The 72,089-nt window shown below is 40.0% G+C and overlaps 3 protein-coding genes across 5 annotated transcripts in view; 1 reads left to right on the forward strand and 2 right to left on the reverse strand.

Annotated features, from left to right (window-relative positions):
* Positions 1-10,910: 10,910 nt before the first annotated feature.
* On the reverse strand, positions 10,911-54,280 carry LOC133078660 (zinc finger protein 577-like). 3 transcript variants are annotated; one of them, XM_061173798.1, is made up of 6 exons: positions 29,410-29,589; positions 28,033-28,122; positions 22,004-22,348; positions 18,986-19,112; positions 18,151-18,246; positions 10,911-12,815 (listed from the first exon to the last, which is right to left on the reverse strand). In XM_061173798.1, the coding sequence occupies exons 3-6, from the start codon at positions 22,016-22,018 to the stop codon at positions 11,458-11,460; spliced, it is 1,596 nt and encodes a 531-aa protein (XP_061029781.1). In that variant the 5' UTR covers positions 22,019-22,348; positions 28,033-28,122; positions 29,410-29,589; the 3' UTR covers positions 10,911-11,457. The 3 variants fall into 3 exon arrangements, with proteins under 3 accessions (XP_061029781.1, XP_061029782.1, XP_061029780.1); XM_061173799.1 differs by lacking the exons at positions 10,911-12,815; positions 18,151-18,246; positions 18,986-19,112; ... (1 more) ...; positions 28,033-28,122; positions 29,410-29,589 and adding exons at positions 32,709-32,819; positions 42,828-42,923; positions 43,196-43,322; positions 45,562-45,760; positions 53,952-54,031; XM_061173797.1 differs by lacking the exons at positions 10,911-12,815; positions 18,151-18,246; positions 18,986-19,112; ... (1 more) ...; positions 28,033-28,122; positions 29,410-29,589 and adding exons at positions 36,094-38,060; positions 42,828-42,923; positions 43,196-43,322; positions 45,562-45,760; positions 54,261-54,280.
* Positions 54,281-55,681: 1,401 nt separating this feature from the next.
* On the reverse strand, positions 55,682-60,470 carry LOC133077744 (zinc finger protein 630-like). The gene is given in 3 exon segments (XM_061172506.1): positions 55,682-55,690; positions 59,297-59,407; positions 59,409-60,470. Coding segments are annotated over 3 exon segments (1,182 nt in total).
* Positions 60,471-71,895: 11,425 nt separating this feature from the next.
* Positions 71,896-72,089, forward strand: part of ZNF613 (zinc finger protein 613) — a 13,692-nt gene continuing 13,498 nt past the window's right edge. The window contains 1 exon segment of the mRNA XM_061173816.1: positions 71,896-71,987. The gene's annotated coding sequence lies outside the window, so the exon portion shown is untranslated.

The following is a 72,089-nucleotide window of genomic DNA, read 5'->3' on the forward strand; positions in this document are numbered from 1 at the left end:
CCCCCTGAGAACAGGGTCTTTCTGCTATATGAGTTAGTGGGCAATTAAGGAGCTCTGAATTGTAAATAAAGCATTTTGACAATCACTGCAATTCGTACCCTTTTGTGGCCAAAGGCAGACTTTAACTATATCCACTGGATTCTCTCCTGAATTAAGTAACTGGTGTTTAATATGTCACTTTCAAAAGCTTTCCACATTCCTTGTTTCAAAAAGATTTATCTATTATATGAATCTGTGGATGATGAGTGCGCTTTGACATCTATATGAAGGATGTACTACATTTACTACATTAACAAGGCTCTCCTCCTATCTGGGTTTGTTGATGTAAGGAAGATATGCATTAAGACTACCACATTCACTGCACCTACAGGATCTCTCTCCTGTACAAGATGTTCATCTCCTGTACAAGATGTTCAAAGAGTTTTGACTTTCCAGGGAATACTGTCATTATCACAACATTCCTGGAATTTCTATTTTTATGTACAATGAGATGTAATTTTTCTTAGCTTGGCTGCATTCACTGCAACTGTAGGGTCCCTCTCCTGAATGAATACCATAATGTCTAACAAATATGACTTGAAAAAGAATAATTTCCCACTTTCCCTGCATCCACAGGTTTTTGCCTCCTAAATGCATAGGCTGTGACTTTCAAATAAAGTCTTTCGACAATTGCTGCCTTTATAATGTTTCTTTTTTGGTGAGATTCCCTAAGGTATAATGAGGAGATGTCTTCAGATGGAAGAGGTACAACTTTCATTCCATATATAAGGTTTCTTTCCTACAGGAGTTCCAAAAGAATCTATATAATCAGAGCCTTCATAGGCATTTCTATTCTGTATGAGTTCTCTGAGTAGATAAGATTAATCAAAAGAGCTTTCTCACATTCTCACAGTCATTGCATAGAGGATTTTCCTCTATGCTGAGTTTGCTGATGATTAGCAAGAGCTGATTTCCGAAAGAAGGCTTTCTGACACTCATTGCACCCATAGGGTCTCTCTCCTGTGTGAGTTCTCCGGTGACCAATGAGAGTTGACAAAGTAGCAAACGCTTTCTTACAATTGCAGCATTCATATGGTCTCTCTCCCGTATGAATTCTCTGATGTACAGTAAGATAGGATTTAGCTGCGAAAGCTTTGTCACATACACTACATTTGAACGGTTTCTCACCTGTATGGGTTCTCTGATGTATAATGAGAGTTGACTTACAGGACAGAACCTTCCCACATTCACTGCATCCATACGATTTTACTCCAGCATGACAATTTTGTAGATGGTTAGTGAGACCTGACTTCTGGATGAAAGCTTGTTGACATTCATTACATCCATAAGGCCTCTCTCCTGTGTGAATTCGCTGATGAATCATGAGATGTGCCTTAGTGGAGAAGGCTTTCTCACAATTTAAGCATTCATACGGTCTCTCTCCTGTATGAATTCTCTCATGTACAATGAGATGTGCCTTTGATGTGAAGGCTTTATCACATGCACTGCATTTGAAGGGTTTCTCACCTGTATGGCTTCTCCGATGTATAATGAGAGTTGACTTAGAGGACAAAACCTTCCCACATTCACTGCATTCATGGGATTTCCCTACTGCATGATGAGTTTTCTTATGATTACTGAGATCTGACTTCTGGATGAAGGCTTGTGGACATTCACTGCATCCATATGGTCTCTCTCCTGTGTGAATTCGCTGATGAATCAGGAGCTGAGCCTTTTTTGAGAAGGTTTTCTCACAATCTGAGCATTCGTATGGTTTCTCTCCTGTGTGAGTTCTCTGATGTACAGTGAGATGTGTCCTAACCATGAAGGCTTTATCACATACTCTGCATCTGAAAGGTCTCTCTCCTGAATGAGTCCTCTGATGTAAAATGAGTTTTGACCTCCAAGGAAAAGTTTTCCCACATTTGTTGCATCCATAGGATTTTCCTTCTCTGTGACGGGTTTTCTGATGATAGATTAGTGCTGACTTTGTAATGAAGGATTTCTGACATTGACTACATCCAAATGGTCTTTCTCCTGTGTGAATTCGCTGATGAATCAGGAGCTGAGACTTTTTTGAGAAGGCTTTCTTACAATCTGAGCATTCGTATGGTTTCTCTCCTGTGTGAGTTCTCTGATGTACAGTGAGATGTGTCCTAACCATGAAGGCTTTATCACATACTCTGCATCTGAAAGGTCTCTCTCCTGAATAAGTTCTCTGATGTAAAGTGAGTTGTTTTGACTTCCAAGGGAAAGCTTTCCCACATTTGCTGCATCCATAGGACTTCCCTTCTCTGTGATGGGTCTTCTGATGATAGGTGAGCACTGACTTTGTAATGAAGACTTTCTGACGTTGATTGCATCCATATGGTTTCTCTCCTGTGTGAGTTTCCTGATGAGTAATTAGCTTTAACTTACTGGGAAAGGCTCTCTTACAATCACAGCATTCATGGGATTTCTTTCCTGCATGAGTTCTCCAAGGCATGGTCATGAGTGGTTTACAAGTATTCACTGCACTTTTGTTGCATCCATATAGTTTCTTGCCTAAAGAAGTTGAGTTATAATTAGCAAGCTCTGACGTCTAGATTAAAGCCAGAGTACCCACGGCAGAATGAGCAAGACAGCAAAAGAAGGGTTTTTTTCATTTACTATAAAAAATATTAGTGAGACAATCAGTAGAATCTGAATAAACTCTGTAGATTGGATAACAGTTCTGTATCAATATTAATATTCTGATTTTGATAACTGTATTCTGTTTATATTTTTTAAATGACCTTGTTTCTAGGAAACACACACTTAAGTATTTAGGGGTAAAGAGTTCAGGAAAACAATATGTACCTCTGTGTGTGTGTGTGTGTGTGTGTGGTGTGTGTGTGTGTAATGACAGATAGATAGACTATGATAAAGCAAATGTGGTAAAATTACCACTTAAGGAAATCTGCAAAAACAATGTGCATAAAATTTGTGTATAATCTTGGGATTTCACATTAAGTCTAAACCATTTAGAAATAAATATGTTCAAAAAAAAAAAGAAAATAAAATAAAGGAAGACATTTACATAAAACTATATAGGAGGATTACTCATAAAGGCCTGAATGCAGAATGAATAAATTGTTTTATATTCACACAATGGCAACCGGCACAGTACACTGGTATTCTTGATCTAAATGCTCGTTATACAGTGTGCTGATTGTAAAAATTAACTATGTTATACTTCAAACATTTTTATACAAAGAAGTAAGCAAAAATGTAGGCAGTAGTCAGGAAATGCTCACGTGTAGGAGGACCCTGGAAGGAATTTGGATATTATACTAATAGTAACAGGATGCCATTCAAGGTAATAGTAGGAGAGAGATGTCCTAGTTTTCACTTTTAAAATGTCATCCTGGACTTCCTTGGTGGTTCAGTGGTTAAGAATCCGCCTGCCAATGCAGGGGACACGGGTTTGATCCCTGCTCCGGGAAGATCCCACACGTGGCGAGCAACTAAGCCCGTAAGCCACAACTACTGAAGCTTGCACAACTAGAGCCTGTGCTCCACAACAAGAGAAGCCACCACAATGAGAAGCCCGCACACTGCAACAAAGATTAGCCCCCGCTCACCGCAACTAGAGAAAGCCCGCGCGCAGCAACAAAGACCCAATGCAGCCAAAATAAATAAATAAATAAATAAATAAAATTAAAATTCACCTTTAAAAAAAAGTCATCCTTTGCGTATCTGTATCACAAGGTCTTAAATCTTGTGACATAAATACTTTTTTAGGTTTGTGGACTGTGGTTGTGAAAATTGGTAATGATCTGCTATGTCATATAGCATTTTTCTTAGATTATACTTTAGATCTTTCTCTCTACCCTTCCACTTGAAGACTGCTATTTCTGCATGATGGTTTATCTTCCCATACCCCTTTTTTTCTTTCCAAGTAACTGTCAAAACCTTATGTCTTTAAAAATCCAGATGTTTCTGAAGTTTATGTTCATGACCTTTGGGGGACAGTAGCTCGAAACACTGACTTTCCTTACTTACTATTTATAAATAAATAAAAATAGTAAAATTTAAAAAATCATCTGGTTATTATGTGGAGAATAGAGACAAATAAGATTAAAGAAGTGAGAGTATTTTCAAGTAAACTATAAAAATTTTGGCAAAAAATACTGGACATTGAGGCTTGAGTGAAAACAATAATTACAGAAAAGAGTGGAGGCCCTCGGGATATAATGAGACAGGAAGACCAGACTTGGTAATGGATTAAATTTGTGGTGTGAGTGAAAAGAGGAACGAAAAGTGACATGAATTTGAGGTAGGTATTAGATCTCCAAGTGCAGAAAGGAAGTATCCAGGTGACTATATGAGGATAAGGGAAGGCTTGGCCTGTAGACAGAAATTTGGGGGTCATCAGCATATAAATAGTATTGTTAAGGCCATGAAATTTAATGAAATTACACTGCTAACAAATGATAGAAATAGACAAAGATGAAGCTTTATGCTTTCCAACTCTGAAGACTTTAGAAGATGCCCAGAGCATGGAGAAAGTCCATCCATCAGACACAACCAATGACTACAAAGGAAAGATGCCAACTAAAGTCTTGAAAAAATATCTGGGGGAAGCAGGTTAAAATAAAGGACCCTCAGCTTCTCACCTGAAGTGTAGTTATCCTATCCTACTGATTCTTTCTTCTCTAATTAATTCTGAAAGCAATAGCCAATGAACTTTCCCAAAGCTCCAATATCATACCTAGAGACCACCACTGTGGTCAACATTCCCACCTTCTAGCTTGCTGTGATACATTCTCACATGGCCCACAGAAAGCCACCTGCACAGTGGACCAAATCTCCTTACCCCGGGATAAAAGGTGCTGCTGTATTAACTGGAAGAACTGTTACATTATTTGACCAGGTAAAAGAAGTGAAAACAAGAGATGTGGAGAAAACAGGAAGTGACATTGCCAAAGAGGAAGCAGAAGAAAAGGAGGAAGTCTGGATGCTGCAAAGAAAATAATGTTCTACTGAACACTAAATCAAACCAAAAGAGAGAAAAAGAGGCACATCTTCCTTGAAACAGCAAGCAAGAGAGCCTTGCCAATGATTTAGGTATTTGTGATGACCTTCAGAGTTTTAGCCTTGTTAAACACATATGGAAGGGTCAACACTTCATGGCTAACAACTTTACTTTCAAGGTCTCCCATCTTGCTGCTTCTCAGTTGCTCACTCACTTGAAAAGTACTGACACTGCATTTCATCTTCTACTCTCCATGGCTCTTTTCCGGGTTTGAAATTAAGGATTATATCTGCTTTGGTAGCCTGATAGCCTGTTCATGGGCAATGACAAAGACTTGGACACTTACAATTGGACTTGGTGGGGACGTCTAGGAAGAGTACAGAATGTTTCAGGAATGGACACACTTTCACCTTGGCATATTAAAGATCTAATGGAGGTGAAAGCACGTTAATTTCCACCTGGGAACAGAAGAGGGTCTGAGAATCTATTGTCTATAAACTCAAGTTCAGTATCTTGAGGCCCTTTGGAAGCTAGGGCAACTGAAAAAGGAAAGGCTATTATTGGCTGTGTGCTCCGAATGATAGGGCAATCATCTTTAACTAGTGTCACAGGTTACTAGAATTCTCCAACAACACATCCTGGTACAGGTTCTTCTGAGCAGAACCTAGTGGCTATCACTCCTCCCAGGTAAAGTCCACAGAAATATCCTCAAATGATACTAATTCCTGTAATTATCATACATTCTTCTTCCAATGTGTGGTGACGATTACTGATGAGAAAAAGACCTACAGGTATATGTTCTGGCTGTTTTCATCATAAGTTACAAAGGCTATATCTCTGTGTCATAGTTCTCACTAGTCATTATGGAAAGAAGTAAAATGCTATTTTATCTATCTTGCAATTGAACACTTAATTATTAACTAATCCAGTAAATCAGAAGTTTTTGAAAGGCATATTCACTATATCCTGCAGGTAAAATATCCCTAAAACAGTAATCTCTGTAAAATATTTTTAACATATATTTAAAAGGTGGAGAAGAACTAAGTGCTCATATAAACACAGCAAAACTCTGTCCTCAAGGAGCTTTTATCCTGAACACTTTTCAACAGATAGAACAAACAATAGAATCAGATATGAAATGACTACACATGCAGGAATTATCAGCTCAGAATATTATGAATGTTTAATATAAAACTTTAATATATTGAGAAATAAGATATCTAAAATATGGGGAAGGAATAAGATATTATTAAAATGACCATTTAGATGTGTATAAACCAGCAGAAAAATTTAAAAATAAAGTACAGTCGATCCTCATTATTCGTGGATTTATTGTGAATTCACCTACCTGCTAAAATTTCTTTCTAACTCAAAATCAATAATCACAGCACTTTCATGAACATTTGCAGACATGCACAGAATAGTTTGAGCAATGAATAATTTGAGTTGCCCAATGTGTATGTTCCCAGCTAAGTCTGAACAAAATGATGTTCTGCCTTCTTATTTCAGCTCTGCTATTGTAAACAAGTGTCCTTTTCGTGGTCTACTTAGTGTCACGTTTTTCACATTTTTATACTTTTTTTTTTGGTAATTTTGTTGTTTAAAATGGCCCCCAAGCACAGTGCTCAAGTACTGTCTAGTGTTTTTAAGTGCAAGAAGGCAGTGATGTACCTTATGGAGCAAATATATGTTAGATAAGCTTTGTTCAGGCAAGAGTTATAGTGAGTTTAATGTTAATAAATGAATGATACATATTAAATAAGGTGTCTTTAAGCAGAAACACACATAAAACAAGGTTATCCACTGATTGACTGACGCAAATGTAACCAGCGGCTCGCAGAAACCTAGTCCATAATCCCCCTAGGAGAAATGGTTCAATATTTGCTAATTCAGTGTTCACAGTGATTTTACACAATGTAAGTACAGTGAATAACAAGAATCAACCGGATACTAAAACTAAAATTAGAGACCAATTAACAAACTAATAGCCATATAGATACGGCTGAAGAATCAGTATACTCGAATAAAGAATGCAAAGAGATAAAGTATATGAAAGAGAGGGTGAGAAATAATGGAGGTGAGTTCTAAAATTTAAATGGATGTACAAAAGACTTGAATAGCCAGGGCGACCTTGAAGAAGAAAAAAACTGGAGGGCATAACCCTATCAGATTTCAGGGACTTATTTTAGTAAAAACCTACTGTAATTAGACAGTGTTGTATTATTAGTACAAGGATAGTAAATACAACAATGGAACAAAATACAAAGATCCTGGAAAAAAGATTCAGTATACACTACCATCCAGTTTATGACACAATGCCAACATAATTCAGTGGGGAAAAAGAACGGTCTTTTCAATAAACTGTACTAGTTCAACTGGATAACAATATGGAGAGAAAAAGAAGGAACTTTCATCCCATGCCTCACACACAGGGAAAAATAAATTCAAAATGGATCACAGGTCTAAATATAAATAGTAAAATATTTAAATTTCTAGGGGAAAATTTACATGACTATCACGAGATATGCAAAGATTTCATAAACAAGATGCAAAAAGCACTAACTAGGAAGGGAAATATTGACAATATTGGGTTATTAGCGGGCATGACAGATCTTTACCAATTCTCACAACCATGGTCCACTTTAAAAACATCATTCTGTGTGTGCTTGTCAGTTATACTGGTAAGATCTTATGTAACATAAAGGTAGCCTACCAGTGGTTGTAGGCAAAGTTTATCACTTTAATTGCTTGTATTAGAAAAAAGAGAAAGGTGTAAAATCAATAATCTAATTCTCACTTTACAAGGCTAGGGGGAAAAAAACCAAATTGAACCTTAAGTAGAAGAAAAAAACTTAAAATGCTATACAAGGTTACTAAATTTGGTACATCCATAGCAAGACTGATTAAGAAAAAAGAGAGAAGACAAATTAAAACAAAGTGATGAAAAACTAATCAACACTACAATTCCTAAAGGCATTACAAGGACAACTTGGTTTCTATTTTTTAATGACAAAGCACATTTACACACATCACAGTGAAAGTGCTGAAAACCAAAGACAAAAAGTAAATCTTGAAAACAGCCAGAGAAAAAAAAGACACATTAGATACAAGGAAAGAGTAATATGAATGATTGTTGACTTCTAACCAGAAACAATTCTGGGAGGCGAGAAGATACTAGATTCACACTTTTTAAATGATAGAGGAGAAGCATTGTCAATTTAGAATTCTATCTCCAGGGAAAATATTATTTAAAAATGAGTGTGAAATAAAGACATTTTAAAATAAACAAAATCTGAGAGAATTCACTACCAAAAGACGTGCAGAATCCCACAGTAAATTATAATTTCTATAATCCACTCAACACAACCTTCTTGAGCATATGTAGTATTTATAATAGCTGTTTTAACATCATTTTCTGCTAATTCTATCACCCGTGTCATTTCTGGGTCTCATTTATTTGTTTCTTATTTATACTTTTTTCCTCTTTTTAAATTTCTATTTTTTCATTTTTTATTGGTTTAAAAATTTTTGTTGTTTCGTTTCAAATTTTTTTCCTTTTTTTTTTGGTTTTTCTGGGTCTCTTTCTATCGACTTTCCTTCATGTTTATGGGTGCTATTTTCCTGCTTCTTGGCATACTGGGGTAGGTTCTAATTAGATTTCAGACTTTGTGAATTTTACATTACTGGTTGATGGACTGCTTCCTATTCCTTTTGAATACTATTGGGCTTTGTCCTGAGAAGCAGTAAATTACTTAGAAACAGTTTATTTTTTTAGTGGTTTGCATTATGCTTTGGTAGGAGAGTTCAGAGGAGCCTTTACTCTAGATCCAATTTGAGCCACCCACTGAGACAATGCTCTTCTGAAGTTCCACTCTGAGTCTCCAAATGTTAAGGAGGTGTTTCCATTTCAGTTGGTGGAAACACAAATTATTTCCAACTTTGTGCAAGCTCCAAGGATGGTTCTGCTTGTTCATTTCCAGTGGTTCTTTCTCCAGCCTAGGGAGTTTCCTCATATATATGTGCTGATTACAACTTAAAAACTTGTGGAGGAACTCTAGAACTCTGACCTAGAAATTGCCCTCCTACTGCCCCTCCCCTGAGCTACTCAAATAATCTAAAAACAATACTCACCATAGCCCTGCTCCTAATCTCATTATTGGCAATTAGCCTGGCCTATGAATGAACTCAAAAAGGACTAGAATGAACTGAATATGGTATTTAGTTTAAAACAAATGATTTCGACTCATTAGATTATGACTAAATTCATAATTACCAAGTGCCTTTAGTATATATAAATATTATAGCTTTCACAGTATCTCTTGTAGGACTGCTAGAACTCTGGAACTCTCCCACTCTCTGGGCACAGCTCTCTCCTCTCCTGTCATCTGCCCCATGGATTGATTTCAGCCACACTGAATTCTACTAACTCTAAACTCTGTCTCAATTCAAGGAGACTGAGATCTTTTGGGGCTCCTCCTCCTTATGCTGCAGAATGGAAACTCTCTCCAGGCAGTAGGCTGGGGGCAATCATAAGGCTTACTTCATTTGTTTTCTTTCTCTCAGAGATAGCTGTTCTGAGCTCCCTATTATCCAACATCTGAAAAAGTCCGTTCACATATTTTGTCTTTTCTTGTTATTTAAGGTGGGACGATATATACATCATACTGTTGAAGAAAAAGGAGTTGTTGGAGTTGGCTGTGAAAAATACTGGTCAGGATTTAGGTTCATTATGATATATGTGGATGTATTAATTTGTGCAATTTCAGAATAGATACAAACGTATGTTTGGTACTATTTCTAGCAGCATAAATCTCATATTCCTTTAGGACATTTAAGAGTTCTTTCCCAGTGCTGAGAATTTGATTTATACATTTCAAGAGCATTCCACGGTGTTCACATCTAACAATCAGTGTAAGATTCTCTGATTAAAGAAAAAATGTTAATGTACTTATATCATAATTACTTTAGATAATTATTTCTCTGGAAACATGCTTTTCCAAATTTACTTAAGGGCTAGGTAGGAATTTATCAAAGTGTAAATTCTCTGAAATCTAATGTTTTTGTGGTAGGCAAAATAATGGCAAATCCCAAAGATGTTCATGTCCTAATTCCTAGAATCTGTAAATATGTTACATTGCATGGTAAAGGGGAATTAAGGTAGAATATGGAATTAAGTTATTTTAGGACCATATAAATTGTTTCTAGAATTTTAAAGGTTCACAGAGAGAAACCTCAGAATGGATTGTACCCAGAGCCTATCAACACTAGATTTAGAAGATGAGATTTGGCACTCCTGAGCTGATCAGTTTTAGGTTAGGTTTTGGACTCTGAGTTGGTCCTGTAACGGGCTGAGATATCTGGAGATGCTGGGATAGGATGAATCCATTTGCATGAGGGATAGACATGAATCACTGGGTGCCAAAGGGTGGCCTCTGGTAGGCAGAATGATGGCCTCCCAAAGATGTCTACATCCTTATGTCTAGGACCTGTGAACATGTTATATTATAAGGCAAAGGGGACACAAAGTAGCAGATGGACTTAAAGCTGCTAATTAGCTGACTTTAAGATAGGAGATTATCCTGGATTATCTGGGTGGGCCCAATGTAATCACAAGGGTCCTTAAACGTGGAAGGAGGAGACAGAAAAATGAGTGTTGGAGGGATGAAAGAGTTGACCAGTCATTGCTGGCTCTGAGGAAGGAAAGGGGCCACAAGCCATGGAATTTGGGCAGCTTCTAGAAGCTGGAAAAGCAAAGAAACAGATTCTCCTCTAGAGCCTCCAAGAAGAAATGCAACCCTGCGAACAACCTTGCTTTTGGCCCAGAGATGCATTCTGGACTTCAGAGCTCCAGGATAATAAATTGTGCTGTTATGAGACGCTGAGTTTGTGAAAACTGGTTACAGCAGCCATAAGAAACTAATATAGCTGTCCTTCTACATTCATTATATTCTTAGGTTTTCACTGCACAATGCAATTCCTGGTGTCCAAGAAGATTTCCTTTATTTACAAAAGTCTTTCCCACTTTCCAAGGTAAAACTGTGATACATGACTTAGTTTGGTGATAGAATTTCCATTTTTTATTGCCTTTGGGGGATTTTTCTTCTCTATGAGTGCTTCCACGTTTTACTAAACACGTCTTCCACCTTCAGTGCCTCTAGAGTTGTCTTTCTATGCTCCTCTGACAAGTGATAAGGTACAATTTATCATTAAAAACCATCATACTCTAAGGTTTTGGTCCTGTGGGAATTCTTTGATATCAACTGCAATATCACCTCTAGGAAAAGGCTTCCCCACAAGAGCTGCATTTCTGCCCAATGTGATCTCGCTGATATTTACTAAGTCTAACTTCTCACAGAAGTGTTCTCCAACCACCCCATCCACAGCATTTCTGTCCTAAGCAAGCTCTGACACATAATGAATGTGGGGAGGATTCTTGCTCAAGGCTTCTTTCCCATCTCAGGTATCCGAGGATTTTTTTTTTCCTACACAATATCTGTAACATATAAGACATAATTTATTACTGAAGGGGTTGTCGCATTCACTGCATTTGCAAGGCTTAGTCCCTGTGTAAATTCCCGATTTTCTACTGAGGCTTGACTTCTTGGAAAAGGCTGGTCCACAATCACTACATTTCTGCCCCCTAGGAACTCGCTGATGTTTAATAAGGGCTGGGTTCCCGAAAAAGACATTTCCACAGGCACTGCGTTCATAGGGTTTTGCTCCTGTACGAGTTCACTCATGAATAAAGAGATATGACTCACTGAGGAAGGTTTCTCCAGCTTTGGGGAATCCAGAGCTTTCTCTCTTGTATGAGTTTTCTTATGTTTGATGAGGACTGACATGTGGGCAAAGGCTTTGCCACATTCACTGCAGGCATATGGTCTCTCTCCGGTGTGAGTCCGCTGGTGCTGAATGAGCTTTGACTTGCTTCTGAAGGCTTTTTCACAATCACTGCATTCATATGGTTTCTCTCCCGTATGAATTCTCTGATGCTTGGTGAGGTCTGAGTTAAAAAAGAACGTTCTTCCACATTCGCTGCATTCGTAAGGCTTCTCTCCTGTGTGAAGTCTCTGATGTGCAATGAGGTATGCCTTCTGGGAAAAGGCTTTCCCACACACACTGCAACCATATAATTTCTCTCCAGTATGAGAGCGCTGATGTCTGTTGAGCCGGCACTTCCGGCTGAAGGCTTTTCCACATTCACTGCATCCGTAGGGTTTCTCTCCTGTATGAGTCCGCTGATGGACCATGAGCTGTGACTTCCTGGAAAAGGCTTTCCCACATTCATTACATTCATGGGGTTTCTCTCCTGTATGAGTTCTCTGATGTTCAGTGAGCTGAATCTTCCTCATGAATGTTTTCCCACATTCATTGCATCCATGGGGTTTCTCTCCTCTTTCAGTTCTCTGATGTCTAATGAGCTGTGCTTTCCTGGAGAAGGCTTTCCCGCACTCACTGCATGTGTGTGGTTTCTTTCCTGGATAAATTTTTTGATGGTCATTGAGCTGTGATTTAGTGCTACTGGGTTTCACACAGCCATGGTATTTAATTCTGGTAAGAGTTCTATTATGCTGGAGGTAGAGAGATGATTTCCCATATCCACTGAACTCATCAGAATCCTTTCCTGCATATCTTCTATTCTCAATAACAAAACCTAAATGTGATTTCAAACTTTTACAATGTGGGCCAAAATTATTGTATCTTTGTGTTAAAGGAACAAGACTTTTGCATAAATCGAAATTATTTCCAAGTGCATAACTTTGCTGACATCTTTCCAAAGTTTTAATCCCGTTTTGGTTTTCTGGGTGCCATTGCATAGGGTCAATCTCCCATATTTCTTCTAGGAAAAAGAACAATGAAAACATCCATGATAATTTTAGGGGGTAAAAAAAGGTACAAAAATGCCATGGTTTGGGCTAGCTCTTATAAGATCCCAGTCTAAGAGAAATGTCCGCTATGGAAATGTATCCTATGCTCTGTGAAAAATGACAATATTGCATGCTGCAACTAAGGAGCTGGTGAGCTGCAACTAAGGAGCCCGCCTGTTGCATCTAAGACCTGGCGCAACCAAATAAATACAGAAATAAATATTTTTTAAAAAGAGACAATATTATAAAACAGTAAAAGGAAAAACAGCTATTTTAGAAACAATGATGGGCAGTCTACAATGAATAAATATAATGTGGGCTGCTTTCCAAATAGAACCTCGCAAAATGGGGACAGAAGTAGAAATAGAACCACACTGTGATTGGAATACAAAAAAAGAAGATGGAAGGGATGGATCCATCCATCCAACAAACATTGAATGGGTTGGTGTTTGGGAATATACTAGAATATTAGAATAATATATTAGAATATTAGAATTAGTATGTTACTGCAGTTTGACTAATATAGTCTGTCTCCATGGAGCTGTCATTCTAGTAACAAGAGAGAAAGAGAGCAAGAATCAAGAGGTAATCAAAGTAGTAAGAAAATTACAGAACATGAAAAATGGTACGAAGGAGGTGATAGAGTAGTGGAAGGTCAATCTTAGACAAAGTAGTCATCCTCGAGAGAAAAAAAAGTTAAGCTGACATCACAGGACTAGAATGAGCAATGTTATGCAAATAACTACATGAAGACTATTCCAAGAGGAAACAGGCAATGCAAAAACCCAAAGGCAAAAAAAACTTAGGCATGATAGAGAAACATAAGGGAGGCTGGCATACTTGGACTATCCTGAGCTTGAGGGAAGTAGAAATAGATAAGTTTGGAAAGGTTGGTAGAATTGAGAGCATATAGATCTTGTAAACTGTTAAAAATTGGATTTTATGCTAAGAACAATAGCAGGAAGCGACCAAAACATTTTTGACAGAAGTACAACAGGTTTTGAATTGATATTTCCAAAAGGTCACATGACTCATAGGGAGAATGAATTGGAGAAATGAAATTGTTGAGAAAACACACAGGAGGCTACGGTAGAGTTCCAGCAAGAGATAATAGTAGCCTCAGCATGGATGACTACCAAGGAGATGAAAAAATGTACAAAAACAAAGTATGCATGATGGAAGAGGAAAAGATAAGTATAGAGGAAGGAAAGCTAGGACTCACCATCACAATGAGCTCTGGAGGTAGAAAAGGGAAGAATCAAGGACAGGGCCTCAAGATGCGGCTGAAGCATCTGTTTAGGAGCTGGTGCCATTTAATAAGATGAGGAAGAATAAAGACATAGGTTTGGCATCTGTGGGAAATCAAGTGCTCCATTTTGAGATACACATCAGGTTTGAGATGACTAATACACACTCAAGAGAAAATATGATATACCTGGCTGGATCTATGAGTGTGGAGAAAGTTTTAGACTTAAGATAATAATTTTAAGTCATGAGTATACAAATATTATTTAAATATCTGGACTGCATGAAACTAGATGAGATAATTTAAGAAGAACGAGTAGAGAAAGGGGAGGGTGCAGGACAAGAGCATTCCAAGTTTTAGAGTTTGGGGAGAGGAATAAGCAGAGAACATGAAAAGTCCATCCAGAGACATCAAACCATATCTATGCTGATCAAACAAATAAGCAACATGGGTTTTAGTAACAAAGGGTTACAACTGGAAAATCAGAATATAGGATCTACAGAGTCTGATTCCAAGAGTACTGAGGTAAAATATTCAATAATCGCCTTGTTACTAAGTCGTTCCCCTCTCATTCCGACTACACACCAAATGAAACTTTTCTAAGACACCAATCACCTATTTAATAGTAATATTGTAGTTAATACTCCAACTTTCTATTAGGTATGATACAACCTCACATGATCTAATATATCCAGACACACATATAACCATTTGAAATTTAAAAATAAGTCCTTGGGCCATCTACCCACATCCCATATACTGACTGGTGGAAATACCACCTTCTTCAATCATATTGTAACTGTATACAGAGCTGCCCCATAAAAATTTCTGCAGTGATGGAAATATTCTATATCTGTGTTTTCCAATATGGTAGCCACTAGCCATGTATGGCTATTGAGCACTTGAATGTGGCTAGAGTTGACTGCAGAAATAAATTTGTAATTTTACTGAATGTTAATTAAATTTAAGTTTAATTAAATGTTAAATTTAAGTAGCCCACATGTGGCCAGTGGCCAACACACTGGACAGCACAGGTATAGACCATCATATCTTGTATTTGCCATTATAATATATTTAATATACTCATCTCCAAATTTTCTACTTTCCACTAATGCCAGATTCTTCCTTGATCTCTGTTCCTACATCATCTCTGTCACCCACCAATGAAGAGATTCTGAAGAATCATTCCCATCCAGGACGAAGAAAACATTCATCATCCTTACCTTCCATTCATCCTAGAACTCCAAGCTATATTTTCCCATTGTTACAATGTTACCACCAGCTATCAAGAAAGACTCTCTAGAACTAGCCAAAAAAGACAAGACAAAACCAAAATCACACTTTCTAAGCCAATTATTAACATAAAACCCAGAGTAATCAGCCATTTCCTTGCAGACAGTCTCCTACAGGCCAATCTATTAAGAATCTCCCACACTGCTTTCCTCATTTCCATCTCCAAAGTCTTCTTTCTACATTATTACTGACCTACAAGGCCTTCTGTCAACATTTTTACTTAAAACCCAGCTCTCTTTCTTGCAGAAATTATTTTATTATGCTTTCAAAAAGAAGCACACTTTATCCTCTCAGTAACACTTTATCAAAGCTCAGTTTTCTCTGATTTTGTAAATCAATCCTTGTCTATACCTCATAATCAAATGCTAAAAATTTTAGAATTTTATGCACCTACGTCAACCCTTTCCAACAGAGATTTTTACACTTGTCTTTTATTTCATCTGCATCTCCCTCAGAGCACATTAGAGTGGTGGTTCTTCAATGACAGGGATCAAAGCAGAATTGCCTGGCAAGCCTTTCAAATACCTCATAAGCTCCGGTCACTCCCCACACCTAGCAAACCAGAAGCTGAATCTCAAGAGACAGAGCCTGTAGTTGGAAAAGGCTCCCACATAGTTCACACACATCCCTGATGAAAAACAAAATTAAAACCAAAATGCAACCAAACCAAACCTGTTTTGGGGATTCCCTGGTGGTCGAGTGGTTAGGACTCCACGCTTTCACTGCCCAGGGAGCGGGTTCAATCCTTGGTTGGGGACCTAAGATCTGGCAAGCCATGCACCCAGGGGCGGGGTGGGGGACCACCAAACCTGCTTTCATGAAATATGTGATAAATGGATGCAAGTGATACTATCAGTGAATTATTCTGTGGTTACGCTAAGTAAGGAAGAATAAGATACAGACCATTTCCTCTATATGGAAAAAGCCTCATACCAACCAGTAAAACAATACAATAAAATATACGATCAGGACTGAGTTAGTGCGGTGTAGATACGAAAACAGATAGGAAGTCAGGAAAGAGGGAGTTCCGAGTGTGCACTTGAACTTCACGGACAGAAAAAGAGAACTCAGAGTGAAAGAAGGCGGCATCTGGATGTAAAAATGCAATATAATCAAATGCGTAGATGCCAGTCTTCGTGTTATTTGACATAATCTGTGGCATTCAGTAAAATAGATCACTTCCTCCTCTTTGGAGTAATTTTGTCACTTGTTTCCAGGACATCTTCTGACCCTGTTTCTACCACAGCCCAATGTTTTTCTTTTTATTTGGCTGGGTTCTTATCTTCTCAACTTCAAAAAATAAACGTGGACCTCTTGTTTTCTCAACCAACTCTCACTCTTCATGTTTTCTCATCAAGTCCCACTGCTTTCATGCCCCCTATCCACAGAGGAATACAACCAGAACCTCAAAAGGAGCTAAAAGAAAAACTGAAATCAACCTATATATATAGGAATTGGAACAAAGCAAGTCTATATCATCATGGCCATCAGGGGAACTGAGAGGGTGGAATTTCCAAAAGGCCTTTTGAAAACAAAATTCAATAGGAACAGCACAGACCTTCAGAAATATAGAGTAGAGTAAATAGGAAAGACTCAAGGCAACTCAAAGGTGACCGGGCACCAGGGAGTAGAGCAGTACGGGAGAACCTAAATAAAATGCACATGGAGGAAAATGATTCACCAGGAGGAAAAAAGATCTCATTCCTGAAGGTGAAGGAAAAAGGATTTCACAGGACGGATATCTTGGGTGCAGGCAAAATATAGAATGAGAGGGCAGATCAGACTATAGAAAGAGAGGTGGGAATACCTGTCAGAGTGCAGAGAGGTTAAATCTTCCGTATATACGAATACACACTCTGATGGTGAAGACATTATCTGGGAGAAAGGAGGGTTCTGGTTTCACATACAGGAAGTAGAACATCATAGGGCAGAGGCCCTGGTGCCTGGCAACACACAGATGATTAGAGTGCAGGTCATATATTAGCAGGAGTCAATGTGGGACTCTCCAGCAGAGAACAGAAAGCTTAGGCCTTAAGAATGAATTAAACTTTTAACAGAAGATTAAAAAAAACAAAAAAACAACAGAATCTGAAAGCTGGGGAAGCAGAGGGTGAACTAGTAGACAGAGGTGCCCTGGGAGACGAGGGGTGTGTGGTTTTCAGATGAATGAAGCTGAGGTGGATCGTCACGGAAGGATATTAATCAGCACTTTCAAAAGGGGAGGGGATACTGCAGAGGTAGGGAGCAGCGTTAAGTGCAAAGCAATGTGAACAGGTAGTGAGACGTATCTCATAGCAGGTAAGGTGAAAAACAGGAAGTGAGGCTCCTGCAGACAAAGAAAAGGAGAAGGCATGAGGGAGCATGTTGGGAGGAATGGAACCAGGTTAAGACCTCAAGGTCCTGGATGAGACAAACTGCAGTCAGATCCAGAAAACTGAAAAAAAGGAACACATCTTCCTTTAGTGGCAGGCAAAGAAGAACAGCCCTAATAAAGAACATGCAGGACTTCCCTGGCGGTTCAGTGGTTGAGACTCCGCGCTTCCACTGCATGAGGCACGGGTTCGAACCCTGGGCGGGGAACTAAGATCCCACATGCTGCGCAGCATGGCCAAATAAAAAAAGAACATGCAGAAAGGTGTTAGGCTTCTGGGCCACCAACTGGTGTAAGGAAAGTTCTCTAGACAGCATTTCAGAAGTATCAATCCTTCACTGACCAACTGGAATTTCCATGTCGTTTCTCCCCATCTTCTTGGTTGTCACTCACTCACCTGGACAGGTTTGACTCTGGCCTGCTCCCTCTACCGTCCATGGGGGTTCTCCTTGTTCCAACTGGAAGAGTGAATCTGGTTTGGGAGTCTGATATCCTGTAAATGGGAAATCACGGAACGCTTGGCACCGAGCATTTGAGCCTGGGGAAACTACGAAAACTGGAGAAAGTTCTACTTCAGGGACCGCACCCTTCGTACTTTGGTAAAGTAAAAACCTTTAACTCCGAAAGGGAAAGAAGGCGCTCTAGAACCTATGATGCTTTAGTCCAAACCATGAAGTATTCCAGGAACCCTACAGATTTCACTGAATGAGAAAGAAAAGGCAACTGACTGTGATGCTGCCTGTTGGGCTGCACCCTGCAGGCCTACAAGGCCGTACTTGCCCAGCTTCAAAACTGAAGAAAGAGCCTGGAGTCAGAGACAGAGACATCCATGGTTTAATGGATGGGGGAGCTTATGTGTCTGAAGCAAGGTCCTGGAGCGACACCCCACCATGTGCGGTAGATGGCGGGCAGGACATGGTGGCAGTCTGTGCTGGGGGTGGGGGGTGGGGGGTGTGTTACCAGTTATAGGGGAAATTGATGTCAGGTTGGCTCACTGGTTACCAGGGAAACCAGCAGAAGGGCAGGTTCCTCACCACCCCTGTGATAGCCTATCAGAGTAGAGATGCTCTGATCTAAAGCTACAGCGATCAGTAGCTGGGGCCTGGAGCAAGGATGCAGGAAGGTCAGTCACGTGAGTAGGGTTCAGGCGAAGCAGGCACTGGTCAAGCAGGGGATGGACAGACAGCAAGAGAACAGCCATCTTGGGTGGCCTGACCATACACTGCCCTTACCTACTGACGCTAGGTTGTAGTAGTTCTCCAACATGACATTCCTGTACAGGTCCTTCTGAGATGGGTCCAGTAACTGCCACTCCTCCCAGGTGAAAGCCACAGCCACGTCCTCGAATGACAAAGATGCCTGTAATAACAAATTCCAGTGCAATCCGAGGTGGAATAATATGGTGTGGAAAAGAGGGACGGGAACACGTTCTGCGCATCTTCCCCGTGATAAATCATGTGCACTGTGACCGTGACTGTTTCACATACCACAGACCACGTGTCTTAGTCCACCTGGGTTGCTATAACAAAATACCACAGACTGGGTAGTTTATAAAAACAAATTTATTGGGACCTCCCTGGTAGTCCAGCGGTTAAGACTCCACGCTCCCAATGCAGGGGGCCCGGGTTTGATCCCTGGTCAGGGAACTAGATCCTGCATGCCTCAACTAAGAGCCTGCATGCCACAACTAAAGATCCCGCATGCTGCAACTACAGCTCCCGCACGCCGCACTGAAGATCCTGCACATGGCAACGAGGATCCCGCGTGCCGCAACTAAGACCCGGCTCAGCCAAATAAATAATAAATAAATATTAAAAGAAAAATTATTTCTCACAGTTATGGAGGCTGGGAAGTTCTAGATCAAGGTGAATGCGTGGCTGCATTCTGGTGAGGGCCTGCTTCCTGGTTTGTAGTGGGCACCTTCTCACTGTGTTCTCACATGGAAGGGCGAGGGATCTCTGTGCATTCTCTCTTATAAGGACACTAATCCCACTCGTGAAGGCCTCACCCTCATGACCTACACACCTCCCAAAGGTGTCACCTCCTAATACCATCATCTTTGGGGGTTTAAGATTTCAACATATGATTTTGGGGGGAACACAAACATTCAAACCACTGCCCCACGGAATTCTACAAATTAGTCCTTCCCAGCCTAAAAAAGTACTAAAATAATATTTGCATAGAAATAAAAAACACTGTGCAGTAAGAATGTCTTTGTTTATAAGTATGAAAAATCTATCAATAATTTAGATATCCATCAGAGGCAGCCAGGGTATACTATACCTCCATGATATGAAATACTATGCAAACATTAAAATCAATGAGGTAGACTTATTTTTCATTTTCATTTTTTAATTTATTTAATTTATTCATTTTTGGCTGTGTTGCGCCTTCATTGCTGCACGCAGGCTTTCTCTAGTTGTGGCGAGTGGGGGCTACTCTTCATTGTGGTGCACGTGCTTCACATTGCAGTTGCTTCTCTTGTTGTGGAGCATGGCCTCTAGGTGTGCAGGCTTCAGCAGTTGTGGCACACGGGCTTAGTCGCTCTGCAGCATGTGGGATCTTCCTGGACCAGGGATCGAACCCGTGTCCCCTGCACTGGCAGGTGGATTCTTAACCACTGTGCCACCAGGGAAGTCCTCAATGAGGTAGTTTTAAATATACTGGTATCAATGACCTTCAATGAAAAAAATCAAGCCCCCAAATAGTATATAGAGTATGATCCCAGACATGTGAAAAATCTTAATAATATATTCAACTATATATGTATAAGGACACATATGTATGCATATAGAAATGCATATATAAAAATATATATAGAAATTAATGTAAATGTAAATATAGATATATTTTACCACACATTAATTATAGAAAGACATTGGTGGGAGAGCCAAACTATTAACATTTGTTAACCTTTGGGTTGGGAGCTTGGCAAGAAAAGGTAAAACGGGATATTCTCTTTTGGTGCAGATACCTCTGTGTGCTTGAATCTCTTGCATGCCAATTTAGCCAAGTATCATTTGAATAATTAAAATACAGAGACCAAACCAAGAATAATTGGCTCTGACTTCATTTTTTGAACCTAGGGTTAAGAAGATATAAAGGGAGAATTTTTGTCAACATCTGTTACACCAAGCTGCTCGCAAAGAATGGAACTGTCAGCTGTCTCCTGCCAAATCAATAACAAAAATCTGGTTGAGAGAATTCTTCTTCATGGAGGACCACTCAAAGGTCAAGCAGCCCATTCATTCTATTGGATAATCCAGGCTTTATTCCTGGGTAAAGTCAGACTATTAGAAGGCTCTGTTGTCAAGGCACACTGCTTTAGAAGAATTTTGTCCAATTGAGTTCTGCTCTGGCATGCCTAGTCCGAGGAACACGATAAGAAAAAGCCAGAGGAAACATCTTAGGCCTTTATTACAAAACTGATAATGAGAATTCTGTCTATCACAAAACGTCTCTGAAGAGCTAGCAAAAGAAATTTCTTAAGATTGAAGAGCGGACTTCCCTGGTGGTGCAGTGATTAAGAATCCGTCTGCCAATGCAGGGGACACGGGTTTGATCCCTGGTCTGGGAAGATCCCACATGCCGCGGAGCAACTAAGCCCGTGCACCACAACTACTGAGCCTGCGCTCTAGAGCCTGTGAGCCACAATTACTCAGCCCGCGTGCCACAACTACTGAAACCCACGCACCTAGAGCCCGTGCTCTGCAACAAGAGAAGCCACCACAATGAGAAGCCTGCGCACCACAACGAAGAGTAGACCCCCGCTCGCCGCAACTAGAGAAAGCCTGTGCGTAGCAACGAAGACCCAACACAGCCAAAAATAAATAAATAAATTTATTTATTTATTTAAAAAAAAAAAAAGATTGAAGAGCAGTGAAATGTGTACTTCCCCTGAAGAACTGGTGTGCCTTCTTCTCACAGACAATGCAGATCATGCAACGTTTCACATTTCTCCTGTTATAACAGCTGCCAAGAAAAGCATACTCAAGTTCGAAACTAAGGCAACCCAAGGGTCTTACACAGTCACCTACCTTAGGCTCCAACCTTAAGAACTTTGTACGAACCCTAGGGCTCTCATATCTTGCTTCTGAACTTGCCTTGATTTTAAGATTACAGGCTAAATTTATTTTCCAACAGATCCTGATTTTTATCAACATATACTGTTCTCATTTCACCAGACTTTTTTAGAAGCATCCACAAGTCCACCGGGAAACAAAGGATAAAATCGATAAAACAAACCTCACCTGGACCTTGATCATCTTCTCCAGTTAAGAAAGGGCGTGTCAGGAATTCCCTGGCAGTCCAGTGGTTAGGACTCTTGCGCTTTCACTGCCGAGGGTGTGAGTTCAATCCCTGGTCGGGGAACTAAGATCCCACAAGCCGAGGGGCTCGGCCAAAAAAAAAAAAAAAGGGCATGTAACTCTAAGGTGTGTTCTGGTGTTCTGTCTTCTACCTCTGTGGGCCTGCCTGGAAGTTGTGGTCAGAGATCTCAGGTCAGGCTGCTGCCAGAAATGATGATCTCCCAAGCCTGGAACCTTCTTCTTCTTCTATTACTGAAATGTTCCTTCTTCTTCTTCTATTACCAGAACCTGTGAATTCAAGAGCAAATTCAATGATTGAGCCTGGGACCACAGCTCTCCCTTGCTATGTGGACTTACACTAAGAGAAGGCCCCAATATTTCACGTCTCCTTAACCCTCTGAAAGCGTTTACATCATGGGGCTGTGCCCCACAGGAAGATATGGAATGGGCGACAGGAATGCCTTTTATTTTGGTAAAGTTGGAAGAGAGTGAATGTGGAAGAGGAGGTGGGAAACAAAAACCAGCTCATGGTCTTGTCACATAGATCCATTTCAGGAAAGATAAAGTACAAAAATGGTGGCTCTATAAACAACAAGGTCCTACTGTATAGCACAGGGAACTATATTCAATATCCTATGATAAACCATACTGGAAAGGAATACAAAAACACCAGAATGTATATACATGTATGGCTGGATCACTTGGCTGTACAGCTGAAATTAACACAATATGGTAAAACAACTATACTTCAATTAAAAAAATTAAAAAAAAAAAGGTGGCTCTGGAAACTGACTTAAAACCACCTGAGCCCACATACATCTAAATTTTCTGTTTACTGTACTGAGGCAATTATCCCAGTTTAAAGATCAAGGTACTTCACAGATCACAAGCCGTATCTTATGTAATCCTCAACACTGTTCTGTAAGGTCTCCATTTATTATCTCCAATTTTAAACACCAGGAAGTTGAAGCTTGGTCAGGTGCAGCGTGTTGCCCCAGGTTAACACCCTTCCTCAGGAGCAATGTGGGAATCTGCATTCATATCTGCCTCTCTCCCTTATGACACTTCCCTCTTCCAACAGCCTCACAATACAAACTTGTTCTCTTTCTCAGGCACTTTAGGAACTAAACTTCCCTGGTGTATCATATTGTGAGGGGGTCATACAGTCACAGTTGCAAAAACAGGGCCTTTGGAATCAGCTCTTGTCATATTCCCTGTGCACATCCAGACAGCTCCCTCCACACAAGGAATGCAAAGGCAGCCCCATAACATAACTTATGTATAACATAACTTATGTAAACTTGTAAAACACACAAAAATATTATATATTGTTTGTAGATACACACACACGCACACACTTAAAAGTCCAAAAATAATCATAATGTAAAATTCCAAGTTAGTGGTTACATCTAGGGAGGAAGAGGAAGGAATGGAGTTGGGACTTGGAGTTGACGTTTTAGTTGTATACGTAACGCTTTATCTCTTTCCAAAATTAAAGAAGAAAAAAGGAAAAAGATTTAAAGCAAAACAAAAACAAAGCGAACATTAAACACTTTATATGCCCAACTGAGAGCCAGTGACACTTTGTAAGCATTCCTACGAAGCATGGAAGGGGTGCAAGAATCACTGTTCTCATTCATCACTGGTCCGACCATGCTTCCAAATGCAATTAGAAAAAAGAATCAAATAGCAATTGTTAATAGTAGAAAAGAAGAGTTAAATAACTTTCTGCACAATATTACTATAGACCCAGAAAACCCAAGTAATTGAAATGGACAATAATAAAAAATAAGAGTTTAGTTAGTGCTCGAAACTGACATGAAAATGACATGAAAAATAACACTCCTTTAGATAAATACTGTAAGTATTATATGATAGAATATTACTGGGGGATATTCTCACATTATGTACTGAACATTTTCAAAATAAAATCGCTTCTGATCCAACATTCTGTTTTGGGGAATTTATGCAAAGAAAAGAGTGGCAAAGTGAGCAAACACATACGTAAGGTTCACAAAACATATGTAAGGTCCACTGAGAGACGATTAATTGAATGAATAGTTATAATCCATCTAATGGAAAACTTTGTAATAATTTAAAATTTTAACATACTTCCTGAAATTAAAAATGTCCATAATATACAGCTCAGTGAACAAAGCACATTTCTACTCATTACATATCATATGATTCTGTATTTCACAAAAGGAAATATAACAATGTTAAAATTATTATGGTAGGGGCTTCCCTGGTGGCTCAGTGGTTAAGAATCCGCCTGCCAATGCAGGGGACATGGGTTTGATCCCTGGTCCGGGAAGATCCCACATGCCACGGAGCAACTAAGCCCGTGTGCCACAACTACTGAGCCTGCGCTCTAGAGCCCGCATGCCACGACTACTGAGCCCACGCGCCACAACTTCTGAAGCCCGCATGCCTAGAGCCCGTGCTCTGCAACAAGAGAAGCCACCAAATGAGAAGCCTGCGCACCACAATAAGAGTAGCTCCCATTCACCGCAACTAGAGAAAGCCCGGGTGCAGCAAAAAAGACCCAACGCAGTCAAAAATAAATAAATAAAATAAATAAATTTTAAAAAATTATTATGGTTGGTCCAATAGATTAGGATGTGAATTTTACATCTTTTTCAATGAGCACAAAATATTTTAAATTAAAATTAAAAATTTAAATTTTAAAATTTTAAACTAAAAAAATCCCCACTTGAAATAAAAGTAAAGATGTTGCCAAGTCATTATAAGTCAATAACCATATATGCTTTGGAAGGAATGGAGGGAGGGCAGAAGGGAACAAGTCATTTGTCCCATAGGATATACTACCTTCTGGATTTGGCTGATTGCTTCCTTATCCTTCCTCACCTCCCCTACTCTCAATTTTTCCTATAAACTGGGTAGTTAAATTAGAGGTTTGATTACTTCTATATTTAACATTTTAGGCAAGAATCCTTCATTAATGATGCTGTATGCTTCTTAGCGCAACATATTAAGAGACATGAGGACAAAAGAAAAAATGGAAGAGGGACTGTTATAGAATAAAAGGGATCTAATGGATAAACAACAAGGTCCTACTGTATAGCACAGGGAACTGTATTCAATATCCTGTAATAAAACATAATGGAAAGGAATATGAAAAAGAATATATATACGTATAACTGAATCACTTTGCTAGACAGCAGAAATTAACACAACTTTGTAAATCAACTATACTTCAATAAAGTATGTTTAAAATAAAATAAAATAAAATAAAATAAAAGGGACCTAAGAGATATAAGAAGCAAATGCAACGCACATACATTACTTGGATCATGATGCAGACAATCCAATGTTAAATGACAACTTTGAGATGATCAGAAAAACACTGAATATGGACTGGGTATTGGATGAAATAAAAGAATTGTTATTAACTTTGATACATTTGAAAACAACCTGCTGGTTATAAATTTTTTAAGTGACCTTACCAGTTAGAGATGCATACTGGAAGATTTACAAGTTTAAGGACATGAAACCTTGGATTTGCTATGAAACCCTCCAGAGGAAGAACAAAAGTGGTGGCAGCACAGATGAGCATGATTGGCCACGCTGAAGCCGAGTGATGGGTACATATTATACTATTCTCTCTACTGTGAGTTTCCATGAAAAAAAGAAGAAAAAAGTCATTAGGGCTTTATGAGTTCTACCTAATCTGTACAGTACAGATGATGCCGATATTACGTAAACTCTCACACATCACAGAAAACGATGAAAAGTTTCTCAACTAATTGTATGAAGCAGGCATTTCAAAATACTAATTGATAGATTAGAAGAAAGAGAACTATAGAGATAGATGTTTATTCATTGATTTTCATCCTTCCTTCTTTTCTAACATATGTATTTGAGGCTATAAATTCCCTCCACTGGCTCCTTTAGTTGAATTCAACAAGAACTGACATGTAGGATTATTATTAAAATGTAATTCACTCAACTATATCTCAATTTTAAAAATGCAATTTAGACATTTCCACTGTAATTTTTTTTTTATTCATGGATGATTTAGATGGGTTATGGCATACTTGCCAAACAAATGGGGAAATTCTAGGTGTTGTTTTGGTATTGCTTTAGAGCTTAATTCCACTGCAGTTAAAGAAAATATTCTGTATGATTTCAATCCTTTGAAATTTGTTTAGACTTGCTTTATGGCCCACCATACAGTAACGTTTTAGAAATGTTCTATGTGCGTTTGAGAAAAATTGTTGAGTGAAGAGTTGTATATTGGTCAATTTTTTAATCATGTTATTCTAATCTTTTAGGGGTCAGCACTGGTGGGCTGGTGACCTGTTTTTGTAAATAATGTTTTCTTAGAACACAGGCACACCCATTTTTTAATGTATTTTCAAAGGCTCCTTTCATGTTACGGTGGCGGAGTCGCATAGGTACAGACAGAGACCATTGGGCTTGTAGAGCTTAAAATATTTACTACCTACCCCCTTACAGAAAAAGTTTGCTGGCCCCTGTTAATCTATAGCCTTCTGGCTTTTTGTCTCCTTGGTCTCTGTTACTGAGGCAGGTATATTAACAAGTACCTGTTACAACTGAGCATTTGTCATTTCTCCTTGTATCTAGCATACTTTATACTTCAGGAATTCTACTAAGTATATATCCAACAGCACCAAAATGCATGTACAAAAATGTTCACATAAGCGTTATTCATAATAGCCACAAGCCAGTAACAAGCCAAATGTCTATTAATAGCAGAATGGATAAATAAACTGGGGTATAGTCATACAACGGAATACTACATAGCAATGGAAAGAAACAATCTACTGCTATATGCAATAACTTAGATGAATTTCACAACAAAATATTGAACAAAGGAAGCCAGACACAAAAGAACATGTACTGTATGATTCCACTTATATAAAGTTAACAATCAGGCAAATTTAATATGATGTTTTTAGGATAATAATTGCCTCTGGAGAGGAGGGAGGAGATTAGGATGAGGTGGGGGCTTCTAGGGTGCTGTAATATTCTATTCTTTAATTTTTAGTGTTATACTTGAAAAAAACTTTTAAAGAAAAGTACAGATCAGTTTCACCCATAAATTTTCACAAAAACTTTTTAAAATTTCAAGCAAAAGATGGAACAGTATAATTAAACGTCTTCTACAAAAAAAACCCCAACAAAGAACAGTATAATCAAACTCCACGCATCCATCATGTGACTTCAATAATTATCAACTCAAATCTAATTCTATTTTATCTACACCACCACTCACTTCCCCACCGCCACTCGATTATTATTTTCCCCCCCACAGATTATTTTTGAAGCAAATCCAAAATATCTTTTTATTTCTAGATGCAAAAATATTAAATAAAATATTAACAAATAGAATCCAGCCCCATGTTAAAAGAACAAATCATTATGAACAAGTATGGATTCTTCTAGGAATATAAGATATTGGGAAATCTAGCAACATAAATCAAAGGAAATTTTAAAGAAAAAGAAATTATGAATGAAAATAAAATTAAAAAGCCTTTGAGGGGAATCTAATATACAGCATAGTGATTACAGTTAATAATACTGTATTACATACTTGAAAGTTGTTTAAAAAAGTAGATCTTCAATGTTTTCACCACAAAAAAGAAATGCTAATTATGTGACATGATGCAGATGTTAGCTAACTTACGGTGGTTTGTTTTGCAATATATAAGTGTACCAAATCAACACGTTGTACACCTTTAAACTTACAGAATGTTTTATGTCAATTACATCTCAATAAAGCTGGGGGTGGGGCAGCCTTGGAGAAAGAATAATAACTTGATAAAGTGCAGGTATCATTTATTCAGACTATACAATGTGCCAGGCACTACACTTTGTACTTAAAGAACTTTTGCTCATTTAATCTTTCTAACAGCTGTGAAGTGGGAACCATGACAGCCTTCTTCACAACTAATGAAGCTTCACAACTTCTTCAGTGATTAACCTACCCAGGTCAGAGGCAGAAGCAGGTTCTTCTTACTTCAGTCCCATCACTTGCTATCTGGCCAACATTATTTGCAGATGACAAAAATGCTCAGCTAGAAAAGATGAAGTAATCAATTTGAAGCTATCAGTAATAACATGAGTGGAATGAGGTGGCAAAATCAGCATATCTTTTTAATTTTTGCTCTTGTGCATTACATAAAAGAAACAAAAAAGAGGGAGCGGGGTCATATGGGGAAAAAATGACACCATTTACAGTTACAACAAAAGCGTAAACGATTTACAAATAAACGTAATAAAACATGTCCAAGACACATACAAAAAAAAATCACAGCTGGTCAAAGAAACAAAAAAAAAACTTGAGTTAGAGGAAATCCATCACATGTTCCTGAAAGTGTAGTACCTAGATCTACATCAGTTCTACCTCAATCAAAACACCCACTTGATGGAACATGACTGGAACAGTTTTTTTAAAAAGAAAAGAGGGGCTTCCCTGGTGGCGCGGTGGTTGAGAATCTGCCTGCCAATGCAGGGGACACGGGTTCGAGCCCTGGTCTGGGAAGATCCCACATGCCGCGGAGCAACTAGGCCCGTGAGCCACAATTACTGAGCCTGCGCGTCTGGAGCCTGTGCTCCGCAACAAGAGAGGCCGCGATAATGAGAGGCCCGCACACCGCGATGAGGAGTGGCCCCCACTTGCCGCAACTAGAGAAAGCCTTAGCACAGAAACGAAGACCCAACACAGCCATAAATAAATAAATAAATAAATAAAAATTAAAAAGAAAAGAAAGAAGAAAACTTCCAAAGAGTTTGTAATATGGAAATGGTTATGACAGGAGGTTAGATAAAATTATATAAAATCATATCAATACCTACACACCTGATCCCAGCGCTAAAAATGAGATATACTAAATTTAAACAAGAGTTGTTTTCTGGAGGCGTATTTAGGAGGATGAGGATGTCATTACTTGGGTCGGGATGAACCTGAAAATCTATTTTCAATAGGAATATACAGTAAACATGGACGCAAGAGGACCAGAAACCCCATTTCTAAATTAAATATGCGATAAGCTCCCCAAACGCTGTCCCCAACGCGGATACGACTCCCAATTCCCCCAACCTCAGCTACCCCAAACGCTACTCTCCAAAAAGCCTCCCAAGTTCTCGTCCCAACACGGAACCCCGTGACCTCCCTTTCCATGGGGAACTCTCAACACGGATTCCCCGACTGATCCGCTAACACACAACACCCCAGCGAGGATCACCACTCGCTTCCCCCCACCCCCACCAACACCGACCTCTACGTCGTTTGGAACAAAAACAACAAAACACCCCAACGCGCTCTCCCTGGCCCCGAGACACGCCCAGAACCGGACACTGACCTGATGGATGAACTCCGTCTTCACCGTTGGAGGCAAATCACGATACCGCTGTTCTAAACACTTTGCCTCAATGTCAGTAGCCCGGCGGTCAACCCCCGCGGCGGACACGACCCTCAGAAGCTGAAAGGATGGTGGCCGACGAGGTCCAAAAGCCGCGGTTCCAGAGATTCGGAATCTGGCTCCTCGCGGTCCTTCTATGACGCAATATTTCCGCGCCGGGTTCGAGGCTCTATACCGGGAGCCGCCGTTTTTCCACGTACGGCCGAACTACGGGGGAGGTTTTCCTTTTCCTGCCTTCCGCGGGAAGGTCAAAAACGGTGAGAAGCTGTTGAAAACGACCTATTTCACCCCCTTTCCAGGTCACTTGACCCGTTGGGCCCCGACTTTGTAACATTCGCCAGGGGCGCTGCACAAAAGCTTAGCTTCTCAGAAAGTCAAGCCTGCCCGGATCTCTCTGCAGGAAGCGCAGAGATGGTCGCGGACATGAAGGCACTTTGATTTAAAGGATAAAGAGAAGCTAAGAAGCGCAACCATCTCAAAGAAATTCGGGGGGCGGGGGGGACCCGAGCCAAGCCTAGCAACAATTGAAGGAGAACCGGCTAGTGGAATGCTGGCTGGAGGGGGTGTTGGAGGAAGCTGCATTTGAGGCCATTGTAGGGTTTAGAGAACCGCTGAGGAGGGCATTGATCTGAGAGTGGGCAAAACGCAGGATTATACAGCTCTTGTTCTGACTGGTGTGGAGGGAAATGGGGAACACGGTCCATCAGGGGCCGGCAAAAGGGGCTGCAAAAGTTCTGAGAAAGGGACTTCCCTGGTGGCGCAGTGGTTAAGAATCCACCTGCCAATGCAGGGGACACCGGTTCCAGCCCTGGTCCAGGAAGAACCCACATGCCGCAGAGCAACTAAGCCCTTGCGCCACAACTACTGAGCCTGCGCCCGGGAGCCACAACTGCTGAGCCCGTGTGCCACAACTACTGAAGTGCGTGCACCTAGAGCCCGTGCTCTGCAGCAAGAGAAGCCCCCTCAATTAGAGAAAGCCTGCGCGCAGCAACAAAGACCCAATGCAGCCAAAAATAAAATTAAATAAATAAATTTATTAAAAAAAAAAAAAAAGCTCTGAGAAAGGGAAATGATTCTGTTAAGTATTGCGGCCCAACTGATTAAGCCCCACTCCCTATAATTGTACAACCTGGCTCAGAGAACCTTCGAAGTAAAGGGGTTAATCATTCATTTATTGACCCAGCAGATGTTTATAAAATGCGTACTCTGTGGCAAACACAGGTCTGGGTGCTGGAAATATGAAAAGTATAAACGCAGACAAAAATAACTTTTTTTTTCGTGGAGCTGTACATTGTACTGTTATAGACCAGGGTTCTTGGACTCTTTAATCAATAGAAATTGGTAACAGGCCAGATAAGAAACTCGGGCAAGGCTTTATTGTGACTGGTGCTGCAGCAGGAGGGAGAGAAAACAAGTAACAGGTTCCCTTTCTTGCTGGGGGTAGGGGGGTCGGGAGCTGGTCCCTTAAATGGGGTGAGGGTAGGGCGCAGGTCCAGGGGTGGGGCAGGAGGGTGGCTTAGGTAGTCTGCCCACCCCCTCTAGGACTGTGTGCAGGGATTAAGCACAGGACCCTGCTTTTGCTCTCAGTACCTCAGAAGTGGCAGTTGGGTTTTGGTCTTCTTGTATCTTGTTCATCATTGGCCCCAACTGTGCATGCACAGCAGTTATTTTTAGTCCCTTCTATTATAGTTTCATTGTATTCTGTTGCTGGAGGACTTTTGTCCAGGTGCAAGCACTGCAGCAAAGTGTCCTAGATCCCAGCCTGTCTCACTACTAGTGTGCAGAATGGAAAAGTAAAGTTACTTGGTTTTATTTCCTCATTATAGCGAGTGTTATGATTCCCACCTACAGCTGTGACCTAAAATGCCTGGAGGATAGAGCACTGAACAAAAGACTTTAGTCTGAAGCCTTATGATCTAATGGAATTTGTTTCTCTAGGTTTTGGATTTGCGTGGGACCTGTCACCCCTTTTTTCCTTACGATTTGTCTCTCTTAGAATGGGAATATCTATCCCACCTCTGTCCCACCATTGTATTTTGGAAGCACATAACTTACCTGTTTTCAGGGTCCAAAGCTGGAGAGGAGTTTTGCCTCAGGGTGAATTGTACCTCAAGTCTTACCCATATCTGACTTAGATGAGACTTTGGATATAGACTTTATTTTTTTTTTAACGTTGTATTTTATTTTATTTTATTTTGGCTGCACTGGGTTTTCGTTGCTGTGTGGGCTTTCTCTAGTTGCGGCGAGCGGGGGCTACTCTTCGTTGCAGTGCGTGGGCTTCTCATTGCTGTGGCTTCTCTTGTTGCGGAGCATGGGCTGTAGGCGCACGGCTTCAGTAGTTGCGCTGATGGGCTTAGTTGCTCCACGGCATGTGGGATCTTCCCGTCCCAGGGATCGAACCCATGTCCCCTGCACTGGCAGGCGGATTTCAACCACTGTGCCACCAGAGAAGGCCTGGATATAGATTTTAGAGTTAATGTTGGAATGAGTTAAGACTTTTGGGGCTGCTGGGATGGAATGTATGTATTTTGCATGCAAGAGGGACATGAAATGGAGGAGACAGGGCCAGTGGAGGAATATTATGGACTGAATGTTTGTGTCTCCTCAGATTCACATGTTGAAGCCCTAAGACCTAGTGTGGCTCTATTCGGAGATGGGGCTCCTAAGGTAAGAAATTAAGGTTAAATGAGGTTGTAAGGGTGGGGCTCCAGGAAGTTTAGTGTCCTTATTTATAAGAAAAGAAACCAGAAAGCAGTGTCTCACCAGAAACTATATCTGCTGGAACCTAGATCTTGGACTTCTAGCCTCTGGAACTATGAGAAAATTAATTTCTGTTGTTTAAGCCACCTACTCTGGTATTTTGTTATGGCAACGAGAGCAGTCTAATACAGTGGTGAATTACATTGTTTATAAAATTAGACAACTTTTAACCGACTTTGCATTCTTTGGATACACCCAGTGTAGTCATGAAGTATTTATCTTTTTAAAATCTTGCTCAATGTGTTCAGTAGAAACCTGGGAAACATTTGTGGGGTCATGGTGGAAGGAATATGATTTTGGATCAAGCAAATTTAATATGGGCTTACTATGAATTGATTCTGGCTTTAATGTGTGAGCTCAGTGAGAATGGCTCTAACAGTTTGCTTGGTTGGTTGACTGAGACTTGACTCAAAGGTGAACTACATTAAAGTTTAAATGCCAGAAATTCCTTGTTCCATATTCTGTAAAGTATCCAAAAGTACATGGAGTTAGGAATGCTAATGTAGATTTATCATGTAAAACCAGCTTACCCATCCCCTAAATACATATCCCAGGAGCATCCAGAAGACAGTCTCTTCAATGAAGCTAATCTGGCAACAGAAAATGGAAGTATACTATTATAAGATTCTGTTACTATACACGAAGAGGTATATATAATAATACTTACACTGACAAGTTAATGATACATGCTGTAAACTAAAGGAACCACTTAAATAACAAAATTATGGGGAATTCCCTGGTGGTCTAGTGGTTAGGACTCCGTGCTTCCACTGCTGGGGGCCCAGGGTTCAATCTCTGGTCGGGGAACTAAGATCCCACAAGCCACGCATGGCGCAGCCAAAAATTAATAAATAAATAAATGCTAATAAGCCAATAAAGAAGATAAATAATCATAAAACATACTCAGTTACTCCAAAAGATTGTAGGAAAAGGGGAGCAAAGAATAGATGGGGGCTTCCCTGGTAGCGCAGTGGTTAAGAATCCGCCTGCCAATGCAGGGGACACGGGTTCGAGCCCTGGCCCGGGAAGATCCCACATGCCGCGGAGCAACTAAGCCTGTGCGCCACAGCTACTGAGCCTGCGTGCCACAACTACTGAGGCCCGTGTGCCTGGAGCCTGTGTTCTGCAACAGGAGAGGCCACCGCAATGAGAAGCCAGTGCACTGCAACAAAGAGTAGCCCCCGCTTGCTGCAACTAGAGAAAGCCTGCGCACAGCAACAAAGACCCAGCACAAGCCAAAAATACAAATTAAAAAAAAAAAAAAAGAATAGATGGGATGAATAGCAAATTGCACATTTTTAATCTCAACCTAACTACATTCTCACATTAAATAAAAAGACATATTGTCAACTCAATAAAAAAGCAAGGCCTAACTATATGTTGCCTTCTAGAAAACCACTTTAAATATTAAGTGACAAATAGGTTAAAAGTAAACCATGTTAAATAGAGATGTGAAAGATATAAAAAGAAAGTCCCAAGTCAAATTTCTAGAGATTAAAAACTACAATTTGAAAGAAAACATACACTGATGTAATTAATGGCAATTAGACATTGCATAAGAAAAGATTAGTCAACTTGAAGACACAGCAATAGAAACTATCCAAAATGATACACGGGGCTGTGCTGCGGGGGGGGGTCTTAAAAAGCATGAGCAGTTTTTTAACCTATTTGGGTATGCAAAAGAAAAGACCAGTGAAGTTGATGACAAGGCAAAAGAAACTCAGGTACAAAGAGAACAAAAGCTAATAAAAGCTTTTATTAAAAAGAGAAAAGCCTTGAGTTCTTGGCCAGTGGGGTAAGAGGTATCATTGTGAGGAATGCCAGGTGGAAATCTCTCAAACTGCCCTCCACTCTCTTTTCAAGATAGTGAATGAAGAAACAATATTATGGGAGGACTTATAAAATATGAACGTGTAACGTATAATATATTTTTTAAACCCCATTACACATTGTTATAATTAACATGTTAATCACTTCTCTAACTTTTTGATCCAATGGAATACAGTTATAACTTTATACAGTTATCATACTGTCCTTGTTTGCTCAATCTAGCATCATCAGTTTCAGGTCACTTCTGATTGGTTTTTCTCAATATTGGTCACACTTTCCGGCTTTTATGCATGCTTGGTAATTTTTGGTTGGATGACAAACATTGTAATTAATGTGTTTGCACTCCTATAAATATTCTTGAGGTTTGTTTTGAGATACATTAAAGTTACTTGGAAACAGTTTGGTCCTTTCTGATCCTACTTTAGATCTCAGTTGAGCAAGACCAGATTGCTTATTGGATGAGACTCAGCCAATTAACAATGAGTGCCTACTCTATGTCAGGCATTCTAGACATCTGCTATATAGGGGTTAACAGAAGGTCCCTAAACAGTAGAAGTACTTGTTACTTCTTCATGAAGCTTACAGTCTAAATTTTACAGACTATAACTTACATTCAAGACCTTATATTTGAGCACAAACTCAGGAAGATGATATTTGTTATTTGATATTTGTTATATTTGTGCTTTGTATTGAAACTGATATAGTAATGTTTATACATGACCTAAGATCGTCATATATTCCACATTAAAATCCTTAAGAAAACAATTGAGATGTTCTCTCCAAGTGATTCTAAGTTTTTACATCATGTGTTTTTTAAAAATCATTTACAATGCCATCAAGATACCTCATCTACTTACATGCCTCCACTCCTAGTTTCTCCCTAAGGGACCTGACCTCATGCCCTTCCTCAAATCCCAGTTTTCCAGCAGTAGACTTGGTCTGAACCTTAACGCTACATCAGTTTTATGCCAGTCCCTACTGACATTACTTCTGGCTACAGCTCAGTAATTATAGAGATTCTGAAAATATTTGCCAGATTGGTTAAAGGCCTATAGTATTCCAGTCTAGAACCAGATTCAGCCCACACTTCCAGAGCTCCTTGACCTATTCCCAATCTGATTCAGTCGATCCAGCTCTGTGGAGTATGAGATACCAGGCCGAAGTTGATTCTATGAAGATCTACTTTTCTCTTCCTCATGTGACACTCAAACATGTAAGACTCAAGAGTCCCTGAGTTGAGAAGAAATGGAACCACCCCAACATTCTTCCTGACATCTATATCCATTCCATCAATGAGGCAAAGGGAAGGGTTGGGCAGGGAGCTATCTCCAGAGGGAAGAATGCAGCTGAATAGTTATCCAGTTTAGACTTTCATATTCCCAGGATTCTAAGAATAATTTGGATAATCAGAGAAGGGGGAGAGCTAGGATGGAAGCAAGAAGAGTCATCTTAATTTGTGTTCAAATTGCCCATCTTATTTTCATGTTTTCAGGAAAAATATTACCAAGAGTTATGTTGGAATGTATTTCATTTTTTAATTTGTAGGTTTAAATTACTAATTGTCCTTGGGCAATGTTTCAGTTCATTTTGCAAACCTGATTTCACTACCTTTTCAAGTCTAGAAAATTTTAAAAATCACATTTATAGTGACCTTTATGGTATAATGCTTAGTCTTATTTATAAATTGAACTTAAGCTTATCCAAGGACATTAAGTTACATTTATGAATTTAATATTCATTTCTGTTGTGAGGGAATTCAGTTATCTGAAATAATATTTAAATAAATTTAGAGCCTAAGAAATGCAGCAGCTAATCATATATTGGGTGGGCATTGAAGATAATTTTTTTTTAAAAAAGAAAAAGAATCCACAATTAGGAGAAATGAGTATAACGTGATAACCTTAACCAGTGATGTGGGGTAGACTGTCTTTCTCCTTAAAATTATGGAATCATAAGCATAGTAACTAGGAATATGGTTCAAGGTTTCCTGTCCAAAAATGTACATCAGGTATATTGTGTAATGTATTATGAAGTGGGAATTGGTACATAAAGCTCTCAAATATTTCTCATTTTCACAGGCTTTGCTTCACAAGAACTTTAGTAAGATATTCCACAATTAGTGTGTTCACAGTGTTTTACTTGTATATGATTTCATCAGCTAATGGATGGGGCGGAAAACCCTGCCACATTCACTGCCTTCCAAGTTTCTCTCCAGTATGTAATGACACTTATTGAGGGAAGGACTTTACCACTCTCATATTTTTACACACTATAAGCTCGCTGATGACCTTTGGTAATCACTGATAATAGGGTCTATCTTCCAAAACACAGCTTTCCTAACCTCTGCCTTCATAGGTTTGCTTTTTATACATAACCATATAATCAGCTATACATTATTGCTCAAGGCTTTTCCAAATAGAATGTACCAGTTTTTTCCTATGTGTTTTTTGTGACATAAAATAAGATGTAATTGACTACTGAAGGCATAACCACATTCATCGCATTCATGAAGTTTCTCTCCTGCACAAACTCTCTGTTATCTCCTGAGGGTGCACCTCTGGCATCTGGCTGTTCCATAAGGACTACATTCCTATCTGCTAGGAGCCCACTGATGTTTAATGATGTCTGAGGGGTTGCAGAAGGCATCTGCACAGTCACCATATTAACAGGGTTTTCCCCCTGCATGAGTTCACTAGTATCTAATAAGCTGTGACCCTTTGTGGAAGGATATTCCACCTTCAGTGAATCTACTTGTTTCTCTCTTGTGTGTGTCCTCTTATGTTTAACCAAGCATGACATGTGGGAGAAAGCTTTCCCACACTCATTGCATCCATAGGGCCTCTCTCCCGTGTGAGTTCTTTGATGGACAATGAGCATTGTCTTTGTAGTGAAGGCTTTCCCACAGTCACTGCATGCATAGGGTTTCTCTCCTGTGTGAATTCTCTGATGTTTAATGAGTCCTGATTTCTGTGAACAAGATTTTCCACAGTCAGTACATACAAAGGGAGTCTTTCCTGTATGAAATCGCTGATGTGCTATGAGGCATGCCTTCTGGCTGAAGGCCTTACCACATTCAGTGCATCCATAGGGTTTCTCTCCAGTGTGAGTTCGTTGATGTATAATAAGATTGCCCTTCTGTATGAAACCTTTTCCACATTCACTGCATATATAAGATTTCTCTCCTGTATGAATTTTCTGGTGCAGAATGAGCTGTGATTTTCTGGAGAAACCTTTCCCACACTCATTGCATACATGGGGTTTTTCTCCTCTTTTGTTTCTCTGATGTATAATGAGTTCTGCCTTCCTAAAGAAGGCTTTGCCACATTCAGTACATTCATAGGGTTTCTCTCCTGTATGAGTTCTCTGGTGTTCAGTTAGCTTGAACTTTCTGTAGAATGCTTTCCCACATACACTGCATACATGGGGTTTATTTCCTGTATGAGTCTTCTGGTGTTCAGTAAGCTGAAATTTCCTGAGGAAGGCTTTTCCACACTCACGGCACTCATGGGGTTTCTCTCCTTTGTGAGTTCGCTGATGTTCAGTGAGCTTGAACTTCTTGGAGAAGGTTTTCCCACACACACTACATCCATGGGGTTTCTTTCCTTTATGAATTCTCTTATGTTCATTGAGCCGAGACTTCTTGAGGAAGGCTTTGCCACATTCAGTACATTCGTGGGTGTTCTCTATTTTGTGTATGTCCCGATGTTTAATTTCAGTATGAGTTTGCTCATGATCAGCATGGAGAAAGGATCTCCCATCTCCATTAAACTCAGCAGGCTCCATTTTTTTGCAGCTTGTACTCAGGTTGATTACATCTAAATATGATTTCAAAGTTTTCCCATGTAAATCAAATACATCATGATTTGGCCTTAAAGGAAAACAACTTTTGCTCTGATAAATAATATTCTCAAATGCATTCTGTTCATAACACTGTTCCAACCTCTTCAGTATAGTTTGGTTTTGCCAACGTGGCTGCATATGATCATCCACTTTCTCAATTTCTAGGAAAGAGAACAATGAACCCTTCCATGAGTATCATATGGAATAAAACTACTTCAAAAATACCTTGGGGGACTTCCCTGGCGGTCCAGTGGTTAAGACTTCGCCTTCCAATGCAGGGGGTGCGGGTTTGGTGCCTTGTTGGGGAGCTGGGATCCCGCATGCCTCATGGCCATAAAACCAAAACATAAAACAGAAGCAATATTGTAATAAATTCAATGAAGACAAAAAAAAAAAAACACCTTGGGGTGAGCTGGCTCTTTAATGGAAAACCTATGATATCAAATATAAAAGAAATTCCAAGTATAAAAGTACCTTATCTTTTTTTTTTCAAAAAACTTTTCACAATTGTAATTAAATATATATAAGATAAATTTTACCATTTTAACCATTTTTAAGTGTATATTTATGTGGCATTAAGTACAATCACATTGTTGTACAACCATCATGACCATTCATCTCTAGTTCTTTTTCATCTTCCCCAACTGAAAAACTCTATATCCATTAAACACTAACTCCTTTCTCTTGGAAATGGTTAAAGACACAGTAATATAAAACACCAAACAACCCAAAAGATAACAGCCATCAGGGTAAAAATTCTTTACTTTCACTGAAGCCATATTCTATGGGTGGAAAGGGAAACAATAAACAAATAAGATAAGGAATAAAGCAGGCAGTTGCAAGTGTGACAGTGGTTTGAAGAAGCAAAGGAAATAAGAAATGGAAGATATCAGGATTTATTTGGAAAGAAGGATAAACAAGACTCACTAATGGATTTGATGTGAGAAGAGGTAACAAAGGAGGGAATCAAAGTGTATGCCTAAGTATTTGGCTTGACCCATTGGGTAGTTGGGTAGTGCCTTTTAACAAGATGAGGAATATCGCTGAACTTCAGAATGTGAGGGAAACCAAGTTCAGAATGTGAGGGAAACCAAGTACATTTTGAAACATATCATCTTCGAGATAATATCCAAGCACAGACACGGAAAACCCAGTCAGATGATAAGACTTGAGTAAGTTCTTGACTGAAGATAGCAATGTGGAAACATCAGTATGTAAATATTATTTAAGGGGACTTCCCTGGCAGTGCAGTGGTTAGGACTCGGCACTTTCACTGCCATGGGCCCAGGTTCAATCCTGGTCAGGGAACTAAGATCCCGCAAGCTGCATGGCGCAGCCAAAAAAAAAAAAACAAACCCAAACCCAAAAATATATATATTATTTAAGGTCAGAGTATTGTATGAGATCACTTTCTGAGAAACATGAAGACTGAAAAAAGATGAAGGCACAGACGAAAGCTTTAGTCATTCAACATAGAGTTTTGGGATTCCTAGAGCCCGCTGAAGAGACCCTAACATAACCACGCTGGTAGAGAAAGAAGCAGACGTGGGTGTTAGAACATATACATCAAAGAGGCAACTCAGAATGTTGGACATACAGGTCATGATTTCAAGAAAATTCTAACAGACTCTTGGGTGCTCATCCTGTTGCTAAAACATGCCATTCTTCTTCATTAGGTAGACCATCATCAAATTCACTTTCCCAAAGCACCAATCTCACATTCTAACCTTGCATGGAGCTGTGACACATTCTCATATGTTCCCACAGAAAGAGGGACATGATGATCCTGATGGACTTTCACAACAGGCTAGTGGGGCACAGTCTTTTTTAGAAGCAGATCTGCTGCACCAGACATGGGAATGCTCACCTTCTTCACTATTCTGTACCTGTATGGATGTCATGGTGGAATTTTTCCCATTTCATTGTCCCTGATATACTAATCTCTCAACCTGCCAACAACAGCGTCTTCTTCCTTAATCATACAGTAATGTCTCTGCTGGCATTAATTAAAGGGTCTTATAGGACCACCTTCCTCCTGAATCAAGACTTGTGACAATTTTATCTTTAGTTTTTCTTAGAACATCTGGCTATACCTTATTATTTCTATAATGCTGCCACCGAGGTTAAAAATAAGACTATCTAGAGTTAGAATATACAAAACCTAACCTCCACCATGCCTCCTTTATTATTAACACATAAAAGTCACAAAGGTAAGCCTGGTGATAAAAGTTTACATTACCATGATGTACCCAGTTTATCTAAGTTTCCACTCCACTAGCTCCCCAACAAATACCTTCAAATATTGGTCTCCACATGGCTGGTTTCAGGCCAATCTTTTGACAGTCCCCACATGGCCTTGCACATTTCCAGTTTCTTGCCATGTTTCCTTATCATCTTAATTCAAAACTGAGCTATTTCTCTCACCTAAGATACTTTATGATACTATCACTCTTCATTCTCTCTATACCACTTTAGGCTACTTTTCTTCTAAATTTCTGAAATAGTCTCTATATTTACTATTTACTTGAATTTTGTACAGCCTTCAATGATAGAAACATTTCACACGTTCAAAAGCTTAATCTGTAAATATTACATGAAGATTTGTCCTAGCTTTGCTCATAAAATCTTTGCTCTGAAAGACATTTCTTTGTTTCCCACTAAATTTAGTCTCTTCTATCAAAAATCCTTAGCATCATCTCCCATCTGTTTTTTTTTCCCTTCTCACACTCCATATTGTGGGTTGAATATGTCCCCCAAAGAGATATGTTTAAACCCTAACCCCTAGTAGCTATGAATGTGACCCTATTTGGAATCAGGGTCTTTGCATATGTAATGAAGATGAGGTCATAATGGATTAGAGTGAACCCTAATCCAATGACTGGGGTCCTTCTAAGGAGAGGGAGATTTGGCTACAGACACACAGAGACATACAGGGAGAAGGTCATGTAATAACAGAGGCAAAGACTGGAATGACATGTCTACAATCTAAGGAACATCAAAGATTTCTGACCACTACCAGAAGCGAGGAATAGACAAGAAAGGATTCATTCCTAGATCTTTGAAAGGGAGCATGGCTCTACCAATACCTTGATTTTCAAATTCTAGCATCTAAAACTGTGAGAATACATTTCTGTTGTTTCAAGTCACCCAGTCTGTGGTAATTTGTTACCTAGGAAACAAACATACCCCATACCTACTTCAGTGGCAAATTCAGTCTTTATTGTTCCAGAATCTTCTCATACTATCCTCAAGCTGGGTTGAAGTCACCAACAACCAGGTCTCACATCTGGTTTTCTGCTTCAACACCTGCCTATTCCAGTCTATTTTCTACTGACAGCCAAGGTGATACCTCTAAAACATAAATTATATCACGTCACTGCTATACCCTAATCCTTCTAAAGGTTTTCTCATTAGGAGGAAAATCAAGTGTTTGAAATGGATGACAAGGCCCTATGTGACCAACTGACCTATTGCAAACCCCCAGTTATGACCCCATTGACCTCATCTCCAATCATTTTCCATGCTGATGGTTTGGTGTTTACATTCGTTTTCACCACCAGACATAGTATCTGTGTACTTTTTCCCATTTATTTTTATTGTGATAAATTACACATAACACAAAATTTACCATCTTAATCATTTCTGAGTGCACAGTTCAGTGTATTAAAATGCATTCACAATGGTGTATAACCATCACCACTATCTCTCTCCATTAACTCTTTTCATCTTATAAAACTGAAACTCTATTTTTGTTAAATTTCTGCCTCCTCTTCGAGAGTGGGGACTTAGATGTTTGATAGAAGAGAAATTTGTGTCATAGTAATATGGTCAACTGGGACTTAATGCCATCAGACTATGAGGAGGAAAAGGATAGCTTTACGGAAAAGAATCCAGCAACAAAATCTAAAGTTTAAGAGAATGATTAATTAACAAATATAAAAAGGAACTACAGTAAGGTGGGCATGAGGTTTTATGATTTCGTTTAGGCTAGGAAATGAGAATGAGAAAGTTTAGAAATGTCTTTCCTAATTAAACAAAGAACAGGAATAGCAGAGGCATTAAATACAGGAGCCCAGAGGGCAGAGAAGATTCAAGGTAATGCCAGGATTTAAGATGTACAGAAGTACAAGAGAATCTCAATTTTAAAAAGGATGTTGGAAAGGGATTTTCTGGGAGGGAAGATGGTTCTAGTTTCTCACACAAAAAGAGTGAACTCATTGGGAATTGCCATGGAGACAGGTTAAAATATATGGTACCAGCAGGTATATTAGACAGTGTTAAGGGACATGTCAATTGCAAGTCTCCACAAAGAGCTTAACACATTTGAATAAAGTAAGGTTTTATAGCCTATGAGACAGAGCAGAGGGATGACAACAGAACCTTTGAAGAATCTCAGAGGGGGTAAAAAGAAAAGTCAAGCAAGCAGATGAATACACATTAAGACACCACATTACTACAAGAGTAAGGCACCTGAGGTGCAGTTGGATGTCGTAAAGGGAAATAAATATTTCCCAATGGAGCAGGAAGGTGTATGAGTCAGAAGACAATGATGAATTCAAAGTTTTCTCTTAGAAGAGAGACACGGAAGGAGGAATTTCATACCAAGAGACGTGAAAGGAACATAAAATCAGACTCTAACAAGTGAAGAATGGGAGGATTTGAAAAACCAAGCAAGAATAATCCTAGGAGGGGGAAATTTGACATCTAAGAAGAAATAAACAGGGATTCATTCCAAGATGAGATAAAGTGGTATATTTTCCTCTAAGTTCTTGCACAGAAAAAGAGCTCTCATATGAGGAAAGGGATACATGGAGGCTGTTTCTGTATTTCTGTATCCTCAGACACCCTCACCACTGGGATGCCTTCTCTAAAGGACTAGAAAGTGATTTCCACAGCCTTCCCCCTCTTGCTGGTTCTCTCTCACTTACCTGGATGGGGGTGACTGTGAACTTCATCTTCTAAGGTCCATGGTGGTTCTCCTTGTTCCAACTTGGAGAGTATATCAGGTTTGCTAACTTGATACCCTGTTCGTGGGAAATAACAGAAGACTTAGGCTCATCAAATGGCACTAGGGATCTGTGATGCTATGAGAATGGTACACTTTAGGGACTGCACGATCTGCATGTTTGGAAATTAAAGGCTTGTCTCTAAAACGTGGAGAGATTATACCTTCTCATCTGGGGCCGGGGGGAGGACTGAAAATCTCCCATTTCAGAGCACCACAGACACAACAACGCTTTCAAAAGCTGAAGAAAGAAAAGGCACCATCCAAGGGACCCAGGGGAGCCGTCCTCACCCACGGACAGCAGGTTGCTATAGTTCTCCAGCATCACGTCCCTGTACAGGTCCTTCTGATCAGGGTCCAGGAGCTGCCACTCCTCGCACGTGAAGTCCATGGCCACATCCTCCAGTGTCAGCGATCCCTGTAACAACACAGTCCATGTGATAAGAGTGTTTCTCTCATTATTGAAATGGAAGGTGTGAAATAACAGAAAATATATATAATGTTCTCTGTCCCTGGTTGCCGGCTTAGCGCTTCTAAAACCCTTGTAGTCTCCTAAGTGATAAAAGCACTAGGAGCATCTTTTGTTCTAACATTTGGTCTTTGAATTCAATCCTAATCTGACGCTAACAACTCAGAGTTACCATCAGGCTCCACAGGCTAAAGAGCTCAGTCCCACAAGACTGCCTTCACTTCAGTCACCAGTACAAAGTCCCAGATTCCAGGTTCCCTGCACTTGTGTCCAACTTAGCTACAAATTCGGGGGTTCCCATAACTTCCCTGCTAAGGTTTGATAATTTGCTAGAACAACTCACAGAACTCAGGAAATTGTTATGCTTACTCTTATAGTTTATTATAAAGGACACAAATGAATGGTCACATGAAGAGGCTCATAGAGCCAAATCTAAAAGGGTCCTGAGTGCAAGGGCCTCTGTCCCTATCGAGTTGGGGTGAGTCACCCTCCCAGCAAGTGGACTGTCTGCCTACTTGGAAGCTCTCTGAACCCCGTTGGGGTTTTTATGGACGTTCCATTGCATAGGCATGACTGATTAAACCACTGCCTACTAGCGATAGAGCTCAATCTCCAGCCCCTCTCCTGTCTACTGAGATCAGAGGGTAGAGCCAGAAGTTCCAATCAAGGCTTGGTCTTTCTGGGGATCAGCTCCCATCCTGAAGCTCTCTAGGGGCCCATCCTGAGTCACCTCATTAGCATAAACTCATATATGGCTCAAAGGGGCTTGTTATGGATAAAAAAAAGACACTCCTATCTGTCAGGAAATTCCAAAGGTTTTAGGAACTCTGTGCCAGGAACCAGAGACAAAGACTACATATATATATATATATATATATATATATATATATATATATAAAATACCACAACGAGTCACTTGTTTAATTAAAATAAAGGCAATAAGGAGGTGGGAGGTAACAACTAGATTCTTGGGGGGGGGTATTCTCTTTCCTTTATCAAAATTTTATAAGCAATTGAACTTTTTCTGGTTAAATTTTCCTTATTACTTGATCAATTATTTCATTTTTAATAGCTTTATCAACTTGGGGATTTAAATTTAGTTCAATACATAATAACCGTCATCACTCACAGAAATACTGGTATCTCGTTGAATGGCACAATAGCAGTACCAGGATTAGATGTAATTGCTTTAAACTGACCAAACATCAATCTGATGATTATTATTTTGCTAGTTTCAATATTTAGATGAGTTCTTCTTTTCCATATAGTTCACTAATTTTATTCCAATTAAATATAACAACATCTAGCTCTTTCCTATCTACACAAAATATTTAACTTTTTGGGCATGAAAAGTACAGTAATAACTAGATTTTGAACACAGGGAAAGGCTCTGTATTTTCTGAGATAAGGTAAAGTTCTAAAGCAAACTCTGTGGATCTCAAAAACCCAAGCCATTACCAAACAAGAATTTGTAACTCCCTGTGGCCAAATCTGTACTGAAGTACCCGTTCTACAACCTGTTCACAGATGTCCTTTGATAACTGTGCAAGCCTTCCATTTTCCTGGGCACTTTAGGTTTTATTCAAGGAAAAAACCAGCCCAAAACAAGTGTGGGTATATAAGTCACCAAGCTGTGGTCTTTTGAAAAACTGTGTGCACTGAATTCTACTTGGTCTAGTCCAGCAGAGGACTCAGAATAATCATATAAGAAACAGCCATACACAACCTGCTTGTATATCTATCAATATTAGAAGAATGCTATGAACACAATGAATGTTATCAACTCTAGAAAGAAACCATCAAAGAAATTTCCCAAGACTTGAGTACCATGAAATAGTGACATCTCCTGAGGAAATGATCTGCCTTCTCCTCAGATTCAATGCATATCAAATAACTTATCATGATTCTCTGGTTGCAATGGCTGACAGATTACATGCAAGTTGATGGTTTATGTAACCAGGAGGGACCTGCAGAGTCATACATTATATACCAACATTGGTCATGTAGTCCAAAATCTATGAACAATATATACCTGATTCTACTTCATCATGATTTTGAAGGTACAGTTTATTTCTCCCCAGAGCCCATTTTTTCCCAATTTATACTTTTCATTTAATTGGACTGCTTTTTTTTTTCAGCCTTCTGGAAATTCATGAGGGAATCAAGAATAAAACAAACCCAAAGTCACCTGAGCCTTCGTCATTGTCTTGTTTTGGGAAATGCCAAGTAACTGGGATGTTGTTTTTAGTCTCTTCTGGATCTGCCCTAAATTTCTGTTCCAAAATCTCAGTCTCAGGTAACGGATGTCCCACGAAATGACCATATGCAACTACAGGAACCTCCTCCTCGTCCTTTACTTGATTTCTCTTGCTCCTTGAAGCCAGGACCTGTGGAGTGAAGAGTAAGTTCATTTGGGTGATATATTCCCTCTGGGCCCAGATGCTGTCACTGCTGCTGTTCACCCACCTTAAGTCAAGGCCAGTGCTTCTAACTGTCCCTTTATTTGATGCCCCTGCGGCAGTAAAACATAACAATCTAAATGGGGGGGGGGTATGCCTTTCTTCTGTGAAGTACAAGTAGCATGAATGAGAAAGGGAAGGTGGGGAAGGAAAACCAGCACAGCACAAAGCCTGGCAGAAGAATGGCAGAAGACTTCTCACACAGATCAGTTTGGGGAAAGAAGACATATAGAAGTGAGGCTCTGGACATTTTTTCCCTTAAAATCACATGTGTCCACATACTCCTTTGTAGTGGGTTGAATGGTGCCCCCCCCAAAGATATGTTCACATCTTAACCCCATGAACATGTGAATGTGATCTGATTTGGTAAAAGGGTCTTTGCAGATGTAATTATAGGGATCTCAAGATGAGAACATCCAGGATTATCCAGGTAGGCCCTAAAATCCAATGAGTGTCCTTATACCAGACACACTGAGAAGAAACACACAGGGAAGATGAGACCATGTGAAGACAGAGGCAGACATCAGTTATGCTGCCACAAGCCAAGGAATGCCTGGAGAATCTGGCAGAAAAGGAGAAGGAAGTGAATGGACATTGGGCAGGTGTGCTGGAGGTCCCTAAGACCACGCCCAGATTCAGTGATTCCTTAGGACTCCCAAGATTTAGCATATAACTGATTTATTACCATGAAAGTATACAAGGCAAAATCAGCAAAGGGAAAAGGTGTGGCAAAGTCTGGGGGAAAACGAGGCACAAGCTTCCAAGAGTCCTGTCTCCATGAAGTCACAGAGGATATGCTCAGTTCCCCAGCAACAAGTTGTGATAACTCATGTGAAATGTGTTAGCTTATTAGAGACTCGGTGCCCATGGCTTTTATGGGGGGCTATTCCTAGTACATACCAAAATTCCAGAATCCCAGAGGAAAACAGGTGTTCAAGACAAACCATATTGTTTGAAAGAAGAGTCTTGGCACAGTGAGCCACTCTTGATAGGGAAGAGTGGGAACCCTCCCAAAATCTAAGTTCGCAGATGCCAGGGAAGGCATCTTGTCAGCAGGCCTTTCCAAGGAGAACAGTCTCAGGTCAGCTATGTCAACTCTTTGCACAGCAAGGAACCAGGAGTGTCTGCTACAATATATTAATAGATTAGAAAAGTCACATGATCGCCAAAATCGATGCTGAGAAAAATATTTCATAAAAATCCAACATCTATTTCAAATTTGAGCCCAGGGTGGGTTAGGAATTCATTACTGCCTTAGCATGAAAAAACAAAACATGACCTATAGTTTTTAAAAAAAATACATACGATACACTACCATCCTCATCTGTTTCTAAAACACAAAACAAGAGTATGTATTGTTTGTGGATACATACACATCTAGTAAAAGTATGAAAATATGTATAATATATAACAAGATAGCAGTTATCCATGGGAAGAGAAGGGGGGAAATAGAAGATGATATGATTTAAGTTGTATTTGTATAAGTATATCTTTCAAAAAGAAAAAGAACCATAATAAAAAAAAAAAAACTGAATAAATCCCACATATGTCCAGCTGAAAGCCAGAGATAAAAGCACTCACCAAGAGGACGGGTGGGTTTGTGTGTGTGTGTGTGCGCGCGCGTGTTTGCATGCGCGCGCACGTGCTAGTGCAACAATACCATTATTTTTCACCACTGTTCTGGAAACACTCCCAATGCAGTCTGATAAAAGAATCAAGTAAGAATTACTAACATTAAAAAAAAGAATTACTAACATAAGAGATGGAGGTCAATTTTAGTGAACACCAAAAATAAGAGTATTAAGTTAACTGACCAGTTATACAATCTATATGTAAAAACTGACAGCATCATAGAGTGACATTAGCAAAAATGGTGGAGTACAGACCTCCAGGGGATTCCTCAGGAGCACTAAAAAAACTGACAAAAACTGTCAGAATCAACCTTACTGGAACTCTGGAAGATAGTCAATGGTTTACAGAAACAAAGTGAACACTTGACCAGGAGAAAGGTCACTGAAACAGGAGACTTTTTATGGCATTCTAAATTAGTCTTGCCCCCACAGCCACTGTGGCAGAGCGGCAGCCTGTATTCCTGGTGTGGATGGATACCTGGACCTGTAGGGCGCAAAATAAATCTTGTTCCCAAGGAATTGTATGTTTTTACCTATTTGTGCGTTCCCTAAAGGACAGACACAAGAGGCCTGCATACAATATACACATGGAGAAGAACATGAGCTTTCACCTCTGTCTGGTACTTAGGCTCAGCAGAAGCAGGAAAAGAAGCCTAAGGCACTGTTATAAATGGTCTGGCTAAGTTTGAAGGAGTGCCCCAAACAGAACCAATATGCATTCTTTTCTTTTTTAAACTCAAAGAATTCTACAGTGAGACACATAAAGTTCAAACTATCAAAAGCCAAAGACAGAGAATCTTCAAAGCAGCAAGAACCAACTGTCATATGCAATGGATATGAAATAAGATGAACAGCTGATTTCTACCAGAAACCATGGAGATCAGAAGGCAGTGCCTTCCTGGGACTTCCCTCGTGATTCAGTGGTTAAGAAGCCACTTGTCAGTGCAGAGGACACGGGTTTGAGCCTTGGTCCAGGAAGATCCCACATGCCACGGGGCAACTAAGCCCATGCACCACAACTACTGAGCCTGCCCTCTAGAGCCCACATGCCACAACTACTGAGCCTGCATGCCACAACTACTGAAGCCCGTGTGCCTAGAGCCTGTGTTCCACAACAAGAGAAGCCACTGCAATGAGAAGCCCACACACTGCAACAAAGAGTAGCCCCCTCTCGCTCCAACTAGAGAAAGCCAAAAATAAATAAATTTATAAAAAGAAAAGAAAGAAAAAAAAAGGCAGTGCCTTCTTAAATCAAAGTGCCAAAAGAAAAACGTAGGAGGTAAAACTATTAAACTCTGACCTCAAATTTGGCAACAGAGCCTTACATATGACACCAAAAAATACAAAGAACAAAACAAAATAAGACTTCATCAAAAAATTTTTTTTAATTTATTTTATTTATTTATTTTTGGCTGCATTGGGTCTTCGTTGCTGCGTGTGGGCTTTCTCTAGTTGCGGCAAGCGGGGGCTACTCTTCGTTGTGGTACGCCGGCTTCTCATTGCGGTGGCTTCTCTTGTTGGGGAGCGTGGGCTCTAGGTGCGCGGGCTTCAGTAGTTGTGGCTCGCAGCCTTAGAGCGCAGGCTCAGTAGTTGTGGCGCACGGGCTTAGTTGCTCCACGGCATGTGGGATCTTCCCGGACCAGGGCTGGAACCCGTGTCCCCTGCGTTGGCAGGCGGATTCTTAACCACTGCACCGCCAGGGAAGCCCCTAGACTTCATCAAAATTTAAAAGTAGTCTGTATAAGACGCTACCAAGAGAGTGAAAAGGAAACCCACAGAATGGGAGAAAATATTTGCAAATAATATAACTGATTAAGGGTCTAGTGAGCAGAATATATAAAGAACAATTACAATTCAATAACCAAAAGACAATTTAAACAATGGACAAAAAGGCTTGAATAGACATTTCTCCAAAGAACGTATAAAGATGGCACATAAAAAGATGTTCCTCATCATTTGTCATTAGGGAAACAGAATCAAAACCACAATGAGATACCACTTTACCACTTCATACCCATCAGCATGGCCATAAAAATAAATAAATAAAATAATAAGTGTTAGCAAGGATGTGGAGAATTAGAATCCTCATACATTGCTGGAGGCAATGTAAAATGGTGCAGCCTCTGTGGAGTACGGGTTGGCGGTTACCCAAAAAGTTAAATACAGAATTACTATATGACTTAGCAATTCTGCTCTTAGGTATATGCCCAGTAGAATTGAAAACCGGTATTAAAACTTGTATTCAAATTTCGGAGCTGCTCTACTCATGATAGCCAAAAGGTGGAAACAACCCAAATGTCTATCAACAGATGAATGAATAAACAAAATGAGGTGTCTATCAACAGATGAATGAATAAACAAAATCCATAAAGTGAAATATTAGCCATAAAAAGGAATAAAGTACTCATAGATGCTACAACATGAACCTTGAAAACAGTATGCTATCTGAAAGAAGTCAGAAATAACAGGCGACATATTATATGATTCCATTAATATGAAATGTCCAGAATAGGCAAATCCATAGAGACAAAAAGGCATTTAGTGGTTGCCAGGGACTGGCGGGGGAGACAGGAATGGGAAGTGAGTACTTAATGGATGCATAGTTTCCATCTGGGATGATAAAACAGTTCTACAACTAGATAGTGGTGATGTTTGTACAATGTTGTGACTGTACTTAATGTCACTGAATTATACACTTTAAAATGGTTAAAATGATAAATCTTATGTTAAGTGTGTTTTACCACAAAAAGAAATTGATAGAATTATATAAAAGAAAATTGATGTCTGTTACATGGCGGAACATTTTAGTGGAATACTTTAACACTGTATACTGAAATTTTCAAAATAGTTATCACTGGTAACCAAAAATTTTACTTCTAGAAATTTCTGCAAAGGAAATAATGGCATAAGCATGCAAAGATACATATTCCTATAAATTTGTGTATATATATTTATACATAAATGTATACATAATATATTTATATTTATATATTTATACATAAATGTATACATATACATAAAGTATTATATAGATGCAGTGATAGAGGATTAACTGATTAGTATAAACTTTCAATGGAATACTGTGTAGCTATTTAAAAACATTCTATATTTAGTGAAAAAATATGTAACTCAGTTATATGTAGCATAAATGTTTTTCTGCCATAATACAAAATGTGTAAAACATATGTCTGAAGAAAAATGCAGAACCTAAAAGTTGAGAGTTATGTGTTATTCAAAGACTTTACGGGGACTACAGCCTGGGAGGCAACCTCTCAGGTAGCTGAGGAACTGCTGAGGTAAGGTAAGGAGGACCCAGGACATATACATAAGTTTTTGCCGAAAAAGAAATATGTAGTTGAATGTGAAAAGATAACTGCTAATCACAAAAAAACCGTATCTCAAGTTAATGATTTTAGTGGTTTTCTATGTATGGGAAGATGCAAGAGTCTGGGCTTGTTGAAATTATCCCTTAGATATGCATCTTAACAATCTAGGGCCAGTATCCTGTTTTTCCCCATCCTGAATTCCCCCCTTGGTGCACCATGGTCGGGGTGGGGGCGTGCTGATGCAGTGGCTGATGGCAGGCAACATTCCTTGTTTACTGGAATGGCAGGTGACATTTTTGTATGCATATATTTATACAGACATACCAAAAAATACTGATACCAAAAAGTTAATGTGATTATACCTAGATATTATTAGGTCATTTTATTTTCTTAATTATCTTTTCACAAGTATGTAAAATATGTGTAATAGAATATAAAATTATTGTTGCCTAATTATTACTGTAAGTTTATGGTCTTTTAAGTTTTCATTACAAAAAAATGAGTAAATGACATGAGTGATATATTTTACAAAGTATGAAAGTACAAACACAGAAAAATAGCAGCTGTTTATTTCTACCATGTATGTGCCACTAACCATCACAATTTTATATATTTTAATTCCCTTAATTCTCAGCAAACTTGAGAGAGGGACTAAACTTTTATTTGCACAAATGAAGAACAAGACTCAGGTTCAGTAACTAAATAAGTGTTCTGGACCCAATTCCAACTTTTGGTGGAGGGAAGGGGTTCCCCCCCATACCACGAAGCAATTCTTCTGACACCAGCTGGGCATCCTACTTCAGTTCAGTTCTGACACTATGTGCCCAGAGACAGCATCAGATCCCACAGGTTAAGGGTTCAGTCCCACAAGACTGCCCTCCCCCCCACCCCGCCACCCACCCACCATCACATAAGACGCCATTCTCAAGTCCAGATTATTACCTGTACTTCTGACCAACTGGCTATAAATCACAGGTTCTCATGATCTTCTCCTTAGGTTCAATTAATTTGCTAGAGTGGCTCAAGAACTCAAATATTTTACATACTAGATTACCGGTTTATTATAAAAGAATATAACTCAGGAACAACCTGATGGAAGAGATGCAGTGGGGAAGGCATGAGGAAAGGGTGTGGAGCTTCCAAGCCCTCGGAGAGCCACTCTCCCAGTACCCCCACGAGTTCACCCCGGAAGCTCTCTGAATCCCTTCCTTTTAGGTTTTTACAGAGGCTTCATTATATAGGCATGATTGAGTAACCGGCTGGCCATTGGTGGTTGATTCAATCTCCAGCCCTTTCTCCTCCCAAGAGGTCAGGGAGTGGGACTGAAAGTTCCAACCCTCTAATCACATGGTTAGCAGTACAGACAACTAGCCCCATCCTTAGGTGCATTCCAAAAGTCACTTCATTAACATAATAAGAGACACCTTAATCACTCTCAAAACTTTGAAAAGTCCAAAGGTTTTAGGAGCTCTGTGCCAGAAACCGGACGAAGACCAAATATTTCTTATTGAAAATCACACTATCACAGTTATTCACCCAAGTCATCAGTAAGAGCGAGAATCCAGATTTTTAAAAGCCAGATTCATTTCATTAGCAAATCCATACATTTGTCACTGGGACAATATTATTTGGAAATGCTCAGATCATTCACTTGGAAAATATAAAGGAATTAGTTAAGCTATTGGTAGAACTGTAGTTGATAGAAATGCTTAAGTATTTAGGGGAAAGTATACTGATGTCTGCAGTTTACTTTGAAATGCACCAAAATTTTTTTTAAAAAAGAAAGAGGGACTTCCCTGGTGGTCCAGTGGGTAAGACTCCGAGCTTCCACTGCAGAGGGGGGGGGGGCGGGTTCCATCCCTGGTCGGGGAACTAAGATCCCGCATGCCGCCCGGCACGGCCAGAAAAATAAATAAATAAAAATAATCAAAAAAGAAAACAAGATGAATTAATGAATGGAGGGATGGATAGATAACTGACAGAGCAAATATAGTAAAATGTTAATGGTACAATCTAAGTGGTGGGTATAGTACATGTGCACTGTAAAATTCATTCAACTTTGCTACGTTTGGAATTTTTCATAATAAAATGTTGAGTTCATAATTTCATAATGAACTGTTGAGTTGGAAAAAGCTATTAGTAATCATAAAATTTCAGTGTAGTAACCAAAAAAAAAGTATTTAATAATATATTTTAAAATTGTTTTACTATGTTAAAGAAATTGAAAGGAGATAAAAATGAGAAGGAAAAAAAAAAAAAGACCCTAATTTCAATTGCAACAAAGGCAAAAAACCAGGAAGGAGATGTGGGTCAGGGAAACAAACCCTCGGGTAAATACCAAATCCTAATGTAATCCTAAAAGTAATAACTAAGAGAATTTGTATTATGGAAATGTTTAGAATATGAAATTAACTTTTTTAAAAGAGGCAAATTACACCTGTGTTTCCATAGTTTATCTGAATTATGAAAATTAAGAAAATAAAAAGACAAAAATTGAAATATACTAACATTTGAATAAGAGTTGGGAAACAGAATTTGAGGGACCAGAAGGGTTATTTTACTGGTGTCAAAAAGAATCTGAAAAGAAATAGCCAAGTAAACTCTCAGTAAGGAGGAAAGAAACCTCATCTTAAACAGAAAGTTTACCACTTTAGATTTGCTTAATGCTTGATCTCCCTAAATTTCATATCTGTGGGGACGAAAGGAGAAGGTGATGTAGGACCCTAAAGAGACTTCCAAAGCAGTCCTTGGAGAGGAAAGGGGGCTTCAAGCAGTCCTTGGAGAGGAAAGGGGGCTTGTAGCGTTCATCTGGTCTATCTCACCCCTGGCTACTCCGTCACTGAGCGCCAAATGAATTCAAACACCACTTACATTGACAAATACCACCCCCACTCCCGTTCCCAATTACTGAGCCCTACTAACAAAGTGAACTGCAAAGACCCCAAACTCTGACCTCAGGACTCTGAGTCCTTGATTTCGATGGACCTTTAATGCACGACCACGAGAGCTCCCCCATGCCCGACAGCAAAGGCATCCCAACTTCAGATCCATGGTGCCAGACCACCAGCTCTCCCCGCGGACTCTGCGGCTCCTACCTACACGGACGCCCACAGATCCTCTCTCACCCCTTAACCTATCCCACGGAAAGAGTCACACACTGACCTGATTTCCTCTTGATCCCACTCCGATCTCCTAGCGGCTACACTTGTGAATGCTTTCATTTCAGGTTCCCTAAAGCCAGCTTCGGCACCGGACTACGGCGGCCGATGAGGGACTGAAACTCTTCTACGCAGCGCGGACAATTGGGCTTCCGCTTCTCCTTGGAGGGTAATGTGTCCGCGCCCTCTGCGCCTCGCCTCCCTGGGGGCAGCCATCTTTGAGTATTTATCATGCAGAACAGAGATGGCTGTTTCTGCGCCACTAACCCGCATGGCTCGAGACCAGCAAAAGGCCCCTGAACTGTTCCCTCACCTGATACTTCATCCCCTGTGCGGCCAGGCTGGAAGAGTTGCAAACAACACTGCACAAGCTGCATAGAGTTTCAGAGGCTCGAGCTTATACAAGGCAAACATGGCGCGGGCGCCGTCCACTTCAGCGGTCAAGAAAGAAACGGCCCAATGAGCGCGGCCGTGTCAGAGGAATTTCAGGTGTCCGTACAGCAGAGAACACGCCCCCTCTCCCCCGCAAGTGAACACGAGGATGGCCCGCCAAGCTTGGGTAATAGTAGGGCCCATGACAAGTCCCTGCATCTCAGCTTGTGAGGTTAGACTTAGCAGGTGAGTGCGGGTCAAAGCGTTAATTCATCGTCAAGGTTGTCTTTTGTTTCAGGCCAGTTCGGAAAACGCCGAGTGTTGAAATTTGAAATTGTGGTCTATGAAATAAGTGGATACAAAAGCTACTGTGACGCTGTCAGAGCATCAGCAATGCAGTGCCAATATTTTTTTAAGAAATTGTTGTTGAACACAAATTCGTGTGCTAAGCAAACCAAAATGTTGGGCTTTGGAGCAGAGAGAGGTTTATTGCAGGGCCAAGGACGGAGAATGCGTGGCTCGTGCTCAAAAAACCCGAGCTCCCTGATGGTTTGGGGGGAAGAGTTTTTAAAGGCAAAATTTGGGGTGAGGGCTGCAGGATGTGTGACTTTCTTCTGATTGGTGGTGAAGTAACAGGGCGGTGTCCAGGAATCTTTTGCTCAGCCTGAAGTTACCATCCTCTGCTTGGGTGGGGGCCTTAGTTGCTACAGAACTCAAAGGTATATTGTTATGTGTATCCCTTGAGGAGGAACCAGGACCTGCTTTACCGCTGCACTATTGTTTCTTGACTGCTTTTCCTTTGTTACTGCGTTCCCTTACTTCCCTAATTAGAAACTATTTGAATCTGCCCTTTGGAACTCGTGGAAGGTCTAGGAGGCTGAAGACTTTTTCCTACGAACAAGAAAGGGGGGGCATGGAAAGGCTTTTATACCCGGGAGGGCCCACAGGGTTCTGCTAGGTTTCAAAATTACACACAACCATTCTTTCTGGGACTATTGTCATCAAGGCCTTAGCACCTCTGCTTGCATCTAAGATTATTGGGAGACGATTCTGGGGCATCTATGTGCTGCTTTGTCACTTTTTTACATCAGCGCCTTCTCTCTGTTCACTCCTTACCCTATCTCTGCATCTTAGTCCAAGCTCCTTCCAGCTATAGCAGCAGTGAGCTATTGTTGCAGGAGAAAGGGGGAGCAAGAGAATGGTCACATCCCAGGTCTCAGGAGAGTCCTTGGCTTCTTGCAGGAAAGAATTCAAGAGCGAGCAATAGTAAAGTGAAAGCTAGCTTATTCAGAGAAGTACACATTCCATAGGCAGAAGGTGAGAGCGGCCCCGAGTAATTTCATAGGCTAACAAGTGGGAGGATTATTCCAACTGTTTGGGGGAAAGGGCAGGAATTTTCAGGAATTGGGCCACCGCCCACTTTTTGGTCCTTCATGGTCAGGCTTGGTGGGTGTGTCATTTAGCATGTTAATGTATTACAGTGAGTGTATAATGAGGCTCAAGGTCTATGGGAAGTCAAATCTTGGGCCTAGCAAGTTCTAACTAGTTTATGTCATATCCTCAATGGCTGTGTCATTCTTTCAATGGCTGTGCCCTGCCCCCTTCCTTCCTGTTTCACTAAGGCAGAGACAAATCAAGTATTCCTTACAAACTTTTAAGACAATATAAGTCGGTCAACGGTAACTTTACAGATATGTCCCCCAAAGCTATTAAAACTATCCTATCAGGTAGGAATTGCTATAATTTTTTTTTAAAGATGAAAGAAATAAAATCTGAGAACCGGCCCTCCACAAATTGGCCTGCTTCCAATTAAAAGTGAAGTTTAGTGTCTTTTCATGTTAATTGACTATTCAGAATCACCTCTTCTATGGATATTTGCCTATTGATTTTTACTCTGTTGTCATTTTCTTATTGATTTGTTGACTTAAAGAAAGACACGACATAAGAGTTGTGAGTTCTAAGTTTTATTCAGGTTCTTGCTGAGGATCATAGCCCGGGAGGCAGCCACTCAGTTAGTATAAGCATATAGGTTAGGGGGTCCTTGGAGACAGAGAACCAAGAATGGCTTTCTTGACGACATGAGAGGACCCATTTTGGCCTAAGCCATTTTGTCATCTAAGCCTAGCCACAATTCTTGCCCTTGAACAGGTCTCAGTAATCAATGATCTTAAGGGAACAAAGGAATGCAGGAACAGAGAAGAGGCAGTCAAACAATAGTGCAGTGATAAAGCAGAATCCTAGTTCCTCCTCAAGGGATATACATAATAATGTATCTTTGAGTTGCACAGGAACTAAGGCCCTCACTTAGGTGGAGGAGAGAATGATGATCTTGACTCTCCTGACTTCAATCAACTAAAGTTTGGACACTGTCAACTTTTGCCCCAGTTTTATGCTGAATTCTCCTCTGCTCAAGCCCCTTCTTGAATATGCATGTACCCTTAGCTGAAAACTTCCCCAGTTTTGCTGTTCCGGGGAGACACTGCTTTGGGAAAGATCCCTGGTGTTCTTTTTACTTACTGCAAGTAATAAATCCTTCCTTCTCCCCATCTTTGGCTTGGTTGTGCCTGTTGGCTCGACAGTCACCAAGGGGTGAACCCAGTTTTGTGGTGACATTAGCTCTGAGGAAATCGCTCTGAAGAGGTAGGGGAGAAGCCCTTCTATATATGATTTTTGGCTAGGAATTACATGCAGTCAGGCATACATCTTGGTAAAAGATTTACTGCTAATCATAAAGAAAAAAATGTCTCACGTTAATCTTTTTAGGGCTTATCTCTGTATGGGAAGATGTGAGAATCCAGTGTCATTAAAATTCTTCCTGAGATATTCATCTAACTACCTATGGGGCTTGCCTATTCATGTGCATTCTAAGCCCAGAGTGCCTCATTCAGTTTTCTATTTAAATTCCTCTCAGAGTGCACTGTTGATCAGCAACTGCAGTGGATTACAACTTAACCCTTGTCAAACTAGATATTGAGACTCTTTGTCTTAATTTTTCTGCATCCCCAGATTCATAAGAGCTCTTTTTACAGTCTAAGTTTTCGTCTTTTTCAGTTAAGTGTTGCGATATATGCTTCCAGTCTTCAGCTTGTTCTTACTGTTGTTGATGTCTGTGTTTTATTTTAATGTAAAATGTTATGCTTGAAAAGGAAACCAAATCTTGTAAAGTTAAAGTCAAGCTCATTGTAACTTGAGTTTAATCCCCATTTCAGAAAAGAATTTGAGACTTTGCAGTTACATTCTAGAAAGGGATTAATAAAAACATATCTAAAGTTTGGCTTATGCTCTTTCAAAAGGAAGTATATCTTGTGCCGTATGGGGGAAATAGGAGACCATTTTATTTGACCCTAGGAACAAAACACATTATCCAATCAAGCAATACCAGGACTCAGGCTAATATTTAATTTTATTTTCTGATACCGGGGACTCTCTCTCAAACTGTTTAGAACTCAAAGGGGGTATAAAACCTGTGAACAGTCATCATCTTCAAACCCTAAATATGTGGCTGGTTTAGAAGAAAGAAAATTATAAAAATGATGACTTCTACTGTATTTCATCCAATCTAAGATAACTTCGGTTGTATGATACACTACTATTTTATGTACCAAGTTCTCCATTTAAATATGTCAAGCCATCAACTGTATGCTGTATTTTAACTTCAGAGTTATTAATACGTGGGAAAAATATTCCATCTTAGAATCGATGAAAAAAAGTTTCACTCAAGAGAGACTGAAAAATTTCCAGGCCCACTTACTAATACCAGCATACTTTGGGGCGTGGTAGAGGTGGTGAGATATTCAGTATTAAGTTTTTTTTTTGTTTTGGCTGAGTTGGGTCTTCGTTGCTGCGTGCAGGCTTTCTCTAGTTGGGGCGAGTGGGGGCTACTCTTCATTGAGGTGCTCAGGCTTCTCATTACGGTGGCTTCTCTTGTTGCGGAGCACGGGCTCTAGGTGCGCAGGCTTCAGTAGTTGTGGCACATGGGCTCAGTAGTTGTGGCTTGTGGGCTCTAGAGCTCAGGCTCAGTAGTTGTGGCACACGGGCTTAGTTGCTCCGCGGCATGTGGGATCTTCCCGGACCAGGGATCGAACCCGTGTCCCTTGCATTGGCAGGTGGATTCTTAACCACTGCGCCACCAGGGAAGCCCTTAAGATTTTTAACTAAAATAATGAACCATGTAGTTCAGTTACAATTTATGTAGCATTGTAATGATACAAAGACTCAGTGCAGATATTCTATGGTAAAGTTTTATAACATTTAAGCACATGGACTACGGGGTCACAGCTGTTATGCTAACACACGCAATTTCCAAATACAAACAATCATTTTATAATAAAAATAGCTTATATATTCTCACATGGTTCTGATATAACTTTTGCTTTGTTTTCTGACTACTGTATTTATTTACATATTTAATACTTTCTATAGTGCTGTTTATTATGTCACAGTTACAGAAAATGAATTCCCTCATAAAATGATACCCATGAAAGCATGATTCCAAGGTTCTTTAAAGTATAGACTTTCCCCCTGAATGTCAATTCTCTGATACCAATGTAGCTGAATTTCATACCAGCAACATCCCCACAATTAAAACATATGCAGAAGTTCCTATTTATTCTCTCTGGGCTACATCCAATTGACATTCATCAGGAAAGGTATTTCCTCCTGTCTAGCATTCTATGCAGTACTGCTCTCTGATAAGTAATAAGTTGTGATTCTGAAAAGAAAACAGGTCCACATCTGCTGCAGTCTTAAGGTTTCAGTCCTATGTAAACTCTGGAGTGTAAGGAGCTATTTCCTTTCAATGACAACTTTTGGATATCTACTTTCTTCACAATTTCTCTCTATGAGTTTTCTGGTGTAAAATGAGGCTGAACTTGTGGGAGAAAGTTTTCCAACACTCACTGCATCCATAAGGTTTCTCACCCGTGTGAGTTCTTTGATGTATAATAAGATGTGACCTCTGGGCAAAAGATTTCTGACATTCACTGCATTCATGGGGTTTTTCTCCTGTATGTGTTTTCTGATGTAAAACAAGGCTAAACTTGATAGGGAAAGTTTTCCCACATTCACTGCATCCATAGGGTTTCTCTCCTGTATGGATTCTCTTATGAATGATGAGGCTAAACTTGTGACAGAAAGCTTTCCCACATTCGTGGCATTCATAAGGTTTCTCTCCCGAGTGAATTCTCTGATGAATAAGGAGATATGACTTCCGGCTGAAGGCTTTGTGGCATTCACTGCACTCATAAGGTTTCTCTCCGGTGTGAGACCTCTGATGAATAGTGAGATGTGACTTTTGGGTGAAAGCTTTCTGACACTGACTGCATTCATAGGGTTTCTCACCTGTATGAGTTCTTTGGTGTAGGATGAGACTAAATTTGATGGAGAATGTTTTTCCACATTCACTGCATCCGTAGGGCTTCTCTCCTGTGTGAGTTCTCAAGTGAGTATTGAGGAGTGACTTTACACTAAAGCCTTTCCCACAGTCACTGCAATTATATGGTTTCTCTCCTGTGTGAGTTCTCTGATGTCTAATGAGCTCAGATCTCTGGATGAAGGCTTTCCCACATTCACTGCATCCATAAGGTTTTTCCCCTGTATGTGTTTTTTGATGTAAAATGAGGCTAAACTTAAGGGGAAATGTTTTCCCACACTCATTGCAACCATAGGGTTTCTCTCCTGTGTGAGATCTCTGATGAATAATGAGCTGTGACTTATTGCTGAAGCTTTTCTGACATTCTTCACATCTGTAGGGTTTCTCTTCTGTGTGAGTTCTTTGATGTAAAGTGAGCTGTGACTTATCGCTGAAGCCTTTCTGACATACACGACACTCAAACCGTTTCTCTCTTGTGTGAGTTCTCTGATGTTTATTAAGGCATGACTTATCAGTAAAGGCTTTCCCGCATTTGTTGCACTCATAGGGTTTCTCTCCTGTATGGGTTCTCTGGTGTAAAATGAGATGGGACTTCCGCCTGAAGGCTTTCTGACATCTACTGCATCCAAAGGGTTTCTCTCCTGTGTGTGTTCTCTGATGCTTAATGAGGTCCGACTTCTGAGAAAAGGCTTTCCTACAGTCACTGCAGTTATAGTGTTTCTCTGCTGTTTGAGTTTTCCAATATTTAATAAGCTGTGACTTATGGCTCAAAACTTTCATATGTTCATTATGTTCATTGCATTTTTGTCTAGTATGAATTTTCTCATGCTTAGTGTAAAGAAATAATTTGTCATATTGATTAAATTCAACTTCATTTCTTGCATAGCTTTTATTCTGAGTAATACACTCTAGATTAGGTTTCAAATGTTTCCCAAGTATGTCAAGTGTATGAGATCTTTGTGCTAAGGAGATATCAAGGTTTAAGCTCAGAGAAGATATTTTTCCAAATGCATTATCTTTGTGGTAACTCTCCATAGTTTCCAGGTTGCCATGGTTTCCTTTGTGCCAGTCTCTATGATTATCAACTTGCCAGGTGTCTTCTAGAAACAGACCAATGAATCCATAATGACCATGTAATAGAAGGAGTAGAATCTCAGCAAAGGCCAAAGAGAGAAGAGGAAAGGAGACTGTGGGTATATACCAAAAATCTGGACATTTATAAGTGAAAGGAGATAAAGAAAATGAAAAAAAAAAAAAAAAAAAAGAAGGAATAAACTACAAGAGGCATGAGAGATACACAGAATGGGAAGAAGGGAGAATTTATGAATGCTTGAGTATATAAGAAAAGAGAGCTATAACCATGGATTAGGGAGGTAGAGACAAGGAGAAGGCAGGTAAACTGAGGATAACAGGGAGAAAGATTATTTAGGAGAGCAAGTTCCAAGATGGACTAGAGAGGGATCTGATCAGAATATCTAAAACAAGGAAATGTGCTTTTTAAAACCAGGCAAAAGAGACCTAATACGGAGAGATTAGAAAGTGGAGTCATGGCGCTTTCACTGCCGAGGGCCCGGGTTCGATCCCTGGTCAGGGAACTAAGATCCCGTAAGCTGCGCAGTGCAGCCAAAAAAAAAAAGTGGAGTCAATGTTAATGTATATGGGAGCTCACGTCGGCTGTTCTGAGTCACATTCAGAGCTTAAAATTTTCAATATTTCTCCAGACATTTCAGAGGTACCTCCCTCTTTCTGGCCAACTAGGATTTTAACTTCCTTTTATCCCACAGGGCTGTTTTTTCACTCACCTGGATGAATCTGACTCTGGCTTTCTTCCTCTATTATCCATGGTGTTTCTTGTTCCAACCGGTAGAATGCATCTGCTTTGGTAACTTGATACCCTACTCAAGGGGAATTACAGAGGACCCATGGACCCAAATACAAGCCCTCTGTAAACTGGGAAAGGTTACATTTAAGGGGCTGAACAAATTGCATCTTGGCCAAGTAAAGGACTTTTGCTTTGGAAGTGAGAGAAAAATACTGTTAGAGGCCACAAGGTACTGAAATCTATGATGTATGAAACTCAAATCTGAAAAAGTAAGGCAGTTGTAAGCCTCCACCCCTTTCATCCCTGAGAAAGAAAAGGCAATCCGTTGCCTACATTACCCAGGGAACGCTCTCCTTACCCACTGATACTAAGTTGATATAATTTTCCAACATCACATCTTGATACAGGTTCTTCTGAACACGGTCCAGTAGCTGCCACTCCTCCCAGGTGAAAACCACAGCCACATCCTTGAATGACAGTGAGCCCTGTAATAGAACATTCCTATTCATCCTAAAGGGATCATCATTGGTTCATACTAGGAAGAAAAATAGGAATTTATTACTTTTCCCATGGTAAGCTATTTGACTGCTTTCTATGTAACTAGTTTTGCATTATACTTTGTAGGAAAACCAATTTTTTACTTAAAATATCCTATCTTTGTGCTTCCATCCAGTCATTCACTGACTCACGTGTTCATCCATTCACAAAAAAGGAGTAAAATAGAGAACATGCTTAAGTCCTTTAATCTAGAAACCACACAACCTGTGTGTATGCACCTATATGTCAGACAGTATATCAAGCATTCCTTTGTAAATAAGACTCACTTCTACCCTGAAGGAACACACTAGCTTGCAAAGAGAGAGATGTAAGTGCACAAGAGAACAATAGATTTATACATGTCAAGTAAGTATATATAAATATATACCATGTGGGCATCAATGGGGAGGAGAAAAATTGTAAAGGGTAAACTTCACAGAGGTGAATCTGGAACTAATTCTTATGAGATCAAGTCTATGTTTTACGGCGAATTGCAGAGGGAAGAGGTGGCATGGCATTCCAGAAAGAAGTAACACGAATGATAGCACAATGAAACCATGAGCATTCAAAACACTGAAAATACGTTTCCTCCTAAGTTGAAATTAAATGACTGAATTTAGAGCAGGTGGTGCACTCAAAACATTTTTCACTTATTATTATTTGTTAGTTATATGCTGATAATGGAGAGACTTCCAAATAAGTGGTTAAGTGGATATATGTTAAAAGAAAGTATATAAACTGTAACCTTAATTATGACAATATGTATATTTAGGTACTGTGTAGTAAAGCAGAGCTGGGTTGCCCAAGCCCTGTACATTCCAAAGAAAGGCCTGTCCTTGATTTGCTCCTGGGAGATAACTTTGAACCCCTGAAATATCCAGCCTGATGAATGTTTTTATATTCCTGAGGTCTTGGGCTACACTATATCAGTGTTCTTTGTTTTTTTTGTTTTGATATATAGTCGATTTACAGTGTTGTGTCAGCTTCAGGTGAACAGCAAAGTAATTCAGTTAAAAATGTATATGTATGTGTGTATATATATACATATATATATTCTTTTTTAGATTCTTTTCCATTATAGGTTATTACAAGATATTGAATATAGTTCTTTGTGGTATACAGTAGGTCCTTGTTGGTTATCTATTTTCTATATAGTAGTATGTATATTTTAATCCCAAACTCCTAATTTATCCCTGCCCCCCCTTTTTCCCCTTTGGTAACCCTAAATTTGTTTTCTATGTCTGTGAGTCTTTCTGTTTTGTAAGTAAGTTCATTTGTATCATTTTTTTAAAATTTCAAACCTGGAAGCTCCTGCCTCTGTGTATCTTTTGCCTTTGCTGATTTTAATCTGCATCTTTTCACTTTAATAATCCATAACTGTGAGTATAACTGCTTTCTTGAGTCCAGTAAGTTCTTCTAGAGAATCATTGAGCTTGAGGGTGAGCCAGGGACCTCAACTCAAATTCATATGAATTCACATTTACATACGTAAATAGTGACATGGGAAGTCAGAATAATACACATAAACATTTTTGGATTATTTATCTTGATGGTAGAGAAAAAGGACTGATGGAGGACATAAGGGTTTAGCTCTATAAACTTCTAGACTATTTGAAACTTTGACACAGAATATTTTAAGCTTCACTAATATTGGATACTTTTAAAAGAAAGAGGTTAAGTATTAACTATGAACTGAGAGTTTACACTACATTTTTGGGTGTGAAGAGATCGTGATGGGAATATTCTAAGACTTTGCTAGTAAAGGTAACTTGGAACTGTTTGTTAATTAATATAGACTGGGATTTCTTAACCTTGGCACTACTGACATTAGGGGTTGGATAATTCTCTGCTATGGAGACTTTTTTGTGTGTGTGTGGAGGCTTTGTGCATTGTAGGATGTTTAGCAGTGTCCCTGGCCTCTATCTACTAGATCCCATTAATATCCCTCCCCAGTCATGACAATCAAAAATGTCTCCAGACATTCTCAAATGTGCCCTGGGGGGACAAAATCATCCCCAGATGGGAACCACTGATTTAAATAAAAAACTGAATTTTGAGGACTGTTAGTGGAAGACCATTTGATAGTCACAGAATCCATCCATTCTTCTTGATAATCTAGGTTTCACCCCGTGCCACCAGGAGGCCATGGATTTGGGCTACACTGTTTTGAAACCCTGAAGCACTCTGATCACTCTGATTTTGGCTTTGTCAGGACACCACTGGCTTATCTGAGGACTGCTGAGAAATAACCAAACGAAACTTACCACTTTATCAGTGGCTTGCACTGAAGGCACTGAGCACTATATGATCAAAATAATGACCCATCAAAGAAATTTCTTCCTACTGAAGGGACATGAACTATTTCACTTTCCTAGAAGAGATTTCTCCTTAAGGCAAAACAAATCACCAACAATTTTTTCATTATGGCCATGTGGTAAATTATATTTCCCAAAGAAGGCTACAATAGTTTATCTCCCATTCCAAAAAACCTTCTGCAAACCCTCTGCCACTCCCCATCAAGAGGTGGAGCCTAGTCCCTTCCCCTTGAATCTAGCTGGTCTTAGTGACTTGCTCTTAACCAATAGACTGTAACAGAATGACAATGCTAACTTCCAAGGGTAAGGCAGAAAAGACAGTGTAGCTTCAGTCTGTTTCTCGCAGGATACAGCATCATACTGTGAGAAGTCCAAGCCATATGGAGATGCCATGCATAAGTGCTCTGGTCAAAAGCCTCAGCTAGTCTAGCTTTTGAGTCATGTGATCCTGGAAAACAGACATGGGAATGAAGAAGCCTCCAGATGATCCCAGTCTCCAACTTTTTGAGTCTTCCCAGCTGACATTCCAGACATCATGGTGTGTAAGACAAGCTGTACAGTAAAGGATTAGCACAGAAAGTCTGGATTGTCCATATCCTGCACATGCCAAAGAAAGGTCTGGCTCTTGCCAGTTTATGGGAAGTAACCTCTAAGCCCTTGAAATATCTTTGTTTACACAGGAGCATTGGGCCACACCAAATAGTCTATTGCTATCAATGTGATTTATGGTGGAGGCCTTGGGCCACACTGTAGCAACTTGACTTCTGAAAGGGCTGGACACTAAGGTCAGCCATTCATGTGGTCAGCCTTGCCTATGTAACCAACCTCATATAAAAAGCCTAGACACTAATTAGCAATACCCAATATGTGTTGTTACAAATCATTGCTGGGAAAATAAAACAATGTCCACATGACTCCACCTGAGAGGGAACAACTGGAAGCTTCTGCCTGGTGTCTCCTGGACCTGGCCTTGTGCACCTTCCTCTGTTGCTGATTTTAATCTGTATCCTTTTGTTGTAATAATCCGTAACTGTGAGTATAACTGCATTGCTGAGTACTCTTGAGTTCTTCTAGTAAATCACTGAACCTGAGGATGGTCTTTGTAACCCAGAAACATAAAGCCGTCACCATAGGGTCCTGTCTCACTTTCTGACCCACTGAATCCATGAGGATGATCAAAATAAATGTTTACCACTAGACCTTGGGGTGGCTTGTTAGGCAGCAATAGATAACTGGAACAGGGGATACTAGAGACAAGTTTGTGCTCAATTTTATTAAATATTTAGAGCCTCACAGGCTATAATCTATGTTCTAACTTTAAACAATTTGTATAAACATATGACTTACATATTCTCATTGTGTCCTTACTGTGAAGTTGATCTTTTGTCTCAGTACTTTTTCCTGAATTCTGACATTTATCTTTTCATGCTGATCTGGTATAGTGTAGTCTTTGTAAATACTGAATAAACATATATTTTAAATATATGTATTTAACCTCCTAAAATCCCCTGGAAAGCCAAATGGAAAATAAATATACAAAAAAAAAAAACTCACTTGGGACTTGGACATTTTCTGGAGCCCTTAGGAACAGCCAGCAACTCTAATATCTGCTCTATTGTTGATTCTGGCCTCTTCCCTGAAGCTCCAGTACAGAGTCTCTGGTGAAGGATGTAATGCTGATCTCGGTACCTTCAGTTCCTTCCTTCATTGGAACTATTTCATCCCAGGAAGCCAAGACCTGGGGGATTACAGAAATTCATTGCTGTAATAAACTATAACTGGGAGCATAATATTTTTCTGAGTTGAGTGAGTCCTTATTTGTATGTGTGTATGTATTTTAGATATACACACATATATAAAAATCTAAAATTTAATTATGTTTTCTTCAGATGGTAGGTTAACGTGATAAAGAAAAAAAGTAACATATATTATTTGATGGTTTATTTTACAACAAACATTAACTATTTTATAATAAACACCAACAACAAAGCTATCTTCATTAAATTATGTAATTGTGCTAAAACTATTCAAAACTAGATCTACAGTTAGAGAAGGACCATTATGTAAAGAAATTTTTTTAAAAAAGAAAAATTTAAAAGCCTAAAATCCAGAGAAATGGTATATATATACTGGAATACTGCTTGCTAAAACGTGTCTTGGGTACTTACTATGTGCTAGGTACTCTAACTATATGAGTTGTTAGTACTGATTTTTTTTTTTTTAAACAAATGGGAAAAGAATCACAGATTGAGAAATGCCCAAGTTCACATAGTAAGTGGCAGAATATGGAGAAAAACCTTAGGTCTGCCGAAATCCAAAGTTCCTATTCTTTTCTCTGAGTTAAAATTAACTGCAGCTGACTGCTTACCTGGAAAACCTACAAGAATCAATTTAAACACATTAGTAATAATAAGAGTTCAGTAAGGAAATGAAAAAGAAAATGTTTTTTTAATCATCTACTTTTATACCTATAAAATAAAAATAATTAAAAGTTCAAGGAAGCGAATTCCCTGGTGGTCCAGCGGTTAAGACTCCGCGCTCCCAGTGCAGGGGGGCCGGGTTCGATCCCTGGTCAGGGAACTAGATCCTGCATGCTGCAACTAAGAACCTGCATGCCGCAACTTAAAAAGATCCCGCATGCCACAGTGAAGATCCCGCACGCCACAGCTAAGACCTGGCACAGCCAAATAAATAAATAAATATTAAAAAAAAAAAAAGTTCAAGGGAAAGAGAAGCTATTTGCAACGGCAGCAAACATAGATAAGATCTAGGAATAAACTTAACGAGCAATGTGCAGACCTATATGAATATTTTAAAGTCACGTCTATCCAAATTATTGCGAAGATTTAATATAACTTCAGTCAACATTGCAACGAGATCCACATTATATAATACTGTGCAGCTATCAATAAGACTTTGAACCAAAAGTCAGTAATCTGGAACAATTGTATCGTATAAGGTTAACTTTCTTTTTTGAAGGTTAAGTTTCTTTAAAAAGGCAAGTTATAAGCCATTTATGCAGTGTTATCACATCTTTGTAATAAAATGAGTCACAGAAAAGTTTGGAAAAGGAAACAGATCAAAATTTTAACAACGTGTATTTCTGGCTATCAAGATTTTGGATGTGGGAATGTCCTCTCATGCATCAGAAGGTCCAAAAAGGGAGGATCCCAGAGAAATATGCGGTAAATTTGAAAACTAGAGGGCCAGATACCACATCTTTCGTAAATGCATTTTACCTTAGATTTTATTTAGATCTTGGTCATTACAAAGAACCGTGGAGACAGTGAGAGGAGGAGGTGATTTAGAGCAGCGGTCCCCAACCTTTTTGGCATGAGGGACCGGTTTCCTGGAAGACAATTTTTCCACGGAAGGGGGGTGTGGTTCAGGCGGTAATGCTAGCAATGGGGAGCGGCCGATGAAGCTTCGCTCGCTTGTCCGCCGCTCATCTCCTGCTGTGCGGCCCCGGGGGTTGGAGACCCCTGATTTAGAGGACAGAGGATGTTGGAAAGCAGGTTTTGAAGAAGGCACTAATGTAGTCTATGAGAAGTCAATGGGCTTTAAAACCCCCAAAGCCCTCTAAAATGCAGAGACTGCTCAAGCTCCAACTCCCATAAATCTCTCAGGTAACAATGCCTAACTACATCATACCCAAAATATGGGCCACATGGCTACTTCATAGTTCATGACTTCTAACAGATTATCATTAGCCTATCCAGACCCAAACACCCAGATCCCCATGACTCTCAGTGACCACTGGAGACCCTCAAAGACAAGAAACAAAGCTGCCCCAAGCACTAACCTCCCCACAAGGCCACCCCATTCACTGGCCTTGGTGTGATTTGGGGAAGGATACCCCAATCACCGACCCCCTCCCCTAAGTACATCGCAAACACTCACTAAGGCAAGGACATCAAACACGCTGAACTGCCAACCAAGTATGTCTCAATCACTGACCTCCCCTCATGGACACTCCCATTAGTGAACCTTCCCAAAGACGTCCCAATCACTGACTTATGTACCAAGGATTCCCCAGTCACTGACCCTCCTGGGATGCTCCAATCGCTGACATCCCTCTAAGGCTGTCCTAAGAACTGATCTTCCCCCAGAAGACCTTTTCAGGTTCTGACACACCCTCAAAGACACCCCAATTCCTGACTTCCTTCAAGGAACACCCGATCACTGACCTGTCATTCACCCCCAATCAACCTTCCCCCGAAAGATGCCCCAATCACAGACCTGTCCCCTAAGTGCATCCCAATCACTAGCCCACACCCTAAATCATGCCCAACACTGATTTGCCTCCAAGACCACCCAGTCACTGACCTCTCCTATAAATGCTAACCCCAAGCCATCCCAATCTTTCTGCATGGTACTCCAATACCCTGACCATCCCCAGGGCTGCCCCATTTCCGACCATCCTGCTCCCTCAATAACGGAATGCATCCCCTGCCCTACAAGGTCCTGCTCCTCCCACAGACTCCCCGTATCCCTCCCCTACCTCCGCAAAGCTCAACCAGATTCTGCTCCCAGAACGCGAAACTGAGACCCCTTAATAGATCATTCGCGCGCCAGCTGGGTGGGTACAAATAGGCACAGTCCATTACTTTCTTCAGATTCACAAACCCGGCTGTTCCACCTCGCAGGTCAAGTTTATCCTCTGTAGCACCCGAGTCTGCAGGCTGCCAACCATCACCCCGGGGCGTCCTTCCACCGACCAAGATTCCGTTTAGCTTTCGCGTCTTTTAGACAAAGACACTATGACAGAGTATGGCGGCGCCCTGTTAGCTGATGCATGTGGGACCCGCCATCTTGGAAAACCAGCCGTACAACCACTTTTCCTGCCCCACAAAACTTGCCTGCGTTATGTCAGTCGCTAGCGTCGCAAAGGGCAATACGCATGCTCTAGCCCATCTCCACCAGATTCAGGTCTCTTCCCAGTAAGGCGCCCCAAGCCCAAAGATGTCTGCCTCCAGTTTGCAACTGGTACCTTACGAAGCGACGTAACATCAGAGCGGGCGCAGCCATGCTGGAAAAGGTGCTCAAATCCGTACGGGAAAAGGAGTCTTCCTTTAGGGAGTTGGGAACAGGTGGAGCGACTTCCGGGAATGCTTCTGAAGAAAGGTTTAGGGTCTGGAGAAGCCAAGGTGGTAGAGGAAGGTAGCATGCCTCACTGTGGGCACAGAGTAAACAAATTTAGTTGAAGGAAAAGATCTTCTTCAGCCAAAATTGGTGGTGGAAGTTTGGTGACACCTCCAGGGTGAAAGGTGAGAGGGCTGCAGGGAGGGTGGAGCTAATAGTGAGGGAGGGGGTATGTTTCTGACTGAGGTGGAAATTGGTGAAATCTCTGGTGGAAGACCAGAAATTGTTGGTAGAAATTTCTGTGCAGGCTTTCTGTCAATTCAGATGTTTTCATATAATTTTTGTCATGAAGAAATTATTAGAATTGGAATTGTTGAGTCAAAGAGAAGGAAATTTTTTAATTGGATAGATTATTCCAGATTGTTGTCCAAACATGTTTTGTTAGTGAATACACTTTACTGGCTGCTATCCAGCTTCTTCCAAGAACTCCAACTGAAAAGTAATAGCTAGTTTTTATTAAGTGTATACACATTTTTTTTTTGAATAGGGGACATGTTCAAGCATAATAATTGCACTATCTTGCTTAATATTCTGAAAGCCATTGATGGTGGACATAAATATTACCCTTATTTTATATATGGGGGGGAAAGGGGTAATTCTATCAGAGTGCCTATTTTCTAACCACCTCATCAACCTTTTAATCTTTGCCCAACCTAAGGGCGACTAAAAATATTATTTTATTTTTATTTCTTATTTTATAAATTGTTTATTTACTGGTGATTTTTTCTGTTTTAGGTTGGTTATCTTTTTCTTAATCATATTGTGGATATTTATAACTATCAATTCAACTTCCATTCCCCCCATGTCTAAGCAACCACTAATTTACTTTCTGTCTCTATAGATTTACCTATTCTGGACATAAGTTCAGTCATATAATATGTAGTCTTTGTAACTGGCTTCTTTCCCTTAGCATAATGCTTTCAAGGTTCATCCATGTTGTAGCACGTTTCTGTACTTCATTCCTTTTTATATCTGAATAATATTCTGTTGTATGGATGTAGCACATTTTATTTTTCCCTTCATCAGTTGATGGATATTTGTTTCCACTTTTGGCTATTATAAATAATGCTGCTGTTAACATTTGTGTACAAGTTTTTGTGTGGACATATGCTTTTATTTCTCTTGGATATAAACCTGGAGTGAAATTGCTGGATCATATGGTAAATATGTTTACTGTTTGGGGAACTGTAAGACTGTTTTCCAAAGTAGCTGCACAAAAGGAATACCAACTAAAGGAAAACTGTTTATTCTCCCCTAGGGTACTTCTCACAACAAACGTTTGGTGGAGTCCAGCCTACCAACTCCATTTTAAATGACATTTCTGTTTATTTATTTTCACATGATGATAATGGAGTTTTCATTTGGGGGTACTGTCTGTGGTATCCTGAAGGAAGCTTCAAAACACCTCTCCCTACAAACACAAGCATTTCCTTTTTCCCATTCTTCCAACAGAGTTATATCTTAATTATGGTTGGATCAGATTTAGTGTTTACATTATGATGACTATGTAAATACTATATATAGTTCAGCCACTAGTATACTATGATTACTTTTCCTTTCTTGTACAACTTTTTATTCTCCCTAGAGTTGTCTCATTTACTCCTTACAGAATTTCTGGGCTTTTGGTTCTCAGAAAGCTCCGCACTTGTTATTGGCTCCACCGCTGGCAGAAGGGAAGCGGGGTGTCACGTGTGAAAAACTCACCCCCACCCCCGGATTCCCTCTTCCCATTGGCTCATGACTACTCTCCTCCCCTTTACTGGGCGGTAACCATGTTCCACCCCCAAATGTATGCCAGGTTTCTGACAGTTGCCGGTTTTTTTTGACTTTCTTTGACGGCGTTATGCTGTCCCCATTACCGCGAGTGCTTCTCCAGACTCTTTTCTGTCCTCAAAGTCATCCTCTCACCGTCCACACTGAGCCAGAAGCGTCCTCGGGGTATTTGCCTTTCGTCTTATACGTTTTCTCCTTTTGTTGGTTTTTGTACGGACACCTAACTTCTAAGATGGCTGTGCCCACTGTGTCGTTTCCCAATCTTCGTGCAAAGTGGATTACTTTTCCCCCCAGCCCGCTGAGGCGGACGTATCCTACGCCGTTTCCCTTGTGTGAGCTCGAGTTTCTGAAAATCCGTGTAGTTTGCGGCGCAGGGTTTAAGTGGGGGTAGTTTGGATGGCTTTTATCCGTTCCGTGCCTTCCCTGGCTACTTGGGCCAAAACTGCCACTTCGCTTTCTGTACGGCGAGTCCTGAAAGGTGGCGGCCCCGGGATCCGTGGCGAGATGGGCGCAGACATTATCTCCTTGCCTGCTCCGTACAAACGCTGCGGGGCCCTCGTCGGCCGCCGTAGTCCGGCGCGGAGGCTGGGCGAAGGCGCAGCAGTAAAAGAGTTCACGGAAGTGCGGATTCTAGGAGGTCGCGGTGGGATCAGGAGAAAATCGAGACCGTGTGTGGATCTCTGCGTGGAATAGGATGAAGGAAACGAGGTGTCTGTGGGCGTCCGGGTGGGGTGGAGCCGTGGGGTCCGTAGAGGGAGAGGAAGCAAGTGGGAGTCGGTGACTGGGGTATTTATGATTGGGGTGACCGAG

The sequence above is a fragment of the Eubalaena glacialis genome, chromosome 18 (genome assembly GCF_028564815.1).
Source record: "Eubalaena glacialis isolate mEubGla1 chromosome 18, mEubGla1.1.hap2.+ XY, whole genome shotgun sequence".
Lineage (NCBI taxonomy): Eukaryota > Metazoa > Chordata > Mammalia > Artiodactyla > Balaenidae > Eubalaena > Eubalaena glacialis.

Coding starts and splice junctions, on each gene's coding strand:
- LOC133078660 (XM_061173797.1), bottom strand. CDS start 45,696: ATGGTCATTTCGTGGGACATCCGTTACCTGAGACTGAGATTTTGGAAC. Junction 43,323..45,561: donor AGACAATGACGAAGGCTCAG/GTGACTTTGGGT, acceptor GTGTTGTTACAG/GGATCGCTGACACTGGAGGA. Junction 42,924..43,195: donor TAGCAACCTGCTGTCCGTGG/GTGAGGACGGCT, acceptor TCCCACGAACAG/GGTATCAAGTTAGCAAACCT.